This window comes from Strongylocentrotus purpuratus, unplaced genomic scaffold (genome assembly GCF_000002235.5).
Source record: "Strongylocentrotus purpuratus isolate Spur 01 unplaced genomic scaffold, Spur_5.0 spur5_scaffold_17, whole genome shotgun sequence".
Lineage (NCBI taxonomy): Eukaryota > Metazoa > Echinodermata > Echinoidea > Camarodonta > Strongylocentrotidae > Strongylocentrotus > Strongylocentrotus purpuratus.
Genome location: NW_022145602.1, coordinates 4,151,941 through 4,224,029, shown reverse-complemented (window position 1 = coordinate 4,224,029; position 72,089 = coordinate 4,151,941). Strand labels below are relative to the sequence as shown.

At 35.7% G+C, this 72,089-nt stretch overlaps 2 protein-coding genes across 3 annotated transcripts; one reads left to right on the top strand and one right to left on the bottom strand.

Annotated features, from left to right (window-relative positions):
* The first annotated feature begins 4,079 nt into the window (after positions 1-4,079).
* LOC576546 (late histone H2B.L4-like) lies at positions 4,080-7,938 on the top strand. Its single transcript, XM_776845.4, has 4 exons — positions 4,080-4,248; positions 4,890-5,052; positions 5,946-6,083; positions 6,914-7,938. Exons 2-4 carry the CDS (start codon positions 4,909-4,911, stop codon positions 7,010-7,012), a joined length of 381 nt encoding a protein of 126 aa, XP_781938.1. The 5' UTR covers positions 4,080-4,248; positions 4,890-4,908; the 3' UTR covers positions 7,013-7,938.
* A 10,560-nt stretch (positions 7,939-18,498) lies between these two features.
* LOC100890592 (twist-related protein 1) lies at positions 18,499-70,460 on the bottom strand. Of its 2 annotated transcripts, none has more exons than XM_003724910.3 (7): positions 69,926-70,448; positions 56,822-56,899; positions 33,888-33,923; positions 24,661-24,701; positions 23,728-23,791; positions 20,760-20,864; positions 18,499-18,699 (listed from the first exon to the last, which is right to left on the bottom strand). In XM_003724910.3, exons 1-7 carry the CDS (start codon positions 70,190-70,192, stop codon positions 18,613-18,615), a joined length of 678 nt encoding a protein of 225 aa, XP_003724958.1. In that variant the 5' UTR covers positions 70,193-70,448; the 3' UTR covers positions 18,499-18,612. The 2 variants fall into 2 exon arrangements, with proteins under 2 accessions (XP_003724958.1, XP_011668207.1); XM_011669905.2 differs by lacking the exon at positions 20,760-20,864 and adding an exon at positions 22,184-22,246 and having other exon boundaries at positions 18,645-18,699; positions 69,926-70,460.
* Positions 70,461-72,089: the final 1,629 nt, after the last annotated feature.

The following is a 72,089-nucleotide window of genomic DNA, read 5'->3' as shown; positions in this document are numbered from 1 at the left end:
CCCCTTACGTGTTAAGATCATCAAATTTCCCATAGAGGGAGACTCGCACCACGAGGAGTATATTAGTCGTGATCCGAGTCCCCTTCTACGAGAAATTTGATGATCATAACACGTAAAGGGGACTTGCACCACGAGGAATATATAGACAGTTTTATAGTGTTTTGAGTCATTTTATTTGATTATATTGAAGTTACCTAGAGATGTTTAAAGAATATTCGATGTTATAGTTTATCAATAAATCAAAAGAATCTGACTAAAAAAACACTATAAAACTGTCTATATATTCCTCGTGGTGTAAGTCCCCCTTACGTGTTAACATCATCAAATTTCCCATAGAAGGGGACTTACACCACGACTAATATACTCCTCGTGGTGCGAGTCCCCCCTCCGAAATTAATACGATACGGCAATTAACCCGTTGATATTATCTACCCCTCATTTCCCTCCTCTTCAAGACCACACTGCCACTTTCAGACAGTTACCTAGAGATGTTAAATTAATATTCGCTATTATACTTTATCACTAAAATCAAAAGAATCTGACTAAACAACACTATAAAACTGTCTATATATTCCTCGTGGTGTAAGTCCCCCTTACGTGTTAAAATCATCAAATTTCCCATAGAAGGGGACTTACACCACGACTAATATACTCCTCGTGGTGCGAGTCCCCTTCTACGAGAAATTTGATGATCATAACACGTAAAGGGGACTTGCACCACGAGGAATATATAGACAGTTTTATAGTGTTTTGAGTCATTTTATTTGATTATATTGAAGTTACCTAGAGATGTTTAAAGAATATTCGATGTTATAGTTTATCAATAAATCAAAAGAATCTGACTAAAAAAACACTATAAAACTGTCTATATATTCCTCGTGGTGTAAGTCCCCTTTACGTGTTAACATCATCAAATTTCCCATAGAAGGGGACTTACACCACGACTAATATACTCCTCGTGGTGCGAGTCCCCCCTCCGAAATTAATACGATACGGCAATTAACCCGTTGATATTATCTACCCCTCATTTCCCTCCTCTTCAAGACCACACTGCCACTTTCAGACAGTTACCTAGAGATGTTAAATTAATATTCGCTATTATACTTTATCACTAAAATCAAAAGAATCTGACTAAACAACACTATAAAACTGTCTATATATTCCTCGTGGTGTAAGTCCCCTTTACGTGTTAAAATCATCAAATTTCCCATAGAAGGGGACTTACACCACGACTAATATACTCCTCGTGGTGCGAGTCCCCTTCTACGAGAAATTCGATGATCTTAACACGTAAGGGGGACTTACACCACGAGGAATATATAGACAGTTTTATAGTGTTTTGAGTCATTTTATTTGATTATATTGAAGTTACCTAGAGATGTTAAAAGAATATTCGCTGTTATAGTTTATCAATAAATCAAAAGAATCTGACTAAAAAAATACTATGAAACTGTCTATATATTCCTCGTGGTGTAAGTCCCCCTTACGTGTTTAACATCATCAAATTTCCCATAGGAGGGGACTTACACCACGAGGAATATATAGACAGTTTGATAGTGTTTTGAGTCATATTATTTATCATATTGAATGATAGAAAAGAGACTAAGAATACAGAATATTATGTCGTTTGAAATAGTGTCCTAGCCAGTATTTTTTGCATCAATACAAATTTGTGTGGTGGAAGGAAATCCCCCGTGTAGGAATGTTCTGTGTGAAGCTTCGCATCGTGGACAATAGATTTCTTTGACAACCTCCCAACCGTGAATCCTTTAGAAAGATTGCTGGAAAATAAGGTACGTCTCAAGTTTGTCCCCAGTGACTCGGATGACGATATAGCCGACACAACTTTATTTACTAAACAAAATTTATCGCATAGTGATTATTAATGCTTTAAATTCTTACCTGTTTCTTACTTTGCGAAAGCTGATCTTGGGAGGTGAGAAACGGTGTCTTCAAAGAAAAAAAGTAAAGTGAAAAAAAAAGTGCGCTAGGTTCGGGGGGGGGGGGGGGGGGGGAGGGAGCGGCGATATAATTATGACCTCTACCATACTCTTCTAGCATCCTTCACGCACAAAATGTTTTTTATTTTTTATTACGATGACGATGCTGATGCTGCTGCTGGAGATGATAATGCTGCTGATGATGATAATGATGGTGGGATGGTGCATGATGATGATGATGATGATGATGATGATGATGATAATGATGGTGCATTATGGTGATGATGATGATGATGATGTTGATGTAGATGGTGAGGATGATGATGATGATGATGATGATGATGAACATCAGTGATGATGTTGACATGATGATGACGACGTAGCCTATAGAAATATATGGGTCTCCATCCATTGGTGAAAAATGAATAAAGACAAAGCGATATATTATAGGGAAAGGGAAGGAGAGCAGGGAAAAGGACGAGAAAAGGAGACATAGGGACCAACCTCGCCCCCCCCCCCCCCCCAAAAAAAAAAAAAATCATTCAGTGCCCTCTCAAAGCTACTCATATACTACAATGTACTACCTTTGTACTGCCAAAGATTTTCTTGTTTTGAAGATTTTCTGTGTTTTTTAGTATATAAATATCATTGTTGAACATTATATTTGTACTATTCAACTGTATTTCTTCCTTGCCTCAGAAGGAGCCGTTAAAGAAAATCAAACCATTGTCATTATCATTGTCAAAAATCATTGTTAAAGCATTTGAATAATCAGAATGCAGGTTGCACACATAGGTTGTTGCTATATCTCTGTGACCAGGCGCGTACGCAGGGGAAGGGGGGGGGGTTGAGGAGTTGGGGTTGTGTGTGTTTTGGAGAAACCCCCCTCAAATTTATTTATTAAAAAAAAATATATACAAATATGTGTGCTAAAGGGTAACTTTACCCCCACCCCCCCCCCCAAAAAAAAAATGAACGAAATAACGGTGGACCAAATTTTTGGGACAAAACAATAAATGAGCTCTTATCCCCCCCCCCCCCCTCCCCGCTTATTCATCTACTGACTGAGTCGTTGCGAAATTTTTCATCAAATCCTGGACCAAAAAAAAAAAAAAAAAAAAAAATGCTCTTACCCCCCCCCCCCCCCCGGCTTATTCAGCGGCTGGCTGAGTCGTTGCGAAATTTTCGGCGCTATTTTCAAATATCACTCCTACAGCAATAACCCCCCCCCCCCCCCTCGAAAAAAAATCCTGCGTACGCCCCTGTATGTGACAAGACACTTTATCCTTAAGTCACACCGCCAAACCGACCAAATTTTTTCCATAAGAGACAATCACTCCTACAGCAATAAAAGTGTTTCTAGCCTTTGTTTCTTCTTTTCAAAGAATACTTCCACCTGTGTATCATGGAATGCACGGCTTGTGCATAAATGAATAATGATTATCTTTTACATGAGCATGTCGTCTTCGTGTAATCCACAGTTTAGTCTGCAATGACCTTTATCTGCTCATGCTCAGACTGCAACGTTGAACTGGCTTATTAGCCCCGGACACACTTTATACTTTCGCCCGCTTCCGTCACACCGCCAAACCGATATAATCTTTGCCAACTTAAATCTATCTTTCGGTCTGTTGTCAGTATGTTGCCTGTCCCATCAGTGTGACTGGAGCTTTGGCAAAGTCATTACTTTCTATTGTTAGTGGAAACATCCACGGAATTTCTGAAAATGAACGGATCTATTGAAAAGACGGAATGTCAAAATGCAGCTAGAATTGGAACAATGCGATTTGCACGAAATTCTTTTCTATTCTATACTGCTTGGATTTAAACATTTTTTGACGGAGGGTGATATGCTTGACTTAAAAATGAAGGGACTAGAATCCTAAAGAAAAGGAATTGAAACTAAATGTTAAATGAAAATTTATACTAATGTAAGGGTGAACAATTATTTTGTTTTGAACTTAGATTGAAGAAATACTCAAATCTCAAGTGTTTTATTTTTATCAAATGGGGAGAAAACGTTATTGAATGATGAGGAAGAAATAGAATCTAAATAAAATTAGGCTCTCCCTTTTTTCCTGAATGAACTGGTCCTAATTTGCATGTTCTAGAAAAATGATGTGAATGCAATTTGAGTCTGAACATTCAGCGTTCCAGCATTTCTCCGTCGAAGGCTATTATAGGCACCCACGTTCTTCTTAACCAAGGTTTAAGCGTTGTCAATATACAGTTTTGAGAAGTGTATCGTATAGCCAATACCAACAATCAAGTTTTAGGACTCGTACTTTTTCGACTTTACAATTACAAGGTAAGCAAATACGATAAGTTATGTTAGATATTTTGTTGTTAAGAAGGGAAGGAAATCCTTTAATGTGTGATTGAATTCTGTCAATGGTTCATAAAGTGTGATTCAGAAATTAGATAATTTGAAATATTGGACAAAAAGTTTAAAAGTACGAATTTAGTTTTGTTAATGTAATTAATCGCTGTTAGGTTAGAAACAATTTCATTGGTGATACTTCAAGAAAACAAGAGCCGCAGTTCTACGTGAAGCATTTTAACAAGAGAAGCCTGTTATTAAAATAACAATGCTATTGAAACTTGAAAATGTCAAAGTTGGAAAAAATAATGAACTTGGAAAGTATTATACAGGCGTAACTTTGCTTTAACAGATTTGAAAAATCTCGTTATATTTATCTCTTCAACATTAAGATAAAACAAAATGAAGAAAGGAATCATCAGAATACTCGATAAATGTATTTATATTTTCTTTTACCATTCGTTTACCATTTGTTAATCATTCCTTTACCATTTGTTAATCATTCCTTTACCATTCATTTACCATGCCTTTACCATGCTTTTAACATGATTCGACCATAGGTCGTACCATTCGTTTACCATTCGTTTGCCATTCTTTTACCATTCGTTTACCATTCTCTTGATTTACAGAGCCGATATCAAAACCACAATGCCTCCCAAAGGTGCTGCTGCGAAAGGCGAGAAGAAGGCGGTCAAGTCCAAATCAATGGCAGTCGGTCGTACTGGGGATAAGAAGAGAAGACGAAGGCGTCTAGAATCCTACAACATCTACATCTATAAAGTCCTCAAACAAGTAAATTCTGCTTCGTTTTCGTTTTTAAAACTTTCCAAAAAAATACAAGCTTTATTTGGCTCTCATTCATTTTCATGCATTTTTATCGTTTTCAATTTCAATCGTCTCTAATTTCATTTTCGTTTTCTTTCATTTTATTTTCAAGAGTGGATACAAGATTGAATTGTTGAGATAAGAGTATTTTGATTTAAACGGCGCCCAAAAGAATCTCATTCAAGAATGTATTCTCTCTGGCTGTGTATTAAACCTAAGGCACAGTATCCGACCAGACTATATGCGATCCGACTCTTGAAGACTTTGCAACACCAGTCGGTATGGCCATTCACAAAACCTGAACAATCGAGATTTTGAATGCTTTGAAAATAACATTTGCGTTCTGACTATTGGGATACAATTATACATAACAGGTGAATGAAGTCATTCGTATCAATCGAGGTGCTTCACAACCACCTGTGAATTAATACACTTGGTTTGCTTGCTCTGCCTCTCTGCACGGTTACTCCCTTGCCACACCTGCATTTTTGGACAAAACAATAGGCTCAAACTGATGAAAGGTATTGCTTTGTGCAAAACAAATGCCTTTGCAAAATGACGCAATATCGGTCTCTATTAGCTCAATGATGACCCTTTTAAAAATGGTTTGATCTTGAACTGGAAACGGCTAAACAATCTTGAAGCCTTTGGTATATTCATCGCATGATATATAGCCTAATCTAGCACATGAAAGTCTTTTGTGTGGCATATAAATAGTAAATATATACATCGCTCATGCATCTGCTGAAACCGGCGAGTCTGGCAACGCCATAATAAAGATTAACATTTTGTTAAAAAACGAAAAGGGCCTATTGAAGTAAAATTAATTCCTTTGCTCATCCGCCTTTTGTTTTATCTAGGTTCATCCAGACACGGGAATATCAAGCAAGGCGATGTCTATCATGAATAGCTTTGTCAATGATATATTTGAACGGATCGCATCAGAGGCGTCAAGATTGGCACAGTACAACAAGAAGAGCACTATAAGTAGCCGAGAGGTATGTTATTCTTTGAAGTTGTTATTTTATGGGCGGGTCAAAGGTCATTTTGTTGTTTCATACACCTTACAAGAACTAGTGTCGTGGACTAGTGGATACGTCACCGGACTGCGATTCGCATGGTTTGCGGTTCGAGTCCCGCTGTAGCACTAATCTAAATAAGCCACTCTCCACCCAGGTTTAGGAACCAGGTAGCTGTCTAGGAAATTATTACTTGAATACTTCATACAATCTTCGGGTATACCACAACTGACGATATCACTAACGTATAATTATGACAATATACCTTGGACTTTATTCATTTACTGAAACTAAATGAGACAAGTCCGTTATATGTTGTCACTACGTTTTTACAGAAATTAACGATTTTATGATCATATCGAACACATATATAATGGCAAGATTTTTGTTTTAATCCAGACATGCAATCAATCATAGCGCGAACGCCAAGACTTTCGAGAAATCAACACAAGTTCAATTTCAATAACATGTATACAGAAATATTCGGATTACGTTATACGTTACTGTCGTTTTCGCATATTTCAATAGGCGGTCGAAAATGCTACCAAAATTTGCCGTGGTTGAAATATGTTTTATTGTTGCAAATCTTTTGGATCGTGTTTTAAATGGTTCATCATTATACTCCAACAGAATGAAGCGTTATTTTTTCCTGCAGTCAATCGAAAATCATTTCGAATCAAGAACTAACAATAGTTCCGTATTTGAAGACTATTACAAATCTGAACAACTTTTCGATATTCTGAGCTTGAGGCTGTGGTATAAGCATGTAAATTATAATAAATTCCATTTTTTTTTTCTTTCTCCCCCAGGTTCAGACCGCAGTCCGTCTTCTCCTGCCCGGTGAGCTGGCTAAACACGCCGTGTCGGAGGGCACAAAGGCCGTTACCAAATACACCACTTCGCGGTAGAGACGCGGTCATTTTGAACATTCGCGGTAAACACCGCAGCCTGAAACGCGGTTAACTGGTTGAAGGCGTTTTGAAAGTACCGCATTATTATCCGGGCTGCTAATATTACGGTTGCTGTTCATCATATGTGCGTTCGACGATCGGTTTTTGACAAATTTGATGTGACAAGTCAAGAAACAGAACTACATGATCTAGCAGTTTAAAATGACTCCACATGGTGCTATGTCAGGAGCATGACCGTCAAGCGTTTGTAAACATCTTTTGAATGGTTCGATGTGCGATTCATTTGTATAACTCGTTAAATGATTCGTAATTACCACCAAGAAGTAAATTAACCCAATTCCTTTAAGATTTATCTTGGTTTTAAGACTGTAATTTATAAAAGAAACGGAATTGAACCAATAACATGCCATACTTTGTGCTTTTTTTAATGAGACTCAAGTTTGCTTGAAATTAGAAACCCTTAATTCATTGGACATACAAGTGCAGATATAGTGAACAGTGAAAAAGTAAGAAAGTAATCGCGGAATAGGGTATGTTTTCGAGAAAACTGCTTCTATTTATTCATATGCCAAAACTGTATCGCTATTCGATCATCTACAGGGACTTTTAGATTTGCACGACGAGAACGTGGACTGCGACGTGTGACATCCTTTTAAAGCAATGTGACGTCCTTTTAAGGCTCTGACAGTGCCTTAAAAGGGTGTCACACGAGCAGTCCACGTTCTCGTCGTGCAAATCTAAAAGTCCCTAATATCCAGATGAAAAGAGCCAAGGTATTTTTTGGAAGTTGATACTATTTGTGATGAGCATGCAGATGCCCGTCCGATATAAGCAGTTCTGAATGAATAATAACTTCTCTTCATTAAGCGTACAAGTAGACTTTTTAATGTATTTTCAACTCATGATTTATGTACAAGCCTCATGTAATCTAAAATACCCATTCGCCCACATTTGAAGTATAACACGTTTAGTCGTGGTTTATCTTCTTAATAGGACATGTTCGTAATGTAACAAAATGTATACATAAGTCCCTCGATACGAATTATTTCATTCACCCGATACGAATTATTTGTATTTTAATAGTCATAATACAAGTTGCATACATTACGTGTTGCTAGGTAGGACAAGCCATAATGTTTGTCCTACCTAGCAACAACAAATTTATGAAATTCGTATTCTGACTGTCGAGATACATTTATTCGTAACGGTGAATGAAAGAATTCGTATTCATAAAGGCAAATGCATACATTTGGTTATTCTACGAAAATGGTCTATTCAAAATTAGTTTCAATATATCCACTGCTCATATAAAGGAGAAACTAGCCACAAAGTGTATGTGTGATGTGGGGGGGGGGGGGGGGGGGGGGGGGTCATGTGTTTCATTTTCTTGCTCTGACCATTGCATATATTGTAAATTCTTTTTTAGGGACAATATTGTAAACATCCGTAAAATTAAAAAGAAAACAAGAGAAAGGAAGGTCACTACATTGTAGCTTTACTGGGCATGAGGCTCAGGAAAGAGTTTTGATAGATATTTTAAAGTTAATAGTTTACAGAATGTTTTATAAAGTAAATATGATATTGCCGTTCATGTATGTATGTGACGTGAAGAGGAACTAACCCAGTTTTTTGTGTATAAATTTGATTATTTGTGTACTTTATCGTCATGTTTGTGTGTATTTTTGATTTGATTTTCATGTTTGATAAATAAATGCGTTGAAACATAACCGTTTGATCTTTTCATCTCCTTTTTCTCTCCCTTTTCTCTATATTTCAATGTATCCATACCAAAAGTAACAAACGTTAGGGTGCTTCAGTAAGATGTGTGCGATTTGATATCATAAGTCTTTTATCCATTGACATGACTTCAAAGTGTTCATTCAGCGGCCTTAAATACAGGGGTGGTGGGGACATGTGCCCTCCCCTAATCGGAGGATGGTCAAAACAAAACAAAACAACAAAGAGCGAAGAGCCCTCCCCTCCCCCACTCAGTGTTATTTAGGGTACGCATAATTATGCGTGTTCCCAGCACCCCCCCCCCTTCAGCGTAAGTCAGGTGTGTAAAGTCAATACGGGTTGACCTTTTTCTTTTGTTATACGAGCCTTTTCAGCACCCCCCCCCCCCCCGTGCGTACCTCCGATCCCGGATTAGGGGGGGGGGCGGGGGCGGGGAACAGAGGAAAAGGACAAGAAAAGAAGTTGCCTAGACCACCTCCCGAACCTTCTTCGTAATCAGTAGCGTTGTAAATCTGCATTTCATTTTCCAGATAAGATCAAACCCCCCCCCCCCCCCGCCAAAAAAAATCACCCAATTTGCCCTTTGTGGAATTATACTACGTCACTGTTTTGAATACACTATTGTTCGTGAAGTTTGAATTAAATTTCTTACCTCTTTCGTGAAATGATTGTGACAATTATCATTTATTCTTGATTGATAAAGTTACTGATCAATCTAAAGAGTCAAAGAGATCGATACTAGTTTCTGATAAATTGTGAATTCTTTTTTGTTATAGGAACACATCATATTGTCACAATCATTTCATTAAAAGAGGTAAGGAAAGATTATTCCCACTTTAAAGGCAACAGTGTGAAAACACCGCGCGTTCACACGTTCTCAGATTAAAGGGGAAGTCCACCCTGAAATTAAGTTAGTTTTAATAGGAGTAGAAAAATGAGAGAAACAAGTCAGTGAAAGTTTGAGCTCTATGACGTATCATGCGAGCTCAACTTCCATTTGCTCAGTACTAAAAAAATCTAAAATTTCATTTTCCCTCAAGAAAAATTTCAACCATACATGCACCCTAAATATAATAATTGCAAATATGTTTCTATACTCCCCCTGCAAGGAACAAATATATATTCCGTCATCAATAACGAAGAAAACATGATTTTATGGAATATTATGCACAAAGCAAATGAAGGAGAGCTCGTATAATAAGTTTTGTGAATAAATTTGTATTTGATTGATCACAACTTCAATAATTCATAACTTTCTTATTTTCATTCAGAATTTGCTCAAACTTTCACTCACCTGATTTTCTTATTATTCTGCCTCTATCGAAACAAACTTATTTTGGGGGTGGACTTTCCCTTAAGTTACACGAATAAACTTTTTGGATTGGATTTTCAGATTCCGAGAGGTATCTGAAACACATCTTTTGTAAATTTGTTGTAACATTCTTCTGTTTGTAATTAATGTAATCTTCGTATAATAATGTTCTCTCCCCTCTCTCTCTCTCTCTCTCTCTCTCTCTCTCTCTCTCTCTCTCTTGTATTTTCTGCTCGTGCGCTTTGTTTCTAATAAAAAAGCGCTATATAAATGTAATATTATTTATATCATTATTATTATTCTGTCCAGGATAGGTAGTTATACCCGGCAATGTGACTACGAAAGAAATAATGACAATGTGAACACATTTTCAGGATTCATGGCAAACTTTATTACTCTCTTTGAAGGGAAATATATCGACGTCACACAAGAGAAAAAAAATCCCAAGAAAGAAGATTTGTAGAACAGCATAAAACTGGTTAGCAGTACAATTTATCTTTCTACAAATCATAGTTATTCACACTTACTGCAGTAGTCTCAAATATCCTAGTTTGTAAGAATAAATATATCATGAGTAAACCCCAACATCAATGTACCATTTATTTTACTTTTCCCAAGATTCGATGTCCTTCCATAACCATGGACACATCTTAAATATAATTACGTCAAGAGGAAGATTATGTCTGATCAATTTGGATCCGAACGGATTGAAGCGCGTATACATTCTGTGTTTTTGACGGATAACAGTTGAAGACGAATATTGGTGCTTTATATGAAAGAACAGATAAATGAATGAATGAATGGAAAATGCATGAATAACTGTGAGAACGAACGAATGAAAGGACAAATGAACGAACGTTTGAATTGATATTGAAATAAAAACATATTAAAGTTACCAATTCCTTCCACACGTTGCATCGACGAAACAAATTTACTGAGTGAACATAGGAGAAAGAAAAAACACATTGAAGTTCCGAGTATTCCTTTCACATATGTACCAAAAGAACCTTAAATTAACATACAGTGAACATTGAATTTTCCTAATTCTTTCACATAGTGTATGTTCTATACGAACTGATTGAATACATTTAGTTAATAAACATCACGAAATACATTAGTATATACATTAGGATAATACTTATAAAAAACAACATTCAATCTTAACTTCTACTACTCAATCACTTCTGGCTTTGTCATATTATATTTTTGATTAACACTCACACAATCAAATAGTTTAAATCTATGAAGCACTTCAAAAACAAAACAGAAATTTAAAAAAGAAAGTTAAATTTGAAAGCACCGCACACACACAACTAGGATGAACAGTTACCAAACGTGCCTAATAAACGAGATAAGGTACTTTGCGACTGAAAATATCCGTGCAGTGTGCATCGCACATGTATAGTGACTTGATATTCATTCATGCCGAGGTATAGAAGATATGGGCTTTTTGAGGGAGAAGTGTTATTCAAGACGTAAAAACTTTATTCACATAATCAGCGCAATCGTGATGTAGATTCAACATTTTAACATGATAAATGTCATCCATCAAAATGCTGTATCCTTACTTAATAGCTTTTTCATTCAATATTCCTCAAGCTTGAAATGAGTTTGGACACCAAGCATGTTCCTTATTGTATTTCATTTGGATGGCATTTTACCGTCAGAACTCGACACAAATCTTGAAAAGTATTTTCATCTCTGGAAACAAACGCTACATGTATTTCAATAGATTTCATAATTTCTGTCGTGCTAGCAAAAAAAAATACCACAGAGATGTTTGGCAAATGTTTTAACTACTCTAAAATCTTTCTGAGCTTCTTTGTAAATCTTCATTTTAAATGTCAAAATGGAAAGACAGATACAAAAAAAAGATGTACAAATTATTCAACAGAGTTTTGCTTGAAAGTGTTTGATTCCAACATTATTCAGAGGTTACCTGCATGCATACCCTAGTATTAACAAAGCCGTCGGGACCTAATTTGAATAATTATACAAACCACTTTGTACCTTTTTTGCTCATTAAAAATCGTTTTTATCGGGGTCAGAGAAAAATATACCTCAAACGCGTCACTGAGATGATTTTATAAATTAAAAAAAATAACTAAACCGCTAACGTTTTGTTTAAAAAAACTTTGCATATCCAAAACTATGTTTGATTTTAAACAGTCTCGAATGCGCAAAGCTGCACTTACACCACAAAAGAGTTAGCTCAAAAAGGAGGCAGAAACCACTGAAAAATGTTGGAATAAGTGCAGAAAAGAATTCTGCAAATTTCAGTCATGATCTACATGCATTCTCTCATGAATAGAAGCTCGTTGTTAGTATGATCGGGACGAAACCATCTCGTAATATATATATTTAGACAATTTCCACCTATTTGCTTCGGTCTACAATAATTAAACTCAAGATACTATATCTTCTTTGAGAAACCCAACGCCACCAAAATCTACAGGTCTACATTTAGCATAATTATGCCACCAACAGTCAAAGTTGTCTTCCAGATATATATCCAAAGTAACGAAAGTGAAATGCCATTAAAATGGAATACAATTGTAAACGCATAATTGTGTCATTGTGTGCTTTGAGTCCGAGTCTAGTGGCAAAGTGGCATATGTGTTAAAGAATACACGGGTCCATGCCCTTCTGGATCTGTTTCCTTACCAATAAGGAGGACAATTTTCAGGAAAGGTCACAGACTTAACGTTAATGTCTTTTGAGGTGCCCCTTTGCTATTGCCCAGCACCCCCTCCCTAGCCCAGATGAAACAAATGAGAACCTAAACAAATCATTCGAATAAAAATCATATTTGGTACTAAGGAAACGATGACTCTATTATTGATGAGCATAGTTTTGTTATGAGTCAAGACAATGTAATGGGAAATCCCAAAGAGTGGTGAAAAAGGTGGGTGTGAAGGGGAGCAGTCATTTCTACTGTGATGAATATGAAGAGCATATTAAAGACTTCCCGCATATAATCAAATGGTATAATCTCTCTGCTAATTGGCAAGATATTAAACACTGTCTGTTTGGAGCCAGGAGGGCGTTAGCTCTGTGTGAAGTGATAGGAGTTAGCGCCCTTATGTCTCCAAACTGATTTCCCTTTCGAGACCTGTCGCTGCTGTATCCAAGCTGTTATGGAGAGATAGAGCCTGGCCAACACAGCAGCGACTCAATTTTTAATCCGTCCTAGGTAAGAATTTACCGAATCAGTCAATAGCTGGACTCTGTTTCATTTCCCAAGATGCCTGTTATAAGCAGCACTGAGGATAATCCATATGCTCCATATTCATCCACCCGTTAGAATGGGTATCTATGCTATATTATTTGATGCCATACTACCAGACTTTGTATTGATATCCTTTCTTTTGAGGAAAAGGAATTGCTAATGATGGGTATTTAATCCTATTCATGAAAAGCCTGAAAGTCAATCTCGTTTTGGGGGATTATTTCATTCACCAAGTGAGGGTGTGTATGTGGTTTTTCGTTTCGCAAAGATAACACATTCATTCAAACATGATAAATAAATTATAGAACATTCAATACGAGATACATGCAAATAAGTTGAAAACAGTCAAATCTGATCTAGAAAAATTGCCTCGCTAACATCCATATCATGCTTCCAACTAAGTATTTACAATGGTGAACACGGAAAGAAAACAAGAACTTAAACCTTACTCTATGCATCAAAACACAGAAGGTGATTATATACAAATAGGCTGAATAAATACCATATTATATTACTGTTACAAAGAGAAAAAGTACAGCAACAACTACAAAAACATATGACGTATTTAAATGTAAGGCCTTTGAAAGGGCGACCCCTACCAAAGTTTAATTGAAAATCATTAGTATTGCAGTTGAGACTTTAAAAAAAGAATATTGCATGAAGATCTAGATCACTGAAACATTAAGGAAAGTATATAAATAAATATTGAATAAGTAAAGTTATATTGCGAATAATAGCTCACACAGGAGGGGAGTGGTGTTAATGGAGAAGAATTTGAACTGATGATTGGATGAATTTTCCGATTAGGACAGTAAAATCAAATAAAAATGATTTGACAGAAGACTTAAAACTCACACGGTATGGAAATACAGAAAGAAGACCTCACTGACGATAAAAGGTAGGATGATTTCTAGTGTCGCATTTTACAAATGATGATGCGATATTGTTGGATAAAATGGTACATGTATAGTTGACTGAACTGCTGACCAATATTCACGTTCTACACGCTCACACAGATGGCATATAATATACATTCGTGATACTCACCAGTTGTTTGGTTTGTTTCATAATTTGCCACTGTATAACACCCGATTATTCCCAAACACAACAAAGCTCTTCTATCGAAGTAAACTGTTCTATAACACCTCAAAAAATACCTCAATATTACAGTTCTTGTTTATTTATTTCTGTTTTACAAGGTATAACGTGTTTTTCCCAAGAATGTTTACTTGGAATATGGTTATACTGGATCTACTAGTTCACTGCCAAAGGCAGCATGAACAAAACAAGATTCAGTTCTCTCTTTGGTGAATAGTTTAAAAAAAAATCTTTCTAGGAAAATACCCAAACACAGGTTTTTTCACAGATCTGTGAAGCCTTTTGAAGAAGAGACTCTTCAAAGTTTGAGTGTTTTCAGAAGAACCTGAGAACTCTCTCTTTGGCAAATTTTGGATGCAAGCAAATAAAGTTTGCAATTACTAAATCTTTCACTCAAAAAAACAAAACCAAGAATCCCTCTATCAAATCAAAAGCTCAATGAATTTCAATGTTTAAAAAATTGATAATGTGATGCAAATGATGGGAAAATTTTAAGAGACGATCTGCACAAGTGTTACAGGGGAGAGATTAAAATCATGCTGAAGTTTAAATAACGGTGAGATTGCAACTAGCCGATGAAACATAGTTATTTTCCTTTTTTGAATGACGTAAATTATCTATTTCCTTCGAAATTACATAAAAATAGGAATAAAATACAATACTACTTTCAATGTAACTAATCAAACTTGAAAATAAATGCACCCCAAATATTTTTTCTTCCACTTATAGTGTGAAAAAGGACAAAATATATGTATGCATAAAATTCACAAGAATTTTTGAAGATATAATCCCCATACTCCTTTCGGGATCGTTGATTCGTTTCCAATAATTCAGAATACAAAGGGTACGTTTCCTTTTACATTTTTTGCCTGAAAAAGGAATATCACTTAAAGACAGAGGTTCAAATGAGCTTATTATCAGCTTGCACAAACCATGCCAGTGAGTAGTCACACTTCCCCATGTCTCTAAGGCTCCTCTGCACCGACCTAGGTCACTGTCTGAACTCCTACATGGTTAGGTAACACACATAAGACACTGCACTAAGTTATTGAAATGTGTGTGTTTCTTGAAAGTCTTTGTGATCATATCATACCATCTTCAAAAACTCTTGTCAATTCAAATGCATCTTCATGAATAATAACGGCCATGTCTCCTGAAGCAAAAAAAAAAAAAGTTGCGTCCTCTGAGAAGAAGACTATTAGTACAAAGATAATCAATGATGTTCGTTTCCAAACACTGATCTCAACATTGAAGATTAATTTCAAAACACACATGCTACACACGGCTTTTTCGTCGCACGTGCCTAATAAATACGAACAAAGAATCACTCACAATATTATATATTTTTTCTATATATATCAACTCATTGCAAATGGGCATTGCCCAAAAAATTGTCCTTTAACGTAATTAGAGTATAACATGCCAATAGAAAATGTTAAAATGTTTAAAATTTAAAGTTAAAATACAGATGTTTTTAAGCGATTATTTAGTGAAAAGTTTTGAGATAAGAAGGAACAAAGTATAAATCACTGATTCACTGCAACTGTGATATACAAATTAAAATAGATGTTCTTGCATATTATTCATATTCTGGATTATAACAACTATCATGTACATACTATGTACACTTTATTAACAATTTATGAATAAGAGCTAATTAGTACTAATGAGGTTTAATACGATATACTCTTCACAGAGAATCTTTTTGTTTGTTCAACTGTATTCATGAAAAGAATTCTCTTGTTAAATGATCTATATTAATTATTTATACTATCACTAATGAAGCTAAATATATAAAGAATCTAATGTTATCACACAGACAAGGAAACTTACTTCCAAACATTAAATATTCCTAAAACCTTCAAATCTAGCCCAAACTGAGCTGCTAGGCAGTTAAACCATAGTATAGTCTGTTGAGAGCCAGAAGAGTGTTAACTCTGTGTTAAGGAGAAGGTCGAGTTCTGGGAGCAGAAAAAATAACAATTTGAGAGATTTGTTATTCTTTTTAAAAGTTTTGAAGAGTGTCATAGAAAAAGTGTTCCCTAAAAAGAATGGCTCTTCAAATACGCTTATATTCAAGATATGTCAAGTAACAGCTAATGGATGTGGACAGCACTATCATGCCACATGTTTGTGTAGTCCCATAAGGATATTGATGTGTTCAATGGACGTGGCTTTTAGCAAGACTGGACCAATTTATTATCATTTTGATGATTCTGAAACCTCAGATTATGCACCAATTCTAAGCTAATACATTTTCAACCTTTTCAAATCCCTTCAACTCATTTTCTTTTATAAAGCAATCGCATGACCAGAACTCAACTTTATCTTTATGATATACGAATCAATGCCCTTCTGGCACCAAACAGACGGTATGTGACTACATAGCATGTATACTTTACATTGCGTTGCAAACCTGTGACATATAAAATACGTGTGCATACCCTAAATAGTAAATACCCAACTAATGTTCCCTGGGAGCAAGAAGGGCGTTAATTTCTATGCAATGGCATAGGATTTAATAATGACCTACTGGCTCTCAAATGACAATATATAGCAAATAAGGAGAAATATCATGTGGTCATGTCTTTAAGAGTTAGTAACACTTCATTCCAATATGATTATATGCATCTCAATTGAATAAGAGGTTTCATATTAAAAGAAGTGTCATTTTAGAGATTTTGCTCCATTTTAGGATTTAAAAAAAAGAGTAAAGATGAAAGAAAGAGAAAGACAACAATATTATTATTATTAAATTTAGAAGTTGATTATTTGTCTTATGTTAGTATCATGAAAACAAGCATGGCTTGGAGATATTGGTTTCATCAATCGATACGAAAATAGATGAGAAAGTACGCTGCCTGAGTACAAATCCTGAATTTCAATATTTGTACATGATCATCACTTTTTTGGCAACATCGTATTAATATTTAGTACTATTATTAAACAAGAAGTATTTACATGTATTTATAAACCCAGTAGAGAATATCTGATAGCAAAAGAACGTCTTTTCTGTGAACTCTCCCTCTCTCTCTTTCTCTTTTTCTGTGAAACAAGTATTATGACATTTAAAGCCCCACTGCACTTCGTATAGCTACTTGTGCCCTCTATATAGAAAACAATGCCTAGGCGGTGCCCGTTGGTCCCCCAATGATCCTCTTTTTCTTATGTTAATTGAGAGCTGATTTGATGAGATAACCACCTGTCAGTGACCACGCTGGGAGGTCTAATCCCTCCTGGCCAAACCAGTGCAGTGGGGCTTTAATACAGTATGGTGACAACTGAGAACCAATGCCTGTAAAACATTTTCATATTCAATGAATTAATGTGAATAATTCAAACAGACAAACTTCATATCTAAAGAAGATAGAGTGTTCTGTTTTACAGCACAATCCAGGCAACCTTTCACTATTTTACTTTAAAAGACTTAGCTCATAAATTGCCTGTTCAGAGCCAGTAGGGCCTTAACTTGTATACAAAGATTTAATGTCTTTCTAATTAAGAACAGATGTCTTTTATTGAAAAATCATGAAGTTTTGCCTGGGTGATATTGAAGATAAAACACCATAAGATGACACTTTCTTTTGCTGTAAATGTTTTTACATCAATTCATCGTGTGTGGGCCGGCTTGACATACTTTGATCTACATATATCACCATAACATATCACCTGTTGATGGCCGTAACAGCAATAACTCTGTTTAAAATACATTGTATTAGAGTTAACGCCCTTCTGATTTTCTTCTGGCTCCAAACGGACAAAATGTACATTAATGCAACACTTTCAATGAATGCTAGATTGCTTGAAACACAACCCTGTCACCAAAAATATGCTCAAATAAAACTACACAATACATTGTTGTCAGGCCTCGGGGGCTCTCTGAATTTGCCACACTCGACCCAGGTGAGGTCAATGGGTACCTGGTAGGATTATTCCTTGAAATGCACTGTGCGCCGATATCGGTAGCCTGAGCTAAAGCTAGGGTAGTAATTTCCAAAGCTCTTTGGAAGCGCATAGAGACGTTATATCATGTGATTTGCGCTATACAAAAACAGAATATTATTAATATTATTATTATCTATGCAAGTAAAAAATCACCGATGTTGCCCTTGTCTTTGTCATTGTGCTTGCCCTTGTGCTTGACCTTGAGCTTGTCCTTGTGATTGAGTTGCTATCAGATATTCTCTGTTCTGCCAATAGAGGGGGCTATGTAACCATGGCCTAACTGCCTAGCTTGGCCAATGCTTTTAGTAATGCTCGATTCTCATCCTTCACTTGGTCTAGCTCATCCTCTGCAGCTTCCAAATCCTAGGGAGGGATTAAAAAGAAAGTTGAGAAAATGTCAAAGAAGTGATCATCACTTCAAGGCCAAGTTTCATAAAACTTGTTATCAATACGAAGTTGCAATAACTGTTATGATTGCAACTTGATTGATTGATTGATTGATTTTTATTTGCCAAGCTTCCAACATACAATATACAAGAATAACAGATCAAAATTAAGTCAGCTTAAGTCAGCTTGAACAGGATAACCTATATTTTTTCCATTAAAATCATTAAAATCATGATAATTATGTAATGAATAAATACAAAGAAAATACATCGGAAGGACTCCTAAGAAAGCAAATATAATTATAAGGGACCCTGTACAAGTAATAAGCTACTGAGATGTTGCATTTGTTTGGCTGAGAGCAAATTTGTTTTAGAAATGTGACGCTTTGTTATTGATAACAATTTTTTTAACAGGGCCTTGGTCAGGGTCAACAAGGTATTGATAAATTATTTTGGTTATTTGACCCTCCGGCCTCTAACAGATGATGATACACATGATATTCCTAATTTGACAAGAAGTCATTTTTTGACCAAAAAAATAATTGAATTTCTTCCAAAGTTTGGAGAAAAATCTGGTTTGAATATAGAGCAGAGTGTTTTGGGCTGTTTTATGGCAATAACACTTACTTCAATCATTTTGTAGCAAATTTTCAAAGTGAATTAAGAACAATGGAACTCAAATCAATCATATATTGAAATGATAGCAGCTTAAGAAATTCCTTACTAGGGAAAACAAATAATATGCCTTTTATTCCGATGTAAAAGTATTTCTCTGATGAAGAGTCATGATTTTAAATTGAATTCAGAATCAATCAGAAACCTATTTTCAGGATGTAATACAAATTTAATATAATAAAAATGACAAAATCCTATCAATCAGACGTATCCATTTATTCCTATAATATGACATTTAACAGACAGGAAATGAAATATCTAAGATGTGTAGTATTGCTGCATCTTTATAGATATCAATGAATATATAGTTTTACAAGCACAGGATAAAACAGTTTCATGAAGATACAACTGCATTTCAAGAATATGAAATTCACTTTTCGTTTTGTAAATATATGATCTTTATCACTTAGGATAGATATAAAGCATGCTAGAATACATAGTCATTATAAAAAATATAGAAATAATGGATATATCATGTATGCATATATCATGTATGCATGCACATTCAACAAAAATATGGATATATATATATATATATATATATATATATATATATATATATATATATATATATATATATACCACATGGCCTGTTAACAACTGCACACCAATACCAGTACATATACAGGCTTGTATCATGCAGTCCATCAATTATTTACTAAGAATAAATACTTAATTCTTGCACTGGGAGAAAATTGAATTTTTCAAAGAGTATATTTGTGATCTAAAATATCACAGCAATGCATACAGTATAGTTTGGCCATATCTTTCGAGCACTATGATAGAAATCATGTTCCAAATTCGGTATCTACAATGATAATCCAGTTCACAAATCTATTCAAATGCTACAAGTTACTCTACTTCACTGGTATAAGCATGAAGTTTTTGCACATTGCCTGACATTGCAGCAACTATGACTACAAACCGCCATTTATATGATTACCAAAGTGATATGCATGTAGCATACATGCCAACATTTGAAAATCAGAAATCTGTACAAATTATGCTATTTAAAAAAAAAAGAGGAACAATCCTAACTCTCCTATTCAATACTACAGACAAATTTGTACAGGAAGAGGAACACCTGCATTAAAATGATAATTATCTTCTCCCAAAAAGAGGAATGTTCCTCTTTAATCTGAACAGTTGGCATGTATGATGTAGGCAGAGCCAATATTCAAAAACCTTTACTGTGCATAGCTGTCAATGTTTTGATAGAAGCTCTTCATTTGAATACAATTTTGAACTGGTATATCATTGATTTACAAGAAGGATTTGCATTGCAACCAGCACTTTATTGGACAAATTCCTCAAACATATCATTTGAGGAAGTTCAGAAGAAAAGATTATCAAGTGTTTTACTTGGGTGAGAATCCTGACTTCTTGCTCCAGAATGGTAACCCTTTCCTGCGACTGGTCGAGCTTCCGTTGTAACCTTTTGTTCGATCGTTTCTCTCGGTTTAACATCTGATGTGCGGGAATGGCGTCATCATGACGGCGAAGGGTTCAAAGGTCGGGAGATGGACGAAGGGGTCACCGAGTCACAAAACATGCAGGAAATAGTACGGGGATGCCATGCATGGAGGGAAACAAAATTGGAATGGAAAATGGAATTATCAATGAGTGAAAATAAATGCAATTAAGTATGTTAATGTATACACAACACTATAGTCTGGTTTCAGAGTTAAATGATCGTTTACCGCACTTGAATTGAGAAGGACGAAAGTGTATCCTGACCGAAATTGAAGTTCTTATTTTCATCAGGTTATCTCAAGCTGCTTAACAAACCCTATAGGCTGTAACTTGGTAAACTTACCTTTTGTGTATACCAGCAGAGCAAATAAGCCAATTCAAAGTTAGGAATTAAGTTTTGGGACACAAAGGTTGATTCAATTTTTTTAAAATTATGTGTTTATCAAGAAATCAAAACATAACATATACAAACTTTCGAAGGAAATAAGGCTGATTCACAATTGACTTTCGCTTTGCAATATTCTTTGGTATCTTTTTCAGAATAGATATATTCTCTCTTATAAGGTGGAAATTTACATATCAAGTACACATTTGATCTATATGTGTTAATTTGAAAAGGAGAAGATATCTATTTCACATTCGGGTGTGCCAAATCTATCCAAAATGACAATTAACTGTTAAGTTGTTTATGCTACTAACTGAACTCACAGCAACAATCAATTCCCTGACAATTTTAAAACAAAATTTGCAAAGAGATTTGATTTCAAAATTATCACATCAAAACATACAAATCAGCAATCTCGCCACTGCACTGCCAAACCTTATGGAAAGTCTTTTTTAATGAAGGGTATGGAGCAGTAACATCAAACATCTAGTTTTATTATATGGGTGACTTTGGTAAATGGAGTTACGCCTTCCTTTTTAAAAATACTAACAATCGCATATTTTCTTTCAATGGTTACAGCTCAAATAAATCATGTAGCACTTGTGAGGTGTTTATAACATGTATTTTATTGTTGTTTATCATTCTTTCTTTTTTTGAGGATGAGCATTTCTAATATTCTTAACAGTTTTTCACTTTTCAAATATACTTGTTTCCTTTTTTTTTTAAACTTGCAAATGTGTGCTATAATATTCGCATGCTGTTATTTTGATATTGGAATTCAGATCAATTAAAAACAATTAGAACTGATGTATTCACAACAAAGACATAAATATGAAAGTCCATTAAAATGCTCAATGTAATCAGATTCTTTTGTTAGTTGTTCACAGGCTCACAGCAAAAACTGAGAAATATGTTGTCTCATAGATACCAAAAATGGAAATAAGATATGAAGAGAATGTAGAGTCCTTTATGTCCGTCTACCGCGAGGGCGCTATATAAGATAACATAAAATAATAATGACTACACTAATATACCAACAGTTAACAAATAAATTACTCATACCCTTACCAAGTTTTGCAATTTTTGAGGTATCTGAAATATTGACTTGTCCCAATTTATTCAATTCAATTTAGTTCAATAATGATTTATTATGCAATTTCATATTACATGCATCGTAATTGTCATTTTACATGAAAAGCAGCAGAAGCTAGATTGTTCATGTTTACATGATAAAGTGATTTAAGTTTCTTGAGCATGTGACATCTTAAAGATTACATCTAAAAGTAAACAACAAAGGCCCTAATTCAACCATTCCACCTTTCATTCTTGAGTTACGAGAAGCATCAAATTCACAAGAGGTATTAATAATCTAGTTGTTCAACTGTAGGTAGCAACATAAAAATACATGTAATTGGAACATAAAAGTAATTCAATAAACTTGGAAGTAGAAAGCTTTAATCAAAACAATAAATAATAAAAAATTACATTCACTTAAAAGGGAAGAGAGACAAGGATAAATCAAAATTTTAAAAGAAATAACAGTCATTCAGGATAAAGGCATATAATGAGACATATTACAGATTCACGTATACAACATCAACCATAATAGACAGGGCTAGAAGATACCTGGGTATCGTTTCATGAAACGTCCATATGGACAAGTTCACCGACATCCCATTGAAGCGCATGTTAAACTTAATACATGCGTTTCAAAGGGATGTCGGTGAACTTGTACTTATGACGGTTTTGTGAAGGGCCCTGGACTGAGATAAATGCATGCACACGGATCAAAGAAAAGTATATAATAAAAACACCATTTTTTGTTCATTTTGAACTAAAAAGCTTTAGAAAATTAATCATTTCTATGGTTTCTCAGAAAGAAGGACCAGCCATTCAATTTAAATTGTTAGATTTTTATATTGTTGGGGTCCATTATGACCTAGTAGTAGTAGTATAAAGAAAAGAAATGAACAACATATTTATGTTGTTTATTTTCATAAATGATTGTTATTTGATCTCCCTTGTCAATTCAAATCACTGACTAAAATCGCTGAACAATTTGATCAGGATGGTTTGGATAAATACAAAAGAGTTTTCTGGATATAGAAAGGAAGTATTTTTTCCTCTGATTAAAAGGAGAAGTCCACTTTAATATCAAGTTGGTTTTAATAGAAGCAAAAAAATAAGAGCATCAGGTCAGTGAAAGTTTGAGCAGAATCCAATTAAAAATAAAAAAATTATGAATTTTTGAATTTGTCATCAGGAAAAGAGAAATTAGCAACACTGTGACGTATTTTTATTTTGCTAGCTCACCTCCCATTTGCCCTGGTCTAAAAAATTTCACTGACATATTCCTCTCATTTTTCTGCTTCTATTAAAACCAATTTAATATCAGGGTGGACTTCCCCTTGCAAAGTAGTTTTCATCAAGGAATCCTAACAATGATGAGAAATTTCCTAAAGTCCTACTCACTCTTTGAACTTCTTCTGCTGATCGCTCATCTTCTTCACCGTCATCAGCTTCTATCCTCTCTGTTCTACAAATTTAAAGAAAGAAAAAAACTTGAGGGTTGCCTTTTAAATTCTAAAGGATCTCACCACCCCAATGACAAAAAGCCCATAGTACAGAGACCCTGAAAATAGATATTCCAATTCACACATACATAGCACTGTATCAATAAAGATTAATACACCTTCCCCAAAGGTAAAATAATAATTTAATTTGAATGTAGGAAAAGCATTAGAGCCCTAGGTCATGTTATACTGAAAATGACAAATGTGTAATACATGTAATAAAGGTCATTCTTTCATTTAGCGGTATAGCGCCCTCTGTTGGTAAAAGGATAAATCCTATGCCTGGTGCATGCATACAACATTTTCTTTTCATGGAATTAATGGCCTTCGAAACTTTGTGAAAGAAATTGTATTGATATACTGGTTGTGGTAATGTACTTTTTTTATTTAAAAAAAAATCAATATATTGTTACACAAGGGAATTACTTGTAAATGGACTATCAAATCATACATTTACCTTCTAACTTTGTAATAAAAAAAATATATCATTTGACCAGTAAATTTCTAGTTCAAATTCTGTCTTAGCAAAATGTAGTGGCAGAAAAAGACAGGTCCGGAATGCAAGAGGCGAATTAGTTAGTGATATTGGTTAATTAATTTTTTTTTGGACATATCTGAATAAAATTTAGTAAAAATGAAGCATTGTTGAGATTGTATATGGCTTAACCAGCTCCACATCCTAACAATGCGTTTTTACCTCTGTGAGAGGAAATATTGATTTCCAACATTTATGCATTTTTCATTCCAGACGTGTCTTTTGGTGCCACTAAAATTTGGCTATGCTATACTAATTACAAGTTAGAAATACTGAATATTAAAGAGAAAGACTTACCTCCTATCGCTTGATTCAACAGCATCTACACTGCTTCCATTCTGTAAAAATAAGATAGAGAAATTGAGATATTCCGGTAAAATGCTGTTTTTGATCCAGTCATCAATCATGACAATGTGTGTTGATTGATAAACACATTAAAATAATTAATAAAGAATGTTAAAGTTAGTATTATCATTGTGACATGGTAGTGAGAGTAATTACATGTTTTACCAATAATTTTTTAATAAGAATGTCAGAAAACACATCACCAACAGCTCTAAGAAAACTAAAAAGTTGGTATTGGTAAAAAAAGGGAGAAAAAAAAATTCAATGAAGAATTGTTATCCTTGTAGTCTGATCATGTATAAGAATATTACATGCTACTTGTTGAAAAAATGTGATTGTCTACAATCCATTTTCAAACTCACTCCAATGTTGAAACAGGAAACATAAACATTGGGCATCATAAAGTTACAATATCATTTTTATAATCCTAAATGATCTTTGGCTTAAAAGTGATTTGATAAATCATACTACACTTAAATAAAGTAAAGAAATTCTAGATATGATAAGCATCTGTATTTCCTATTATCAACATCTTGTATCAATTGAGAATTTTCCACAAAGAACACTAGGATTTATAAACAATTTCCTTAGAAAGCATTCATAAAGTTCAACATTTTTCAAGAAACATTTAGACATTGAAACATTCTGATTGCGAAGTTCATCTGATAAACTTGCAAAAAGGAACCAACTCTTTCAAAACATTCTCCTTATCAAATTGGATCTTAATTCAGGCACAAAAATACTATTGTCAACATTTCTATTCCTTCCTGACATTGTGTTGTTGATAATGGTTGCTGAATGCATGAATTCAGCAACCAAGTGCATTGGAACCCACCCGCATTGAAATCTAGGGTACAGTATATTAACACAGGGTACAAAATATCATAGCGTTTGTTAGGAGAAGGCAACATAAACAAGGAAAGCCATAAATGTCACAAAAAACTTTATTTTTTTGAGAGAAATAATTTCAATGACACCTGTTCAAAAGCAAAGAGGGAAAGAAAGGTGGTGTAATGTTATGATTGCAGGGCCCTCAGGGAGAACAGTATTAATACTGATGAGGCTACCCTGGGTAAAGAAGACATATTATTATTACCATATATGAAAATATGAAGAGATTTCAAACATCACCTTAGCCTATAATTTTAGGACTCAGAATATTACATGGCAATGAAAACAAGCAAGTAAAAATTCCTAACCATTAAAAAAAAAAAAAAATCAAACAAAGTTTGGTAGTGAATGATTCTCCATAATTAACATTTTTAAAGAGAACTATGTTCCTGAAACAAACAAAAAATTGAAAACGCATATTATTTTTTTTTAAAGGCTGTCTGTACTAGTTTGGCTAGGAAGGATTAGACCACCAAGGGTGGTCATTGACAGGTGGCTATCTCATCAACTCAGGTCTCAATTAACATAAGAAAAAGAGGATCATGGGGGACCAGTGGTCACCAATTAGGCATTGTTTTCTGTATAGAGGGAGCAAGTAAGCAAACAAGAATTCTTTTTCATCCTACATAAGTGAGTTTTGTAAAAATGCAATTGTGGAATAACATCTTTTAGAGGACAATTTTTTCTTCAAATAGACATTTCAAAGTTCAAAATACAGATTCTTGTCAAAATATGGAATGAAAACAAACATGTACACATTCCTTCCTACCGCCTTCATACTAACCCTAGTCAAAATAACATTCTAAAAGTAGTTGGAAAACATTGAAAAAGCTGCACGACAGCAATTTCGTTTTTTTTCCTGATTATTTTCAACCCTGTACATATTTTCATCTACCATTTGTTCCATGTTAGCCTAAAAATATGTTTTTTGTCGATTTTCCTTTTCTAGGAAACACCGTAAAAACATTGACAAAATATAGCCCAAAGACATATTTTTCATACATGACAAAAGACCAGGGAGGAGCTAGTGAATACCATCACAGTGCATACCATTACAATCACATGTCTGACAGTCATGTATTTACATGTGAATATGTCTGCCGCTCTGAACAAACACAGACATATTTTCCTCGTTTCTGAGTAAACATTCTATTCTAGTTCAAGTGTGCATGTACAGGTTATATCTCAATATGACTTACTCCATACACAGAGGTTAGAAACACATACAGTTAATAACTGAAATATTTGTACCCCTTGTAATTTGATGTTTTTGTTTTGTAACTCAAGAATGAACGGTGGACTGGTTGAAGTAGGATCTTTGTTGGATACTTTTAGACATATGCTTTACGATGTTACATTCTCAAGAAACATTAATTTGGATGATTAAATTTTTCACATACTCAAAGAATCATAAACCATGGTAAGGGTATAAATAATTTAGTTAGGTAAAGACCAGTTTTGGAAACGCCCCCCTCTCAAAAAATGAAATGGAAGCTCTTATTACCAATCATGTGAAAGAATATGTTTTGACTAATACATGATGATAACAATTTTGCCGGGGAAACCCCCTACTAATTGATATATTTGGTAAATTAGTTTATCTATTGGGACCAAAAAGATAATATGCATGTGTCGCGCATGTGTGCGTAGTCCTCTTTCTGTGTACAGTGCTTGTAATTTTACGAAGACTGGGCCAAATTTCTTATCATTTTGATGATTCCAGAAGCTTGTAGTACACACCAATACTTATATGCTAGATGATCAACCTTTTCTGAATGATTCCACAACGTTTCTTTCACAATGCAATCGCATGACCAGAACTGGTCTTTATCTTTAATTGTGTATGTTTTGATTAAAAACATATGTTTTGTTCAGATAGTGACATCACACTCTAAGATGAATTGATCTAATTAATCACAATGCTGGACAAAACAGAAAAAGGGGTGTGTCAAAAGGGCTGAACTTGACATAATGGAAAATGATGAAAATACAGAAAACTGAGAGGGATTTCAATTATTTTCCAAAACATTGATTTCATATTCACAACTTGTTGCTTCTGTTGCTATAATACAGAAATCAACAATGCCTTTCTATGAACATTACTTGCCAAGGTCATATCGGCTTGTTTACATTATGGCAGCAAAGCCATGAATGCACAAGTTATTTTGGAACACTGAGAGGGATTTTCATTATTTTTTGAAAACATTGATTTAACTTGTTGTTTCTGTAACTATACTACCAGATATCAACAATGCCTTTCTATAAACATTACTTGCCAAGGTCATATTGGTTTGTTTACATTATGGCAGCAAAGCCAATGAATGCATGAGTTATTTTAGGAACGACTGAATGACTTGGTGCTTGACATGATAGCATTGGAAAATGATGAAAATACAGAAAACTGAGAGGGATTTTAAATTTTCCAAAAAAACATTGATTTCATATTCATAACTTGTTGTTTCTGTAACTATACTACCAAATATTAACAATGACTTTCTATGAACATTACTTGCCAAGGTCATATTGGTTTGTTTACATTATGGCAGCAAAGCCAAAGAATGCATGAGTTATTTTAGGAACGACTGAGTGACTGATATGATAGTATTGTGGTTTTTGAGGTATTTGAGAATGGTATGAGGATCTATCACTTCCTCATTGTGACCTCACAATGTCATAAATCACCTGATATTAGACAACTACATTGATGAATTAAAGGTATAATTTAGATACAATATCCTCAAGTTCAAGTTCAAGTTCAAGTTTTATTTCCACATGTGGTTCATAAAAAACAATAAGTATACATACATGTTCAGACGTATAAAAAATACACAATTAACAAACAATAATATTAAGAGAAACAAATAGCGAACAAAATCTAATAACAACTAAATACATGTAGATATAAAAAACATGTGGGGGGACCAACAAAGGCCAGGGGCTTGTCGAGGCTAATCCCCTAATCCTAACTTGTGAGAAAGTATAATTGAATTGATTAAAGGTTAACCTCCAACTTTTGTTCACTTTGTTGAAAAGAATTTGTAGCTAATTTGAATTCAATACAGCTTAGAGAAAACTAAGTTAGTCCTTCATATTGCTGTCAAAAAACAGAGTGTAAACTTGCAATAGGCCTATGTCAAATGAATATTGCCATTTATTTCCATAACTCACTCAATGAGAGGGAGAAGGACAATGACTTATACATTTTTCCATTTCATTTCATTTATTTATTTCCACATCAAGATAAAACCAATATCATACAATATACAAAATACAAACATATATAGTGAGATATCTAAAGTGGGAGGTTCATGAAAAACACACGAATGGCTTGTTTAAAATGATCCTCACAACATTTTTACAAAATAACAATAACTTTGGTACATAATTTACATAAAGGCATGAAGTGAAAAAGAAATTGCTTATATAATCGGTGTCACCTACGTCAATGAATTTTTACACAGTTAAATGCCCTTCTGATGCTAGGCAGACACATTAGGCCTAAATTACATGTTTGGCCCTGCAACCTTCCTCCACATTGCAAACACATTGACGGTCTGTGGGTTTTGTGGTATTGATATGGGTGTAACATGACACAGTACTGTGTCATCAAAAGATCAACTATAATGAAATAATAGGTCATAGTATGAAAATATTTGATTTAAAGGGATCCGGTAACTTCGTCTCAGATTCTGAAACAAAATTCTGGATTTAGCTCATGATGCAATGATAATTAAAAACCTTTAGGTCAGTCAGGAAACCCAGGACTTTTACAAGCCGATCGCCTGTCTGATTATCAAGATATTTATGATTGGAATTACAAATTTTGAAAACCGTTCGCCTGACGGTTTTCATAACACTACAGTCTATTGGAGAAAATGAGTATGGTAAAACCGGTCACTCAAAGATTTTTACTTTTTTGAGGCACTTCTTGATCATTTTGAAGCGCAATTTTTTTAGGGCTTCAATATTACACCATATCACAGACACTGATAACACGTAGGGCCGTGTATCTCAGATTTAACATTGTTAAACGATCCCTTTAAAGAGAAGGTTGAGTTCTGATAGAGGTGACAAATATGCCTTCTTCTTCTTCTTCTTCTTCTTCTTCTTCTTCTTCTTCTTCTTCTTCTTCTTCTTCTTCTTCTTCTTCTTCTTCTTCTTCTTCTTCTTCTTCTTCTTCTTCTTCTTCTTCTTCTTCTTCTTCTTCTTCTTCTTCTTCTTCTTCTTCTTCTTCTTCTTCTTCTTCTTCTTCTTCTTCTTCTTCTTCTTCTTCTTCTTCTTCTTCTTCTTCTTCTTCTTCTCTTCTTCTTCTTCTTCTTCTTCTTCTTCTTCTTCTTCTTCTTCTTCTTCTTCTTCTTCTTCTTCTTCTTCTTCTTCTTCTTCTTCTTCTTCTTCTTCTTCTTCTTCTTCTTCTTCTTCTTCTTCTTCTTCTTCTTCTTCTTCTTCTTCTTCTTCTTCTTCTTCTTCTTCTTCTTCTTCTCCCTCTCCCTCCTCCCTCCTCCCTCCTCCCTCCTCCCTCCTCCCTCCTCCTCCTCCTCCTCCTCCTCCTCCCTCCCCCTCCTCCTCCTCCTCCTCCTCCTCCTCCTCCTCCCCTCCTCCTCTTTTCCTTGTAATCTTCAAAGGGCTATGCATTCTATCCTAAAGATCTGAATGTAGATTATTAGTGTATCTTTAAAGTCAGCTGAAAGCTCCAGTCACCTTAAATGAACTCCTTTTCTTCCTCTTTTTTCTATGAATACCAAGAAGACCCGCACTGCTAAAATTAGAATGTGGGGTCATATGGAAATAGACATGAATTTCAAATTTACAGACCTCAGTTTCCTCGAAAACAGAGAAACACTTAGGGCGATTTTGTTTTGTTTTCCTTGTCCCTGGCAAATGTTGCATCATGGTTGTTTTTTTGAGGAAACTGACGTTTGCAATTTTGCCTAGCAATATCCCTAAGGATGAAAACAATCACAAATACCTCATCATTGTGACTGTGCATGACTTTTGAACTTAATGTTATTGACCTGAAAACTTGAAGAAAACATAACAAAACAGAAAACAGCTTTTAAGTGATATTTTGTAGAACACAATGGTGCTTTTTTTAAACTAAGTGTTGAATATTACCCAAGCTTAAGGTATGCAAGCCATTGCCATCCCTTAATTTGAACACAATGATCTGTCTTATTACGATAAACAATGTTGCTATATCCATGACATGTGAAATCCTACACTGTGTTTCTTAAATCATTATAAGGCATTTTACAGAGTATGGATAGCAAATCATCATCATAATATGCTCTTCTTACATAACATGTACAATTACGGTAACAAAATTGGAACCCCTACCACGTTTTGTAAGTTTTCAAGTATGTTAAAATTTGATTTGTCCCAATTAAAGGTAAAGACCAGTTATGGTCATGCGATTGCATTGTGAAAGAAACGTTGTGGAATCGATCAGAAAAGGTTGATCATCTAGCATCTAGCATCTGCAAGGTTCTGGAATCATCAAAATGATAAGAAATTTGGCCCATTCTTCGTAAAGTTACAAGCACTATACACAGAAAGATGTATATGGGATTACCCTATATCTCTCACAGACCATGAGAGAAACAAATTTACCAAATATATCAATTAGCAGGGGGTTTCCCGGCAAATTTTTTATCATCATGTATTAGTCAAAGCATATTCTTTCACATGATTGGTAATGAGAGCTTCCATTTCATTTTTTGAAATTGGGGCGTTTCCAATACTGGTCTTTACCTTTAATTCTAGCAGTCCACCTTTCATGGTTGAGTTACTAAAAACAAAAATTTACTTCTGAACTGTAGACAGCAAAACGTAATCAGGTGAGGCAAGTGGAATCAGGAAATTGTCAACTTTGGTGTGGAGGTGGCCTGATTTCTCTTTCCGTCTGTCCTCAGACTGGTCAGTTATTTACTAATGACCAACTAGGTGGACTTAGGCAAGGACATGCGTGTGTGCCAGTGTTTTTTAATTATCCTGGTGTCATAAATGTCTGTGATGTTCAAGTGTTGTTATGAACAAGCTTCTCTCGTAGGTGAGAGATTTAGGAAAACATTGGAAACTAAATATAACCATTTCTAATATTATGGTGCGCCCCACAAATATTCAGTAATTTCAAACCAGCCATTGAAAAACCAGATAGTGCCTTATATTTTTTATTCCAGCCAATGCCAATATTGGCTTTTTGTTGGCTTCTTTGTGTTGGTTATAATACGCACAACCAGCCGGCCCATGTATTGTTATTATTAATTAATTAATTAATTAACGGTCACTGTATTTTTTTAAAAAAGTTTAGCTGAATTGGTATGATCATATTCAATCTAAATTCACACATGTTGGGGTCTAAAACTACCTTCATAGCAATTTTAGGTTCTAAAAGGGCACTAGAAGTGTTATAAATAAGAATAACCATACACTTTGAAGGCATTTGCGGTCTGAAACAAGAACTCAACAATCACTTTAAAAAAAAAAATACATCAAATGGGAAATTCTCCTGTTTACATATCGTGGCAGGAGATAAAGTAGACTTACCAACTTTCAATTATCAGAAACATATTCGAGCAAAATTAACAATATTCTCTGTTTGGAGCCAGAAGGGCATTGGCTTATATACTTCAACACAGACTTAATGCACTTCTGGCTCTGAACAGAGAATATTGTTAATTTTGCTTGAATAACTTTCTGATAATTGAAAGTTGGTAAGTCTACTTTATCTCCTGTCACAATATGTAGATGATGTAGTGTGTATTTTTGTTATGCTTTCAGAAAAAGACATTAATCAAGGCACACAACATAACTTTTAAGGCAAAAATGTGGATCCCCCCCCCCTCCCGTTCAAAATGGATTGACTGGCAATGTGTTCTATACTTCACAAGGAAACTTCTTGAAAATGTCATGGTGGTCTCGTTTTTCTCTTCAATTTTCTCTTAGAAATAACATTTAGGCAGTGTACATTATACTCATACAATAATTAACAAAACAGACTGGGATTGAACTAACTTGAAAAAGGATACCCCATAAATACAAGAATATGTGTTGATATAATGATTATAAAAAATAATGTTACTTGTTAGAAAAATCTAGTGACATATTTGTAAGTAGTAAAATCATAAATGTTTTTTTTAAATGAAAACGGTTCATGAACAACCAAACTATAAATAGTATTAGTAGACTACCTGAATTAATACATGTCTTTTTACTGTTTTCTATAAGTGATCACACTCATGTATTATATACACAGGATTAGGTTGTACACATGATTACCAGGTGTGAAACAATTTGGGGGGAAAAACTTATATAAGATTTAAAATGTTTTTAACCATGACAAGAAATATTAGTGAATCAAAGAAACTATAACCACACATTTTATGTTATCTACGATAACTAGATTATACAGTGACGTGATGTCAGGAATTTTTGGAAAATAGATATCAAGGTTACACTGTTTACAATACATGTTGTAATGTAGGTGGGTGAAAAGAAAAGAAATATTACTGAAGTCATTAAATGTAGAGAAGAACTTATTTACATAATGGTAATTTCTATCACAGCAATCTGTAATTTATTTATCACACTTCAAACCTAGAACAAGTGAGAGAACATGGACTGGGGCAGATTTTGTGATTGTGAAGGTTTCTTATATAAAGAAAGAAATAGAGAGAATTTATAACCTCACTGTCAATTATTTAAGGGATGTATGGACTAAAATGTTTTGTGTTAAAAAAGGTCTTTCTAGATAAGTCCATCTAATGGCTGTACATCTGTAAATGTCCTTCTCCTAGGCACACAGCTTTTCATCATTTACCTGAGATTATGTTTCCTTTTAACTCAAATTTATAGTAGCACTTTACAACCCTTCCCAAAAAAAGTACCATGGTAACCATGGTTAAGTACCATGGTAACTATGGTTCTTTGTCCAAATTACCATCCATCATTCGAACCATGGTGACCATGGAATCAAAGAATGAAATTACTGTTGTTTGATACCAAATGTCATTGTTTGATTCCATGGTTACCATGGTTCGAATGGTGGATGATAATTTGGTCACGGAACCATGGTTACCATGGTACTTTTTTTTTACAAGGGAATACAATAACTACATTTCTGTAGCGCTCTTATACAAATATTTGCCAGCGCTTTTTAAATCACTTCAAAAAATACAAAATAAGTAGGAATAATATGGTAGTCAATGTTTGATTAGCTACATTAGTGCACCATAATTAAGTTGATATTACAAGATGGATAATAGTACACCTGTACATGGTTAAACATATACCTCATCAGAAGACGATCCGCCTCCAGAATCATTGCTCTATATTTACAAAGTTACAAAAGTAAAATTAAATAAATATAATTGTTTTTAAGGAGTTCAATGCAAGCATTATCATTAAAACATATTCATATAATTATTTGAAAAAGCAACTTAAACAATATATGCAGTAACCTAGGGTCTTGTATTTTATATATAGTGCTGATATGCCTGTCACACTTAACACTCGAGGTGCTCCTCTATTTCGATTATGAGTTTGACTGAAAAGTTTCAATTGCATTTCAAATGAGTTTAAAGGGAAAACCTGTATATATGGAAAGTAAAAACACAAATAATTTGTAGATTGAATTACAATATTAAGTACATATTCGCAAAAAATACCATAACACTCTATGGCGGTGAGACACAGAGATATAGCCATTACAATGAAGTGATGAAGAAAGGGGATGAGAGAAGAAAGAAAATAAAGAAAAATGAAAATGAAAAGCAATATATTTATTGGAATTTAAGAAATTTATTTTACAAAACACAATTATGAATCACAAATAAATTGAAAGATTGATAAATTGATCAAAGTTAATCAAACTCCCTTACACATTTTCTTCCAACCCTGTCCTCTGACATCTTCCCATTTCTCTAATTATCTCCATCTTTTTTCCTTTAAATTTGGTATATCTCACTCCATCTTTCTGCCCTCATTCTTCATTCCCCCCCCCCCCTCTCTCTCTCTCTCTCTCTCTCTCTCTCTCTCTCTCTCTCTCTCTCTTTCTCACACACACCTTTCTCTACACCCTCCCTCCCATCACTCCTGTAAGTCATTTATAGGTCTTCATCATTCTACATGGCACAGTCCTGTCTTCTGGTACTTACAGATTGACACTCACTCCGGTATCCATTCATCAAAATAATCTCTCTCTCTATATCTCTCTCTTTTAGACTCTCCCATCTCTTGTATCCCTCTCTCAGCTCATCTTCTTTGTCTCTCGCTCCATCACACATTCTCTCTCTCTCTCTTGTATCTGTCCCTCTCTCTCTCTCTGCTCACTTTCTGTCTCTCAGTCTCTACCTGTGTCTCTCACTACATCTCTCTGACTCTCTCTCTCTCTCTCTCTAGCCTTACTCTGTCTCTCATACCCCTCCCTTACTGACTCTCCTATCTCTTGTATCTGTCCCCCTCTCTCTCTCTGCTCACTTTCTGTCTCTCAGTCTCTACCCCTGTGTCTCTCACTACATCTCTCTGACTCTCTCTCTCTCTCTCTCTCTCTACCCTCCCCCTGTTTCTCTCTCTCTCTCTCTCTCTCTCTACCCTCCCCCTGTTTCTCTCTCTCTCTCTCTCTCTCTCTCTCTCTCTCTCTCTCCTAGATCCCTCTCTTACTGACTCTCCCCATTTCTTGTATCCCAGCTCATTCCATGCTCCACCTCGCTCTCTCTCTCTCTCTCTCTCTCTCTCTCTCCCCTCCCTTACTCCTCTCCTTCTCTTGTATCTGTCCCTCTCTCAGCTCACTTTCTCTCTCTCTAGGTCCCTACCCCTCTGTCTCTCGCTTCATCTCTCTCTCTCTCTCTCTCTCTCTCTTTCTCCCTTGTGCACTCTCATTTGCACACATGTGTATGTTCTCCATGCAGATCTTAGTCTTACCACTCTCCTCTCAAATTGTACTCATCACATCCCTCCCTACATCCCTCCTTTCTGTTCTCTCTTTATCTCTCTTTCCGTCAAGCCCTTTAATAATCAATCTCTTATCCTCCAAACCTATACCACATCTGTCCCTGTGCTATAACATCTCTCTCTCTCTCTAACATATCTCCCCCCCCTCTCTCTCTCTCTCCCCCCCCCCCTTCCTCTACCCTCACATCTCCTCCCATCCTCCCTCCCACCTCCCTCTGTCACTCTCTCTTCACGCCTCTCCCCTCCGCCGCTGAACGAGGTGCCCGGCAAACCCGGGGTAAACGACATATGACGCACACCACCCTAATATGGTCTTCAATAGGGCTGGCCTGACATGCTAGCTATGTCATAGTGCATTCTAGCTAGTGCATTCCCTCCAATACTACTACTATTGTGTGCAAAGGATTAACACAATCTCCCTCGCATTTGTCATCAACATTTTCAACTTTTCACCATCAAATTTGTTTCGACCGGAGCTCGCGTTACAAGAAACACAACCTGGGCGTATTGGAAAACAAACCCTGGAATATAATTTGCTTGCCTTTCCCATCCCACTATGCTATTAATAACAGGCGGTGTAAAGCAAAACAATAATATACTCCTCCTTTAATCTACGCCAGCTGTTTTTGCTTTCTTCCTGCTACTACTACTACTAGCTACAGGACTGTAACTTTCTACCTAAGGCAGGAATATGCTTGGAAAAAGTTTGATTTAAGTGTTACATGAATAATAAAAATGATAACAATAAGTCTGAATCTATGATATTTTAAAGTTACTTTTTGTTCAATTTTGCATCCAGAACTTGGTAAATGCACACGGGTACATATTGCAACCATTTCGACATAAATAAACATGAATGAAGTATGGGTACAATCTACAAAATACTATTCACATTAAATCAGAAAAATCATTTTTGTTGTTGTTGGAACAAAAGGGAAATTTGTCAGGCATTACATCACAGTGACATCATCGAGAGCCCATACCTATAGTGATTGCAACATTTAAAAATTCATAATTTTCTTTTAAAAATTTGTCAGACTTAATTCAAACTTTCAACAGTCTCCTTCTCTGATTTTCTGCTTTCCTCTTGAGTAATAATAATAATAATTATAATAATAATGGTGGCTCCTTTAATATATAGCGCACATGTCCGTCACATTGTGACACTCCTGGCGCTACCCCAACATTAATTTGTAATCAAGGTTCGATTTCCCTTTAAGTGCATATGATATATTGGAATCAGGCCTCTACATCTATTACAATCTTCAGATCATTGAATATTGTATGAAGTAATTTAATGACCAATTCTTGTAAAGTCAAAAGTTCAGGATTTTTTGTTAAAATATTAAAAATCCCACTTCCACATGCCCAAAATGTAATCGTCTCTCGCTTCGAGTTCTAATATAAAGTATAATTGAGACAGCTTATCGTTGTCAAAGCAGTTCAATTTGTTTTGGTGACATAAGTACATCAGCTGTTCAGTTCATGACCTTGGTTTATGATGACCTTATGAATATAGACTGTATCATCAGAACATAAACACAGGGGAAATGTATAAGTTTCTTCCTTCCCAGTATGGAAATATAATGTAATTGAAACCATCTACATGGCACAGTAAAACATTTTATTGGCCTATAAAAAGGTTTTCGAGGAAATCACTTCTGAAATAGAGTAGAGTATATTTCCACAGGCAGTAATATTCTAGGAGACCTTTAGTCAAACATGTTAACTACGGCTTTACAGTTACTGGAAGGCATCAAAGCGGCCTATGATCTTAAAATAAGCTGTTTATACTGTACATATCTGTACGTGTCATTGCTTATGTACACAAATAGTTTAAAGCTTTAACATTTAAAGTTAAATGTTGTTTCAATTTGTTTAAGTTCCTGAAACCAAAATGTAGGCCCAAAACTTTCTTAGAATCCATTCTCTATTTTTTTCTACTCTCCTCTACCTGCAATTTCCCCTACAAGTCAATTACAACAAATCCTGTACATGTTCTGTCAAAATGATTGCAATTTTTAAACGTATATCATAAAAAAGACTGTAAAGACAAACAAGATCTTAATTTAACAGTATGATGCAAGGGCACGTGAAGTGGGATAAGTGTAAGCAAGCCCTTGGATTTTCCCAAACTTTTACGACAAAATTCAATGTGAAAACTAAAGGAAATTATTGTTCATGCTACCGAGATGAAATCATCAGTTCTCATCTTGTGAGAGATGAAGGAGCATCGGTATGATGGGGGTTAATTTGTTAATTTGTCTTCATCATCCTCCCAACCCTCCGTCCTGTGATAAATAGGAGTGCTCTGTGACCTTTCAATGCGACACCAGTATGCTCCGGCTTGAGTACATGGTGTCTCAGAAAAAGCAACAACAGCACATGAAAATTGGTGAGTACAAATGCACAGAAGCAAAAATGAAAATTGATTCAGCTCTGGACAGCTAAGAAAGAGCTCCAGAGAATTTTGGGAGGGCTTTGACCTGGAAACACGACAAAACAATGAATCTCCTCTTAGAAAACCTCACTTTTAACTACTTTTTAAAGATGCTGGTGGGCATAAAACTTTTATACACTGCATTACACTTACATGACCAAACAGCTATCATGAAAAGGCTGCATACATGATGTGAATAGTATCATCAGTCTATTCACCTGCCAGTTTAAATAAAACTGTTAAAGGGAACAAGATTAGAAGCTCTGAAGTATGAAATGTACCAATTTCTGTTACAAGTGGTAAGCTCAAAAGAAAAAAATGAATCAATAATACAGACAAAAAGTAGTAATAAGTGATGACAGCTTATTTTCATATTTTTAATAAAATCACATTAAATGTTAAATATCCGCAAAAGTTTGGCAGAATTGTAGGCCTATATCACTGGAGTCATATTAATATGTATAGCATACTGATACGTATGTGAATCAGACAACATTGGATAGGATACTACATGTAGCTTACCTATTTTTTTGTGACACTGTGTAGTAGGTCTAATAGATAGAAGATGTAGAGGTCAAATAATCAGCTGGTTAGCACATGACATCACATAGACTTAACATCATGTCAACTAGCGGACATGAACGGGATAATGGGGGCAAGTCAACCCCCCCCCCCCTCCCCCATACATCCTTCACCAGGAAAAGAATGACACTCTATTTTTACACAGGCCTATACTTCAGGACTTATTTCAAAGACAATAACGATTTATTTAATACTGGAAAAAACAGAAACATGGAGCATATACTTTAAATACCAGTAGTTTTCTACTAAGCCCCAACAGAAACAGGGAAACTGACATATTACTAATATTAAAGATACTAATTCCAAACATGACAATTTATGATGAAGGGGAAATGAGACCCAGGGCCCATTTATCAACCCAGTTATAGCATGCAACTAGGCGATGATAAGATAGCAGAGCTATATAGCCTTCAATTTAGGTTGTGACCCCCAAACGTAACACAGGCTAGTACAAATGAAATCAATGCTGAATTATTGGGTTGCCGTAAGCTGAGATTTGTTGCCCCTTCTGAAGGGCAAGGTCTGGATACGCCACTGATCATATCCTGTTTAGACTAGAAACTACATACGGTTAGCTCAGTAGGCCTATGGCTACTTGGCTCATTACATATAGGGTACAATTTGAGGACTCTTCCCAACTAGGTATATTTTGATGATGAGCATGATGATGAGCATGATGATGAGCATGATGATGATGGTGATGATGATGATGGTGATGATGGTGGTGATGATGATGATGATGATGATGATGGTGATGGTTATGGTGGTGATGGTAATGATGATGATGATGATGGTGGTGATGATGATGATGATGGTGGTGATGATGATGATGATGATAATGTTGTTGACGATGATAATGAAAATGATGATGATGGTGATGGTGTTGATGATGATGGTGATGATGATGATGGTGGTGATGATGATGATGGTGATGATGGTGGTGATGATGGTGATGATGGTGGTGATGATGATGATGATGGTGGTGATGGTGATGGTTATGGTGGTGATGGTGATGGTTATGGTGGTGATGATGATGATGGTGATGATGGTGGTGATGATGATGATGATGGTGGTGATGATGATGGGGATGATGGTGGTGATGATGATGGTGATGATGGTGGTGATGATGATGATGATGGTGGTGATGGTGATGGTTATGGTGGTGATGATAATGATGATGGTGATGATGGTGGTGATGGTGATTATGGTGATGATGATGATGATGATGGTGAAGATGGTGATGATGATGATGATAATGAAGATGATGATGATAATGAAAATATTGATGGTGATAATGATGATCATGATTAATGAGGATGATGTATAGAGGTCAATCAGCTAGAGAGCACATGATGTCATAATCGTCAGTTTCACATCACATCAAGACTGCACGCTTGGATCTTACCAAGAATATTTGAAAGTCTACTTAAATATCATATCTAACATGTTGAGAACTAAACATTAGCAGGTGAATAGGAACAATTATAATAATAGTATAAATAAAAACAAACATTGGAAGAGTTTGAAACAACATATCATAAAGTTACAAGAAAAATATGTTAATATGAGAATCTCCCTCCATCATCTAATAATCTTAACTTTATAAAGATGTGCAACTTTCTTGATCTGTATGTTTGATTTTCTCAAAATTTCAATTTTTTTTTTGGCTCTTTTTTTTTAGTTTCCCTTTAAATTAAGCATGCCTTGCAGGAGGAGGTTTTAGGAGGTGAAAGAAGGGCACACTGTTAAGACATCAGGGTGTTCGTATAAATTCATCTGTGTAAATCTCAAGCACCAAAGGGTGTTAGAAATGGCAGCTGCAATATCGACCAGTCCCGGAATAATTCCACCAAGGGGGAATTTCTTTTTATAAGGAAATTGCGGAAGGATGTCGGGCGAGTTTCCAGAAAGGCTGCCAAATATAAACAGATCAGTTTGTTTGGGTTTCAAACAGCGAAGACGTTTGCAAGGAAAGGTGAAAGATCCATATGGAAATCTGATGCCTCAAGATATTTGTTAAAAGTACTGTAAGCACATTATTCATGACATATCACTCTGAAACCCATACAGCTGTTTGCACAATTATGAGGAACATGAAATAAAAACTGGTTATTTCTTCACAACCAGCAGCAAATAGACCCGATTGTGAAGAAAGAACTCATTTTCAAGTTACATTACCAATCAGATGAACATCCTGGGTAACATGATCCTTAAAAAACGAGCAACGTGATTGAAAACTTGTCTCCTGAATATTAATTTTTTATCTAGGATTGTAAGCTTCTGGCACCTTAGCAGTTATGAGTTTTTGTATACCTCCTCTTACAAATCATGCATAGTGCATCAATGTATGCTGGGGAGTGTTAATTGTCTGCACACCAGATATTTGGTAATTGACAATGATTTTCTTTTGAACTCCTCTAATCCTTATCTTAATATTATTCTGTATAATTCTAAAGAGAAAGTATATATGCCAAAAATCTCAATAGAACTTGAGCAAAAATAATGTCCATTTCACAAGAAAGGACGGGCATGTCATTTGGACATTGCAAAAACAGAGGTTCCCATGTCTATGCTCTTGTCCTTCTTACAAGCAGTTTAGGATTTAAATGAACAAAAAAAAACTTTGATACTTGTGAATAGAATTACTAAAATTAGACTTCTTTCAAATTAATTCTTCATTCACAAACTGTAGAAAATTATCTGATTGTGAAGAAAAAACAATTTCAAAGTTACACCACCCATTATTTATACCATGCTCTTTGACACTCCCTTTAAGCTTACGGTACTTTATCTGTTGGGTAGTACTGATCTCTGTTTAGAAACTGATATACAGATGTTTGTATTCTAATTGATCGGACAGGGCTTTATCTCTACGCCTACTTAGAATCCATATGCCTAGATTGACCATCATATCAAACAGAGCTTATTGGAGATAGCTAGGGCCCATCCAATCCCAAGTACAAATGAGGATAAAGATGCAATGGCATTTGTGTTTGTGTAAACATACAGGGCGTGAGCATTGAAGAACAGAGAATTTCAACTTGAAAATGGTTCCAGCTTTTAACTTGTGAATAAGTGATGATGAATGCACATGGGCTGAAAAAATTACCTTAGGGAAAAATTCTAGATGCGTTTTTATTATCTTTGTTGAAATTTCCTTTAATTATGAAGATAATGACTAAGAATCGCTGTGTTGGCTGCAATAGGTACATGTGTATATCTAGTGAACTCAAACAAGATTCTCTTCTAAAAGCATCTATGGGCATAACCATGTAACATCAGTGCAAAATGTAGAAAGCTGAACTAATACAAGTATTACATTTCCAACATGTCCACATCTACCTCAGACTCACAGATACTGCTTCCCAGCTAATGATGTTACGGTTTAATTTTTGTGGTAGCAACAGTGTGTCAAGTTTGATATATAAATGTTAAAGCTCATATTGATCTCAATCACAGATTTGGTAAACAAATGGTTTGGTTAAGTCTAATACATTTACCTTATCAAAAAGTTCTTGCTACAGGCATCCATTCTGCAATTAAAGATGATACTGTTCAAACATTTGTTTTTCATTCCTTGGTTCATTAAGTTTGCAATCCCTAACGAACACTGTTTTCAATAATACTGTATTTTATCTATTACAGGGGTTGGGGCAGGAGGTAATTGAATCCCCCCTAAGAAAGGTAAAAAACAACAATATAAATAAAGTGAACGATTCAATTAAGGATTTGTCTACAAATACAATCTGGCAAATGCTTGCCAAAAGTTCTTTTTACAACTCAAAAGCATGGGTAACGGCACATTTGTTTGGACTAACCCCTCCCCCCCCCCCCCAGCCACAGAATACTTTCAGTTAAGGGCATAATGTTATCACACATGCTCAGATGGGAACAGGATCTCCACGATGCAGACTAATACCTGACAAACATAGCCTCATGATGGATGTAAGGTGGCATGCCTCATTAGTCCCACCTGCCCCCATAGATGTATAGTGTTTTCATCACACCAATTCCAATGGGTGGGACTGTAGAACCATTTTCGCACCAAGGTTTTCATGACACCAACCTGGATACAGGGAGGATCCAAGGGGCATGTGGGTGCACGCCCCCCTCCCCTTTTTCTTTCCGACCCCAAAAATGGAAAAAAGCTAAGAAATATTTACATAAATGTTCAGCTAACGCAAATTGCCTCATAATGTACCAAAGAGCACCCTAAGGTTAGAACTTAAGGACCCCACGCCATAAAGGCTTCGCAATTTTGTACATTTGAGCCGAACCCCCTTTTGTAAAATTTTGGATCCGCCCCTGCGATAGGAGGGAGTGTATTTTAGGCTAGTGTTTTTATGACACTAATCCCAGCTAATGGGACTGTATTATACCACTTTCACACTAAGCTTTTCATGAAACCAACCAAATGGCAGGGGTACATTAAGTATTTTCACACTAGTTGGTTTAATGTCCTGTAAAGTTCATTGAGAAAGTGTGGGATGAAGTCAATGGACAATGTATTCTTAGATGTTGGTGCTAAAAATTAGACTAGAAAATCCATAATTCATGTCACAATCAGAATACTTAGTATTAATAATAAGCCTACAATATCGTTCAGTTTCTTAAGGTATAAGTTGAACAACACATGACCTAGACAAAAGCTCAAAAATATTTGCCTAAAAAATTTCAAAAGATGGTACACCCAAAAAACTTCCAAAACTGAATGAAATATGTTCAATTATTTTATCCAGATTATGTGCTTATTGATTTTTGTAATGCAGTAAATAATAATAAATAATGATTAGATAAATTTACATAGCGCAGCTTTTACATAGATACTCTACTGCTGTGTGTCAATAACAAAACTCCTAACAAAGCTCCATTACAGACACACCCACAAATTAAAAAAATATTAAAAAAAACTATGCAAAAGCCTGAAAATAAGTGCATCTTCAAAAGCAAAACAAAATCCTTTTTTGATTGTGTGAAGAAATTTTTTTTTAACCATAAACTCACTGCAGTTACCAAAATGAAAAGAGAAGATTAACATAATCTGCTGTCTCTAGAAGATATGAAAGCACTCAAATGCACAAAACAAACACATCTGTGCAATGACCTATTTTGCATGAATATTGTACAATTACAAACAAAAATATTGATTAAAACAGGATGGCTCAACAAGTTACACATGTATGATGTATTTAAAAAAAAAATAGAACCAAGAAAAAAAAGTGCTATTTCAGATTAAAAACTCCTCAACAACTTGTGTATGGGTCTCTGCACAACAATTGCACTTTTCACGATCATATGCATGATAAAGAAGAAATGGAGAAACTTGTACATTATCAAGAGGAGAGAAATTTGCTTTCAATTCTTAATTAAATATTCATGATTTTTTCTTGATTCATTTTTTTAAAAACAAAAACAAAATATTGACTAGAGTATTCTATAATGTATTAGTAGCTCATTCATAAACACTCTTATATGAACCACATAAGACCTTAGTGACCAAACAGCATGTCGAGAGATCGCATTTATTTGTAGTTTACATCACACAATTCTGTTTATACAATACTATTTCTTTTCTGTAACATCTGTCTTACTCACTTTTTAGTAGGCAGCATTTTCACAAATGACACTATAAACTGACACAGCGAGAGAAATATTGAAAGAGCGAGATAAATATTGAAATAAACAAGACCATAGATCAGTTGTAACCATCTTCGGCCAAATGTCAGAGGTCAGATTGGATGGCAAACACTAAATTTGTTTCTTGATATTGCCTGGATGTCTTGCTTGATAATGCAATAAAGATGATGGATTTGTCATAAATCTATCTATAACTGGACATTTCAATTTTGCTGTCTGCCATATGTCGTTTGCCGATCAACTGCAATATGCGCACATAACTGTGCAGGTGCAAATATATATCAACTTTTGTCTGCAGCAAATACATATCGGAACTATAAAGCTTTTAGCCTTCCTACAACTTCAGAATAGTTGTTTTCTAGTCTGTATTGAATAACAGAGACAAATGAAAATTAAAAAAACATCAAATATTTCAATATATATGAATGTTATATAGCTAAAAATAATAGGCAAGGAAAATTAAATCTACAGATAATTTTCTCTTATATCCTTTTTACTTGTACATATAGTGTCAAGACATGTGACCTGTGACAAACTAAATAAGTTATACCCTCTGAGAAGGACCCTAGTCACCCCCCCCCCCTTACACCAGGACCCCCGTCCCCCCCCCCCCCCAAAAAAAAAAGTTGTTTATATACGTCATATGAACATCAGTTGAAGTGTATCCCCCACTTTTGTAAGTGCATGAAGCCTCATATCTTGTTACATCCACTCCATTCAAGACCTACAAGTTTAAACTCAACTCAGTACCTTTCTATCAGCACCTATTACATACACATTTAGATGTTAATTGCCTGGGAGAAGGTTGTCACATAGCTATTAGTGATAATGAAGTCTACAGCTCATCTCATGGAGACGCCAAACAGATGATGCTTACATGCATTATTTCCTCGTATATTCAACCATGAACATTATGTACATGGATCTTCCTTTAACTAACTTTAACTACTCTTTGGAATGGTGGGAATGGCACATTTTTGGGCGTTTCTTCCAACCAACCAACTTAAATAGGAACAACTATGATAACCCAATACAATTTGGTTCATGTTTATTTGGGGTAATATCTTCTCATAAAAGTGTTGAAGTTGGTTTTACACAATGAGCCTTAAATGAGACTCAGACATGTTGTATCAAAATGTTTATTTTGTACTATACCTATATCTTTCTATTGAAAAATTGAACTAAACAGTACATGTCTAGAAACAGAGAGATAACAGATCCTGAGATCAGGTAAAGTCTTAGCACCTGTTAGAATTATACAAGGAATAATATCATAGACAATTTGTTTGTAACATTGTGTTTGAAGAATAACTGGAATATGAAAAAAGAAATAAAGGTTGTCTTCCAATAGTCGAACTAAAACTGGGACAACATCTGTACAACTGTTTCATCATAGCCTTTAATATCAATAGAAGGTACAAATATGTAATTGTCAAAACACTGGTGTATTCTTCAGACCTGTGGCGACACAGTGTCTCAATTATCTTTTATTGTCTCTCAGGACATGATTTAACCAGCCTTGTCCAGTGATGATGAATCATTATGTCACTCTACCCATGGTCAATAAATCCAATTGTGCAAATTATTTCAAAGCAAGTTATCTCCTTCTCTTCTGACTTCATAAAAGCATTGTAAGTTCGTAACCATCCACTGTAAATATACACAAATCTTGAGTCATTTTGTTTTCTAAATAATTATGCTAATTCAATTAATGATACACATATTAGCTAGCATTTAGCTTCAGTAGCCATTGCTGGTGCACAGCACATTTCAAGGCAAAAAATCTTGATTCAAGAGAGCATTGTCCCTTAAAGGACATGCTTTTAAATGAGAGATTTGAACCCTCGACCTTTGATCGAGTGATTAACCCACTATACCACATTGCCAGGGTAACATATTGAATGTGCCTTACAAAGGATAGTAATAAGAAATTAAGAATGTAACTTGAATAACTATAAACATTTAACATTAAATGTATCTATAACTAAGTTGGAAATACAGTATCAATTTAATTATTCACTCCCTGGACTGGTTGAATTGGGGCTTTTGTTGATTACTTTTAGATGTGAACTTTAATATGTCCCGTTCTCAGGAAACATAGATCAGGACACATACTTGAAACTTACAAAACTTGGTAAGGGTATATGAATAATTTAGCTGTAAACGGTACATCTGACAAAGTTTTGACGTTGCCACAAGCATGCAACCTTCATTTCCCCCACAAGATATGGAGGATGCACATCTCAATACCTGTACATTAAAAGTTACACATAGGCTTTGCTTTCAGGAAACAGTCATGCAGGTATATCACCTCCCTTCAAACTTTTGAACCATGTATCCCCAGCTACGATCCGATTCCTTGGGTATCGCATTACAACATGGCCAGACGTAAGATTGAAATGCTAGGAGATGAGCTCATCAACCAAGCGCCGGATAAACTTCCATTCAAAGGTTACAAAGCCAGTTTGGAGCCAGAAGGGCGCTAACTCACACACTTTAATACAGAGTTATATAAGGCCCTTCTGGCTGTGAAGAGGTTGCATGATTGTTCTACATATGTTGAGTTACAGAGAGCACCCCAGGCACAGTACAACATACCTTGGTCTCTTCAATGCTACTTCAGCATGGGTTTCAATTGCTTTTCATAGGCTAGGCTTATTCTAATCATCATCGTCCAGACCTTGCAATTCTATGGCATCTGTTCTGTTTTCTTTCTTTCTTTGAAATTGTGTTGTATTTTGAGTGTTTCCCAAGAGCAATCTTGCGATTACGAATTTACAAATCATATGTTTAAAGCCAGAAGATCTATACATTAACAGAGAGCTAACACCGTTTTGGCTCTGAACAAATAAAATGATTACACTGTACCTTGTTTCCTTTTTTTAGATCATGGTCAAGAATGTATCGGGAAGGGGAGACTGTCCCCACCCCCCCCCCCTTAGCCCTCCTTCACATATGCGAGTGGCCTTGGTTTACATTGCTGTGTCAAAATGGTTTCAATTGGTCTATGTAGGTTGTACTTCTTAAGCCTTCTTTTCATGAAACTGCCTCAAGAAAATCCACACTACAGCATACTAAAATTACATGGTGGAGTGGGAGATTCCGTCAAATGATTCCCATATAAATATACAATGGCATATGACTTTTACCCATGTATTTCATCTGAAATTTAGGAATCTCTTGAAAAGGAGCATAGAAATATGTTAGATAGCTCTATCAGAAAGGCAGAACCATTATTCTATGTACCTGTAATATTAATATATTGTCTATTTTTGTTTTTCAATAAGTCATATGCCATCATACCTGTATGTCGTACAGGACAAATTGCATAGAATCGACTGTCTCTACCTTAAATGACAGACATAAATGAGTGCACATACATATATAGGAGCCTAAATTGTTTGCTGCTATCCTTTTTTTTCCTTCTCATCCTTCTCATCTTCATTTGCCATACATGTACACTCATTCACATGTAGAATGTGCTTTCTTTTGCTGCAGTGTTTTTTGAGGTGGCTTCTACCACATCACATGTGGACAAGGCCCTACTGTGCCACAGGATTTGGTTTGTTTTTAAACAGGATTAAATCATTAATCTGCTTACATTTCAATCGCTTGCACACCTGAAGGCATGTCTAATATCAAGCAGTGTTATATGTATGGTGCAAGTTCCCATGGAACATATTCCAGTGACGTATGAATAAAGAATGAACAATAAGTTATGTTCTTGTTGGCACAGAAGTTGATACTGGTACACATTTTCCAAAATGTTGTGCATGAGCATTATACACACCAACAGGATGTTTTGTTGGTTGTTTGTTGTTTGTCTGTTATTTGCTTGCTTGCTTAATGGCACATATCCCAGTTTTAGGAGCAAAGTGGAATGCAAAAAAAGAAGAAAATTTGAGTTGAACCCCCTATCCTATTTTAAACAAATCCTGGATACTAAATGAGGAAAAGAATCAATAATACTGGATATTCACAACTCAGCAGCATTGCCCCTGTTCCTCCACCCCCTCCTTCTTACTCATGCATGTGCCCTCTGTGCCGTCTGTGCCCCTGCCCCTACACTCTTTCTATCTTTCTATAACTTTGCACATGAGGATTAAAATCAATTGCCTTACACGTGCACAACACTACTAGACGCCTTTAACATGATTGGGTAACATAAGAAGTGGCATTAATTTTGTTCATAGGTTAACCCTCTTGGGGCCCTTGTACCCTTACCCTCTAATTCTAATCCCTTTGCCCCCTCCCCTCCTTATACCCTATCTAAAACTATGTGCATAAGGATCATGTGTGTACAACAGTAGCACTGTACCTTTAACATGATCAAGGGAACATGATAGGTGGCATTTGATCATGTGTTAAACCCCACAGAGCCCCCTGTCTGTTATGGTATTCTAATGATCCAACATACACAGTAACCAAGCTAGCCATCGTTCAGCTGGTATAAAAACTTAAATGAACTTCAGGATATAGACTATGCACAGTTCAGTAATGCAGTACAGTACACATAGTGACATACAAAGAAGGTTGAGTTATGGTAAAGGTGAGATATAATTTGTGAGCTTTCTTACTTGTTTCACTTTTAGAAGACTATATCATAGAGGAAGAGTTCCCCCCCCCCCCCTCAAAAAAAAGAGAAAAGATTGCTCTCCACTGTTCAGCTGGTACATTCACTTATGTGTGAGCTTCAGGATAGAGACTTTGTGCAGTTTAGTGATGCAACTTAAAGACTATAGAGGATGAAGACCACATGGTACACTGTATGCTTGATAACAATAACTGTAAGATAACTGTAATATATGTTACATGTATATACAACTTCAGGACACTTTTAGGACTATAATGAAATGTATATTCAAAGGTTATGGATTCATAACACCAATAGCTTTAAAATGTATTGCTAAAACAAATACCTTTGTCACAAAATACCTTTGTCACAAGACGGTCTGCTGTTTATTAATCAGAAACTATCATTTAGCCATAGCAATAGACAGAATTTAGAAAGGTTCAAAGCTAGAATATTAAATGTAAATAATATTATGTGGAGATATTTTATAACAATAACTAGAGGATCAAGAGGGAACTTTTGGGATCCCCTGGTAGAAGAGATCTCCTTCCAAGTTGTTTCCTCACTGCTCACCTATGGGATGGCTGAACAGGAAATCATCAGTACGGTAAATCAGACAGCAAAGATTTATGAAGGACCTATTTTTACCCCCCCCCCCCTCCCCACTCCGGGAATGGGGGAATGCATTCATGTTCCTAAAATCTCTGGTAAAGGGGTACTTTCACGCAACAAAGTCCTGCTTGTAATACTCACAAAGATTGGCCCGTGTTGACTTTACACACCAGACTTTGGGGGGTGCTTTCAATGGGAGGGAACATGCACACGCGTACCTACATAACACTGAGGGGGGGGGGGGCAGAATTGTACCCTGGGTCCTTATTTGTTGACCTACTCCCTCTCCCCTACTTGACCTCAAAAGTTGCCCAGACTTATTTCCTCCGATGAGTTCACATCTTCATAAGCAAGCACATGGTTTGCTTTACTGAGGATAAGTCCCCAAGGATCATCCCACATGTGTTTGATTGTGCAACACTTATGTGGCAATGATTGTACTGCAGTCCATTCTAAAAGCTAATCAAATTCCTATCTTAAATGCTGGATATGACATCATACAGGTACATGTATCCCCCAAACATAACCCTAAACATGAACAAAAAAATATCCCTAAGCATAACTCAAAACATATCGCCCAAAATAACGCCAAATGTAACCTAAAACCGAAATGCATCCAGTCCTTAGGTAGTTTTTCAAAAAGTATTGGCACAAAAAGACATGTCCGAAAGCAAAGTGCATAATACTTAGAAAAGTTTTTTTCATAATTAAAAGTTCCTTTTTTTTAAACATTAAGCCTCATCAAGATAGTATAATGCATTTACCAGCTCCATATCTGAACAATGTGGTTCAAATGTTGATTTTCAACAATTATGCAGTTTGCATATATTCTAGACGCATGTGTTCACGCCAAAACATTTTGCCAAGCGACCTTACTTATCTTTGATGAATTATAATCCAGAAGTGAAGGCACAAATGTTGCTAAAGTAAATATTGGATCTCTCTGTGTTTAGCCTATGATAGTATTTACCTTCCACCATCAAGTGACTTATTATGTGTCATAACAAAAGATACACTGACCTAGATTAAGGTTCCCCAGTAAGGTCGGCTGACACAGCCCCACCTATAGGCTTTCATGCTGGGCATCACTGACCGATACCCCAAGGACACGAGCTGCAGTGGGCAGTTGAGATAACTTCAGGAATGACAATCTAGATGTTGTTGATTTTCTCCTACCCACAGAGTTTTGTTTATTGAATTGTAAGATAATTTCAACTTAAGCCGCTGCTGCTGCTGCAAAAGCAGTTCAAGCAACTGTCATGTTTGACCCAGGCCTGAATATTCCATTGCCGATATCCACAGTAGAGGCTCGTATTATATTTTTTCTATCTGCGGATATATATTCCCGTAACCCACATACCATTTCTATCTCTCATTTAGAGAAATATACGAACTAGGAAAATGTTGAAATATATAGGGACTGTCACACACATAAGGCTTACAGGAGGGAAAACAAATCCCCCCCCCCCTCTCTTAAGCAACTCTACTACATACCATAGATCCATTTTTATGAGATTAGACCAATCAAATTGTCTGCCAGGCCTCGATCCAATCATCTCGCTATTTTCCAGCTTTCAGGAGACAGGGATAATACCACCTCTCTCCATGGAATGCATCATTCTACGAATACACGCTCATCAGTCAGTAGGGATGGAGGAATGTGTAATGTACAGCCATTCTGACCATCCTGATTAAAGGGAAAACTCAGGGGCTGTGGGCCATTGATCCATTCATGGATTTGGGAAGGGGGAAATACATCATTAAGAAGATTGCTCGCCTAATTACACAGTTATGGGTTACTATAGGGGTGTAAGGGGAAGGGGAGGGGGAGGGGCTAGAGACCACCCCCAGGATCAACAACTTTGATGTCCCTGACTTTTCTGAACATAATTGAAACGCATATTGGTGATGTCTCAGCCCATCAGAAATTAAGAAAATCTATTATATAATGATTAGCCAAAATTTACAGTAAATGAGCCCCATTACTTTAAAGATTGGTATCCAACAAGCTTCATCACTTACTTTTGAAAGAAATCAGTCCAAAATGAGATGGTTAAAAATATAGGTGATATCAAAGTTAAAGGTACTATGTCCCTTTTGCAGCCAACCTCAAATGCTGTAGAACTTTGCAGGAATTATGAATATGTCATGTATGTCCTATCTGTGAAATTTAAACGTTAGCAGTGCCCTCATATTCAAATTATGCAAGGAAACCCGTTTACTTGCTAGACTTCACTGTCAGACACTATTGAGTGACTGACTGGCTTTTTTTCTTCTCTGGTAATAACATACATGAAAAGAGTTGTAAAGGGTACATGAGCATTTGTCTATATCAATAACCCAGTTCTTGTGATGGCCAAGATTAAACTGATTGAATCTTTGCGCAGCATCAAACGTATGACCATTCGGTACATTTGTCTGAAAATCAAGACTATTACTTTTGGGCTCTATAGCCCTAAAGTCGATTTGACAACTAATAGTCGTTATTTTCCCACTTGAAGACATTTTCAAGCCCCACCTTTTTTAGGGAAGTTCTAAATTAGTATTATCTTTCAAATGCAGTTGGAATTTATTTTTTTCATTTTTTTTTTGGCCTGCAAATGGGACATAGTACCTTTAATTAGATGCAGGTTTTCATCAAGCTATCCTGCATTACATTATGTGAATGAATATCCATGTCAATTTTTTGCAACAATGTCATTCGGGGTCGACAGGGTGACTCAATCATAACAGACAGGGCAAGGATAATTGGCTGCTACAATGTTTTCAAGTTGTCCATTCATGTTATTACGCCATAAATGAACAAGCAAAGACTCTCGTTAAATATAATATTAATTTCAGAAAAGCACGACTTCAGGCAATGTATTATACTTGAGCATATTAATATCCTCATCGCGATAAAACGAAGCATGGGCACAAACTTTGAGGCACTTTGTTCTTTTTTCTCAAATTAACTTTAACCTTTCATGAATGCTCTTTTCTGTAGTTTCATAGTAACATACACTTAGATAGAATCTTTAAAAGAAAATACATTTTTCTGAGGACAAAAATCATGAACAGGGAAAATAAGTACGCTTCCTGTTCACAAAACTTTCATTTGTTTTAAATACCTGTATACATTGTGATGATTAAAAAATGTCTCACCTCTGCAAAAATATTTATAATATCATTAAATTATAGAAAATGAATATAAACATGATTTCAATTTTGAGCAAGAGTGTAGTATTTGATTCCCTACCCTACCCCTGCAACCCCCTTAAAAAAATGGCAAAACATCTAGTCTCCAAATACAATGACCTCTTGCACTGGAATGTTAAAGATTCCACCAGAATCATTCTCACTTCATCAAACTTCCCAGGCAATGAATACAAGAATGTGTCATCTTTTCCTTGACTACATCTCAGCTCTGAATTCTTATGGCCTATTTAGACCGGAGGAAATTTATACAAAACTTGAAACGTCACTTTAAATATAGAATCATCGTACAGTGAATAGGGCTTACACTCTGGATAACAACAGTATATAACATGACAGCTGACCAATCATTAGTGCGCACTCACAATAAGCCCAATGCATTTACACACTTTCAGTTAACATGCTGTTCAGACAAGAACAGGCCCCCATTTCACAAAAGTTGTTATCAGTGACAAATGAAATTTTTTTGTTATAAGCTAGTGAAATTTTTGCTTCTGATTGGTTGTCAACAGATTTTTGTCATTTTTCTTTTGAAAAAGGCTTTGTGAAACGGGTCCCAGGTCCCTGATTCTTAATTCAAAGCTTTTTATCTTTCATAACAATGCTCAGACAAACAGTTCATTTTGCTATACAACATATGTACAATGTTTTCTATTGTTTAGACTAGTTTTTCATGTTATCTAAACGTGGGGGGGGGGGGGGGGGGGGGGGAGGAGGATTATCAATCTTTGTTTTCTTCTCAAAACAATACCCTAATATATGTGTCACGATCCAACATTTCATAATACAATGTTTAGAATAGAAAATAGTACTTATAATAGATTTTTTTATAAAGCCGTACATCAATTTTTGGGGGCTGTGTAAATGGGGTTTATTCATTCACACAGCAGGAGCACATGCCCCGATGGCCTTGTGTCATTGGTATCCAAGGGTTATCAGTCAGGAACATAGCATTTATCAACATGATATGTTTGCAGAAAGAAGACGCTACTGACATCACAATTTAAAGGCCATTCCTTCATCCATGAAATATAAATATTGTTCCAAGGACTGTGCACTGACCCTCACCATTGTAAAACAAAACTAGAGCTATTAGTATTGAACATTATAAGTTTTGAATGATTTTACATAATAATTGAACTTATGAAACATATATTGTTTTGAATTTGGTTAGAATTTATAGAGCTCTCTACTTCAAAAGAATAAATTGAAATATTTCATCATCAAAGTCTGTTTTGCAGAAAAAATATAGGCTCACTCGCGTTTCTCTAACAAAAATCCCTCTCCCTCTCTTTCTCAATTTCTTTTCTTTTCTCCCATCTTTCTCTCCTTTTCCCCATCTTTATATCTTTCTCAAGTTCATCTCTTTTGTCCTTGTTTCCAGACCAATCCTACGGTCCCACTCTATTCCACTTTGTCTTTAAACAAAACACAAGTTTACTCTTGTACAACAACTTATAGCCAAATTCTGAAAAGGCCTTCATTTATAAAGATCCAAAACAAAATCATCAAAGGATTCGGCAGGCACAAACTTTTCTATCCATTCCTTGAATCTTTATGCCACAACCTCTAAAATATCGTAGGAGGAAGTTATAATCTACCAGTTTAGGGTGCTCTTTTATCATCGTTCCCTGCCGTTTTGACACGACTTCCCAAATTAGCACGCCCCCCGAAGCCAATCTAATTTAGTTCAGGCATTTAACTGTCAACTATTTGAACTTTGCAGCAATCGTATCTAGTCTGTCAGCTCATAACCCCTTCTGTAGAGACAGATGTACGATGACAATGAAAACATAGGAGTCCGTTCATGTCGATACGATGTGCTAAGCTTAACCCCGGTACTTATTTTGGTTTTAAGACCAACTGATGTAAAGGTACATCTACAAGATTGTATTACTTGTAATTACAGATTCTATTAATCCTTTTACAGAAAATTAGGTTCCTTTCAGAATGAGAAGTAAAAAACTCTTTGTCAACTTTTCAGAGCTGAGATCTGCTTCTATGTAACTCTTAAGATTGAAGTATGTTAATAGTTCCCTTACTTACGGGGACATATCAGCTGATATCTAGTGAAGAATACATTTGATCTTGCAAACATCCTTCCATATGACATCATACTACCTATACCATTTATCAATCTGTCAATTCCACAAAATATCAACCTTCTTTCAAAATTGTTAAGCGTATCATATCCAAAGTTTCAAGACTGGTGAATGTCTACTTTAAAATTGTTAGTAATCTATCGTTCATAGAATGTGACACCATCTTTTCTAAAAGCATTTGTACACATACAGTGAACTAAATTATTGATAGGCCTTGTTAATGTGATGTTTTTTTGTGTTTTTCATAACCCAAGAATGAAAGTTGGACTGATTGAATCATGGCCTTTGTGGAATACTTTAAAATGTAAGCTTTCATATGTCACATTCTCAAGAAACATAAATTGGGACAAATACATTTTTCAAAGCTTAATAACTTACGAAACTTGGTAAGAGTATGAATAATTTATTGGTTAACTGTTAATCTACTTCTGAGCACTTGTCCACTCAAACTGGAGATGGATTAAATGGGTTTAGAATGAAAGACTAAAGAGGGCCAGAAGCAAAGTATCCCTGGAATCTCTGAGTGTCATTTTACAATCCGATAGACTCATCTTCCTATAGCACTCAAAGCTCCTATACTGTGTTTCTGTACTGTGTTTCTATACCGAGTATCATTTTACAATCCGACTCAATGCTTCTATACTGTACGCATGGATGAATTCTTCAATACATTGCTCAACTCAAGATCTCATATTGTATTCTCTTTGTATCATTGCACTGTATTCGCCATACAAAAATTGTTGATATCCGACAAAAAAAGTGCTACTGCTAAAATCAGCAGTATTTTACTACCCGGTAATCAAAATGCAGTAACACAAAAAGATGTTTTTAAGAAGCAAGATTTCTCATAAAATTAATACGATTATTTTTTTCATATCATAATCAATCTTAAAATTTAAAATCTTGTGTAGAATATTGATCATATAAAACCTCTTGAACCCTGAAAACTCTTAAAGTAATATGTGGAAAAATGTTCAGATATGATAGTTATTGCTTTGTTAAATTACAAGTCTCCAGGGCACGATTAAATCCACACAGTCAGACTTGCAAGACTATACTTCAAGGCACTGTCACGCCGATTAGCGCAAGACTTGTTAAATCTTTATCCCAAATCTTCAGAGTGATTTAGGAGAGAAGGGATTTATGGCTCTGCCACGCACTTCTGCTATCTGCTTTGGATGTTAAAGTACTGCATGGAATCTGTGATTCTTCTTATGTGTATTCCTGCTTGTACCTTCCTACACCTCTTAAACTGCTTTCCTGTATTTCTAGAATCCTGTACTATTGTAATGGCTTATCTCTCCATCTACCTCTATCTATCTCTTTCTTTCTGTGCTACTACTGCAAATTGGGACAATTTAAGAACACATGCCTCTCCCTTCACCAACACAGGTGCGAGCACTATATAACTCTCCCTCTCTCCTATTTCTTTTTCTTTCTCTCTTTCTCTCTCTCTTTCTTCTTCTCTCCTTAAGTTTGTGCACAAAAACCCATTGATGCCCATTATTGAGCAGACCATCATGCAGTCAATGCCTCCCTCCCCCTTTCTCTCTCTCCCTCTCTCTCTCTCTCTCTCTCTCTCTCTCTCTCTCTCTCATTATCTCCTCTATCTCTCTCTCTCTCTTTCTCTCTCTCTATCTCATCTCTTTCTCTATCTCTCTCTCCCTCTCTCTCTCTCTATCTCTGTTATTAACCCTCTCTTTCTTTCATTCTTTTTCATTTAAAAAACTACTCCAAATTCAGATCTGTAAAGTGTACAGCAAATGAAAATTTAAGGAAGTGCCCTTCTATATAGGAAAAAAAAATATGAATTAGACAGCCCATGATGAAATTGTGTAATATTTTGCCAGTCGACTGAAGGTTCACAAAACTGATGGTGTGCAAGCCTGGAGACCTGTGATACCAACAGTTTTGATCTTGAGGACAATTAATCATAATGTTCATGAGACCCACATTCTTGATCTGGTGGATGTTGGCTTACAGAGCTGTGCAAAACAGGACTTTAGAAACCAAAGCTAAACATCAGGAATGTATATTCTGTAAATAACATATATAGGTTGATTTGAACTGAATTAATCATTTTTTCTTCAATGAAAGCAGCCTAAACACTCATAAAAGATTATAATGGCTTACCCCGTGATCGTTTCCGTTATGACTAGCACCGTTTCCATTTGCTTCTTGTTTTTCTCCTTCATCTCCTCCTTCTTCATCCTGTAAAACAAAATAAGAAAAAGAGAGGATTTGCATTAATATTGACATGGTATAAATAAGGATACCATTTCAATTATGAGATTTTATTGAATGTATTCACAGCAATGATAGCAGATTATGAAGCATTAATATTCTTGATATAACATGAAAAATACAATTTTGCTCAAAAATGCAAAAGGAGAGCACTGAAATATCAAACTATGTACATAACAGCTCTCAAGAGCCCCCCTCCCTAAAAATATATCTCTTTACTCAACCCCCCCCCCCATTTTCTCTTCTCCTCTCCCTATTTTTCTCTCTGTTTGCCCACCTCCCCCTCTCTCTCTGTCTCTCTATCTCTACATCCATTCCTCTCTTTCTCTCTCTCCCTATCTTTCTTTTCCCCAGCTTTATATTTTATCACTTTCAAATACCTAAAGCCTCTACATAATTTGCTAGAGATTGAGCCCCACATCATGAGGAAGACCAAAGCTCCCAAAACACTTCAATTGTAAAGCAGTAAACAATTTGTGTACAGCGCTTGTTTTCACGATTTCCTCCCACATTCCTCACCCATTGGGAGTTCATGACCCAATTTACACATAATCAATGAATGGCGTAGCCACTAGACTTGTTGATGAATAGGGGGGGGGGGAGGGTTGACACTCACAATCACAGAGTCACATATAGTTGGGGTAGGGTAAAAGCCTTGATGGTAGTGACCCCTAAGTTCTGCGGTTCACGTCTTGACACCTAAAGGCTTGTTCAGATATATGTGACGATGCGAAAACGTTGCGAAAACGCTGCGGTTTTTTATGATGGCGTAAAGTGTAATATGCTCCACATTTCTGAATCGTACGCAGATTTCAGTGGATATGCTGAAGTCCTATGTAGAGCACAATTGCCTTTTAAAAAAAAGATATGGCAGCTTTTTGTGACGGTCTACTGTGCCATATCTAAACAAGTTTATCTTAGTTTGGTGAATGACTACATTTTTTAACAGATGAACAGAGGGAGGGAGAAGGGCATGTCCCCATTTTGCCCCTGGCTACACCTCAGTCGATGAGTACTCACACCATTGAGGTCATAGACCTCTGAATATTATCACGCAATTTCAGAGAATTTATGGTTTAGAAAATGAGCCTCCGCTGGTATCCCTCTTGCTGAGTCCCTGGCTAGACTGGTCTCATTATGCTGAAATCCACTAAAATGCCCCCCTGGTTTGGATTTCAATCATTATTCAAGTAAGGGTGCGAAATACAGGCTAATCTTAACCAGATGGTTAGGGACTGAGGCAAGCAAATTTCACATACATGTATCCTTGTATTTTACAACATTTGTAATTAAATACATGCAAAATGCATGGGTTGAGGGGGCACCTTAATGCATGTTTAAGAAAAACATATTTTATCATTATTTAAAAATAATTTCTTGTACCCGATATGCAATGTTATAATTTGCATGTTTCTGGCAATTGGACTTGTATATATCTTGACTCGCTAACATTGCCTCAGATTCTGAAACAAAAATTCTGAATTTAGCTCATGCTGCAATCATAATTACAAACCTTTACATGTAGGTCAGTCAGGAATCCCATGACTTTTACAAGCCGATCGCCTGTCTGATTATCAAGATATTTACGATTGGAAATTGAAATTTCATTTTTTTTTTTTTTCCTAACGGTTTTTAGTATATAGGGCAAAGGTTTCTACTTTCTTGTGGCACTTCTTGATCATTTTGAAGCGCAATTTTTTTTTAGGGCTTCAATATTACACTATCACAGACACTGATAACACGTAGGGCCGCCATCTCAGATTTAACATTGTTAAACGATGCCTTTAAGTTGATATCTTGTAAGTCTGTGCGATCATGTCCCTGCAAAAGCATAAGCCCATTGCAGCTGTAGGAGAGACTACCGACTTGCCAGAGGGGACACTCCCAGCAGGACAACCAGGACCTACACCAGCAGGAGATCATCAAGAACTGACCCAGAATCTTAACTGGATCAGACCGGAAAAGATACAATACCCCTAATGTAATTGGGATGAATATTAACCACAATTACTGTTTACATTCAAGATGTTATATTCTTGTATTAAACTTATTATGATGCATGATGATGCAAAGTGATCCAAATCACATTTCATCAGGAAAAACTATACCCCCCTCTCCCCCCCCCAAAAAAAAAACAAAAAAAACAAGCAAAAGCAAAATGATAAACAAAACCCAAATCAATGAAGAATATTGTAGAAATGTATGTCATCATGTTTGGAGCATTTTCAACACAACATAGAAGATAAATAAAGAGAGAAAGGGTACATCTCCTATGTACATGTAACAATTCAATTTGGAGCTCTACCTTTTAGGCAAATTTCAATTACTTCAATTATTATACACATATATTTGCTAGTAGAACTTTTAAAACATTTCCACTTGATTGACTTTGTAGCCCTATAGAGACAGTATGATTTACAATTCTTTCAAATTAATGGTGAATTCTGGTGGACTACTGTAGTGGATGTGAATGTAGGATATCCTACTTCAAACTGATTTACCATAGCAAATAAACCTGTCACTTCCTTAAAGGGATCCGGTAACTCTGTCTTAGATTCTGAAACAAAATTCTGGATTTAGCTCATGATACAATGATAATTATAAACCTTTAGGTCAGTCAGGAACCCCATGACTTTTAGAAGCCGATCGCCTGCCTGATTATCAAGATATTTATGATTGGAATTACAAATTTTGAAAACCGTTTGCCTGACGGTTTTCATAACACTACAGTCTATTGGGGAAAACGAGTATGGTAAAACCGGTCACTCAAAGATTTTTACTTTTTTGAGGCACTTCTTGATCATTTTGAAGCGCAATTTTTTTGGGGCTTCAATATTACACCATATCACAGACATTGATAACATGTAGGGCCGTGTATCTCAGATTTAACATTGTTATACGATCCCTTTAATAGTGCAATAATTATATCAAACTCTTTTTAAAGTCCCTGTCACAAACTGTTTTAGACCTTTCCACAGGCACATTGCTTAGCACTCCTTTTTGTTACTATGAGCCAATTACAACTCCAGGCCTACAAATACATAGCTCTATATCCTTCCTATTAGCTTTTGGACTTTGATCAAACATATTATGTGCACAAATTCAGTGGTAGGATACTCTAAAGATGTTGTACATGTTTATTTCTCCCCTATTTACCTGGTAAAGTAAACAACATCAAAATAAATGCACAACTACACAAGCTATAAACTTCAATGATCTGCTGTATGATCTGTTAGTTTAAATGGAAATAGAAATTGATAAATGGAGCCAATAAAGGGAACAGGTCACTTTACAATTTCAATGTCATTCTTTGAATGATTACATATACAAATAAGATGATTCGCACAATGTACACAGCTAACACTGATAGTGTATGACCTTCGATCCAGAATGCTCAGAAGCTCAAATATTATTTACATAGAATCTATAGGAGAGATGGCAGAAAACAGAGATATGTGGAATAATGTTGCAATCGTCCTCTGAACTGGGGGAAATTACCTTGATATTTTAGGATAAAGTTCACAAAGATATCATAACTAATTACATAGTTAACTGTCCCTGAGCACAAAATGAATGGCTAGTGGCTCGCTTAGGACAGCAATTATACACCAGCAATTTAGGAGTGAATTACTTTGAAACCTTGTTACAATTATGGACCATTTTACAATTATTGACATTTCCTTAAGCAGACAGTGTACATGAATAATAGAGGATTGTTTGTATTCTCAGGTAGTTTATACTACAATTTGTCATTTGATTTTTAAAGCAATTTGTAATGGCACAATGTAATGCGTATGATATTGAGAAATTGTTGTAAACATCCCCAATTCAGCCTTTTGCTACAAAGTATTGTCAAATAAAACCATTATTGAATTGAATTGAATTGAATTGAAATGAACAATGAACATTGCTACTTTATGACCTTTGATCAAGAGTGCTCAAATGTTCTGCAAACGAATTGTGTATATTGTTCAAAATTTATGATACTTATCCTACAAATTACCAAACCACAATTGAAGTGCACACTTACTGTACACTTATGACCGAGCACTTTATGAATGAATTCTCAAAATTGAAAAATTGTAAATAACGGTCATCTGTCGACCATCCACCCAGTTGAGTCAGTACCTAAATAAAGTTGACCCCCAAAGAAAACAATGGATTGAAAAGCATTTTTAACTTTGGCCGTTGTTGTTACGATTTCCAACTACAATGACAGTGTAGCAGCGTGTCTCATTGACAATGACATGCGAGTCACACTTTTCAAGGGCAGAGCGTGGGTAGTTTTAACCGTCCGGTATGTCATTGGTAAAAAAGAGTCAACAATGTGTTTTGATTTGAACGATGACTGTCTGTGAATGGTTTGACAGTTTGATCACGCACAATCACTATATGCCTACATTGTAGATACAGACATCATGTGTCACTATGTGGAAACTGTGCATCGCAAATAATCATTGCTTTAATCAAATACTCTGAAGAGCCTGAAATATTGTCAGGGGTTTGTCTAAATTAGCAACAATTAATGTATGCAATTCCATGAGCACAATCAAAATCACTGACTTTGTACTATTTATGTTATGGGTGTTTCTTTTACAGACCCTTAATTGATGGTACAGTGCTCAATCCAAGTTAGCAAGAATCATATTTATACATTCAGCATTAAAGAAGGAAAAAATTAATTTTGTTGGTAACTTTTGAATTGAAGAGCCTGCCACCAATGATACTGTCACATATATCCCAGGGAATCGTGCTCAAGGCGCACCTAAGAAGTACTTATCTGGCTTTAGCCTACATAGCTGCCGTAATGTACTGTAACTGTAAGCAGTCAAGGAATTATTTTCTACCAGGTACCCATTTGCTATACACCTGGGTGAAGAGTGGCAAATGTACATTAATGCCTTGCAGCAGGACTTGAACTGTGTACAATGTGATCCACAGTTTGATGACATCTCAACATTGTATATAAGGCCTTTGACGCCTTTGACATGGCACATGGCATCCATATTTATGCACAATGCTTTTAATGGATGATATAGGCCTATTACCCTTCTTCATCTTCTTCTTCTGGTAATCTTTAAAAGGCTATGTAGCCTATCAGGAAGAACTACCGGTAAAGATTACAGGCAGTGTGAGGAAGAAAAATGTATTTTCCTGGAGGGATAGGCATTAGATGCCTCAGGAGTAGTCCCTGGAAGTTCTCTGGACTGTCAGCGTGCACTACATGAAAACCTTAAAACCAAAGTTCATTGTTCTTCTCCATGTAAATCTGATAACAAAACAGGTTCATTAATTAGGGACAGGGTTTTTATCACTCATTATCCACTTGAATTACAAAGATAGTTGATACGAAGTGCATTCAACAGAATGAACCGAAACCTGATCTTGTATTCATGAGCCTTAACCTTACTATACTTTAACCCACTGCTTACTGGAACCGGGTGGATCCTGTATTAAGCCTATGGAAATGAGATAATTCAGCAGTCAACAGGTTATTGACTCGATCTTACTCAGAGGTGTAAAGCTTACAATCACACATGAGTTTTTATGGATAATAAAATCCTGAAACTGCATGTACATGTAGCTGGATACAGTTGACTTATTTTGTTGACAAAAGGACCGTTCATTAACTTGAGACGTCCATTACTTTATCAGTAACGGTCATAAAAGTTAGACATTTTGACAACCAAGAGATACAGGTGTAGCTAACTAGCTATATACCTGCCAGTACTAATACATGTACATGCAAGTCATTGACATTCAGGGCTTTTAGAATGTTAGAATTATGACCATAGTGACCATCAATTATACATGTATGCTAATACTTCAATGCCAACACCCGATCCTGAGTCCTCCACTGGACCAGGCTTGTGTAGTGACTCAAGAAGAACAAGATGCTAATACTTCATAAAGGTTTCTAAAGGCAACTTGAAATTACTCATGGCCTTGAACAAAACCAACAAAATGCAAAGCTCATTTAAAATCTTTTATTGCTCAGTTATTGAATGAAAATATAAACTACCTCAACTTGTATATCTAATGTTTTGAACACAGAACAGCTTGACACTTTCCTTAACATTTTCAACTGGTTAGTGAATTGTGAATTCACATTGATTACCGGTATAGATAAAATCAAAATGGAAACAAAATTGACGAAGCACTATTGAAAACTTGATTTCTTCTTAAAATATTATTTGTGAAACATATATTAGGTGGTAGTGTAGTATAAGGGTTAAGAAAAGTTCTGTAAGAGATTTGGCTAAAGTTTGATTCTTGTGTGTACAACCATGGACAACCGACTCAACAAAAGAGCGATACTTAAATGGCTTCAACTTATCTACTTCATCTATTGCAACAATAAAAGTAGCAAACCTACCCAAGAAACTGCTTTTATGTTAAGTGTTTTGATTTAGAACCTTTCAATTCAGCCCTACGTGAGCAGCAACACAAGGGGATATATCCAATAGATTTCCCAACTGACTGACTTTTATATGGTTACTTTTAAAGGGGGATCTACATGGAGAATTGTAAATGATATGTCTCAATAACATAGTGTGAAGAGTTATGTGGATATATGGGTACATATCTTGTTCTGGTTGCCTTCGGTGAAGTCAATTTGTTTACTGACTGGTATAAGAATTTAACATCTTTTCTGACATTTTCCTAAATGGCTGATCATGTATCAATTAAATGATGCGACTGTTTAGGTCAGCAATCTATAACAGCCAAACTACAAATCAATTCTTGAGGAAAAAAATTGTGTTAACCTATAACAAATAAGAAAGGTCTTGGCTTCACATAAACCTAGATGCATCAATTACTGAAATCTAATTTTCTTAATATTTATTATGCCACAGCCAAATATTTGTTTCAACAAGCAAACTAATTTCCATGATATAAATCTCTGAAACAATTAATTAATTCTAAAATTATCTATGACCTTTATCATTATGTGTGTAATACATTTTTCATTTTAAACATTGTATTTCCACTTGGTTCCACCTTTAATATGAACCCACCTCATTAAAAACTGGTGCAATTTTGACAAACCTTCAAAGAGATTTTTACAATTTGAGCCACAATAGGACATGGCCTTAGATAGTGCTTCTAACAGATTTGAGCATTATCCCCTCTCTCTCTCTCTCTCTCTCTCTCTCTCTCTCTTTAAATCACAGGGAAAATAAAACATGTACAGTTGTAATTCATCTAACTGTATCTAACTGTGGGGAAAATACACAAAGGTTGAATAATTGCCTTGATTCTTAGTTACAGAGTATGTCAGAAAAACAGATACCATTTTCTACAAATTATAACAATGATTTCAAGGGAATACTCATTTCCTCTATACTCTACTATGTAATGTCACCATACAAAGACAGCAGAATCAATGTCCAGCATTTCAAAAGTATTGTGTTGTGACACTTAAAACGCTGAATTTAACACTACATAGGTTGCGTCTTGCATGTTAAAAGCGATTTACATACATGTAGACCATATATTTTTAGGAAAAAGATTGTTACTCCTGCATTTATTTAAATGTTGATTGCAAACTTTACCTTTTAAAGTGGCATACTCTTTACAAGGGGACTGTCAATTACCGGTACATGATTTGACATAATATTTGTTACTGGCAGCTGCTGATTGTATTATTCTAAATAACCCACTGCCATTTACAAACAATGCATGAATGCTCTTGGAATAGAAAATTAGGAAAAGACTTCTTTCTCTTTTGTAATTTTTCTTTTAATTCTGATCATACACTCACTACTACCACTTTAATATTTGCAATATTTGACTCCCAGGTACCTTGTAAACACACAAGATTTAGTGGCTGTGATATGCTGCTATAAATCTCTGAGAAAATGACAAATGTCCTGCAGTGCTACCAAACTGAAGTGGTATTTTGCATCCGTACATTATTATACACATTCCCTCACTATATTTGGAAAATTGTAAGTTGGGTCTCTTCTCTATCCTTCTCTTGCTCTCTCCACTTTCTACCAATTTCCACCCCTCCCCCTCCAACTCCCCATCTTCTAAATGACTCTATCTTGGTATCTTTAAAAAAATCCTCCTTTCCTTCTTTTTCTATCTTTATTATACTTTCATCCCTTTCTCTCACTTTCTCTATCTCTTGTACACTATCTTTTCCTTCAATTTGCCTGTTTTTTTTTTAAGGGATATCCCTCCCCATCTCTCTCTGTCTCTCTCTCTATCTCTCTTTCTCCCTCCCCCCCCCCCTCTCTCTCTCTTCTTTTTTGTTCTATTACCAAACCATGAATAAAATATACATGGCCCTCTTCTTTATTCCATTACATTATGTAAGTTCTGTTCAAAAGTGCCATGCATCCTTCATGATAGGGCTTACATGTGTATGTGTAGGTCTGTTTTCACAAAATTAGAATTTTACACATCAATTGATGTACATTCAATCTATATGTCAATCTGTATGTCCATCAAATGTGCTTGAAGATACACAATGGGATGTTTGTATGAAACAAAAACAATGCCTCGATTCTAACATTTATCAGTGAACGCAGGTGGGCCTACGTTACATACCTGAACTTGAACACAAAGCACACTGCCTGGCTAGACAAGCATATAACTTCATAAGAAAATATGTCAAAATTGATATAATGACGTTATACTGAATGAAAATGTATTGTTACTGCACTGCTACATGTATACGCTTCAATAACTTTTAGATTTATTGAAACCATGGACGTGTTTGGAGCGCTGGAGCAAAATGTTTCTAATTATAGCAATGACAATAACTCACTTCTACCTAGGACATGCAACGGTAAAGGTTTTATAATGGATGGGGCATAGATGTGTTTATCCTCCTTGACAACAGTTTATGCAACAAAGCATTTTCTTTTTGGAAAATCAATATCCAGTTGATGTTCCTTATCATCTTCACCAAAACTGAATCAAACATACGGGACTACACTTTGGAAAGATAGGGACTACGTTTGAAAATCCTTTATTTCATGTTTAATCAAATTAATGTCGTGACTTCAGTCACTTCATGATAGATCAAAGATCTACATAAGGAGCCCTTGCTTCAGATTATTCATCCAGTGAACAACTAAACTTGATAAAGGCTCAATACATTTTATCAAATGACTTATATGTTACAAAATATTTCTTTTTTCTTTTGTTGCTACCTACAGACAACAACTTAACTATTTATACTCCTTGTAAATCTCATGTTTTTTGTGTGTTTTTTTTACTAAAGAATGAAAGGTGGACTAGTTGAATGAGGGCGAGAGGGCCTTTGTCAAATACTTTTAGATATAAGCTTTAATATACCTGTATATGTCACATTCTTAAGAAACATCAATTGGGACAATTCAGTTTTTCATACACTTAGCCTGCTTACAAAATTAAAAAACTTGGTAAGGGTATGAATAATTTAGTTGTTAACTGTATGCTGTATTTCATAATTGTCAGGTGGCAACTTCAGTGAAAATGTCTGACAAATTATTTCCCTAAATATGTCATTATCCACTTAATGAAAGCACCCTTTGCGGTTTATGACTCTAATTATTATTTCCTTGTTGTCTTCTCCAACATTCAATAGCAGGTATGTCCACGGTAAGTTTGCGGAGAGGTCTCAGTGGGTGATTCCATACCAAAAACACAGTCACACATGACTCACTTACTCGTAATAAACAGCATGTTGAGCATGAAAATGAAACCAGCTTGATTTCTTTGAAATGATGGAGTAAAATATGTGCTTGCAATATCTAATGTGCTTTGTAATTTCTATAATATGTGCTTTGCAATTTTCTAAGTCCAACTATATTCATTTGCTTTCAATTTGCTTACCCTGCCCACTCAGTATCTTGTACTCCTATACTCATAAATTTGTAAGAAATAAGGAAAATTACTTTGTTTTCTCTCTTTCATCCCACTCCCCTCTCTCTCTCTCTCTCTCTCTCTCTCTCTCACCCCTCCCTCCTTCCCTCCCTCTCTCTTTCTCTCTCTCTCTCTCTCTCTCTCTCGCGCGCTCTCTCTCTCTCTCTCTCGCTCTCTCTCTCTCTCTCTCTCTCTCTCTCTCTCTCTCTCTCCCTTCCTCCTTCCAGCACCACCCCTTCCACCTCTCTCCACTATAACCACAAGAATTTCACATTTTAGTTTATGCAACATTAAATTTTGTCAGATATTTAAATGTCCCCATGCATTGTGATTTACCTTGATTATAACCCTAAACAAATCGTCTCAATTGTCATTACTTGCAACAGTAATCAGTTCCTGTCTGGTGCTGGTCTTAGTCCACAATGGGTGAGGACTTTTCACAAAATTCTCATTCACAACACAAGTCACAAATGAGTTATTAAATACAAAACATTTTGACCATGTTTTTATTCCCTAATCACTTATAGAGTCCTTCTTAAAACCCTTATCCTTTAGATTCATTGTGTTAGGCTTTCAATAACTCTAATCTATTCTTAGTTCAGCCTTGTGATTTTGCAAATCTCTAAATCCTTAGAATAGGTCCCCTTAATAGCCAATATAATCGTATAAAATGATTTAAAATAGGCTTTTAGGGCTAATTCCCATAATACCCCAAATATTCCAGGATATCACACAAATTGGTAGTCATTGTGCAATGTAACTATTGCACTAATTAAGGATGCTTTTCAATCATAGAAACATATGTCGAAGGTTGTCTCTCTCAATGTGATTTAATTCAAAATTCGTTATTAAATTGATTATTTTGAACAGTTTGAAATGATCTATACAATCTGAAAGACATACTTGCCTTTTCATAATAATCCTTCATCACTAGGCACTAGCATTACTCATCATTTCCCTATATATTCTTGTAAATTAAATGCATAATCCGAATTTAAGTATAACCTTCCCTTCATTTTCCCTAACATACTGATTGTTAAAGATAAAGACCAGTTCTAATCATGCGATTACATTGTGAAAAAAACGTTGTGGAATCGCTCAGAAAAGGTTGATCATCTAGAATATACATGTAAGTATTGGCCAGTGTGTACTGCAAGGTTCTGGAATCATCAAAATGATAAGAAATTTGGCCCAGTTTTGGTAAAGTTACAAGCCCTGTACACAGAAAGACGTATATGGGAATACGCGACACGTGCGCGTCACTGCGCGATATTACCTTTCTTTACCTTTAAGAGTTCCATTCTCTCCACGTGATATTAGAAATATCTCAATATCTATTTAATAAGTTTTAGGAGGTTGATGTCCTGAGTTACCTAATAATCTTCTAAATTGGAGATTTTGTATTAAACCATCACAGTCGGTTGCTGATTCGTTGAAAAGTTATTCATGCATTATAACCCCCTTTAAATTCTCTTTTCACCCATGGCTATCCCAAAATCCCTCCGTCTTCTGTCTCTTCCCTGATTATTTTATCAACTTCTTAGTGACTACTTAAGAAGATGACTCATCTTTCTCTAAAGTAAAGACAAGTTTTGTTCAATTTCCTCCCAGCATAACTAATTTGTCATCTTTCATCATTTTAACAAGTTACCTCCATCTCATTTTGTGATCTTCAAATTCACCTCCTGCTTCTTGACTTCTTAAAACAGATAGGAAAAAAAATGCTGATTTTGTTTTGTTCTACTTTTCTCTAGTTCAGCATACATCAGTTCAACTTTCTTTTAATTCTTAAATAACTTTTCTGCTTCTTGATTACTTTTTTTTTTAATAAGAGGGGAAACAAGATGAATGATCACCCCAAACCTTCGCTTCCTTCCCCAAGCTAAGCTTTCTGACACAGTGCAAATAAATGTCACCTTGACCCGTTAAATACCAGTCTAAAGGAAACATCAGCCCCTGTAGAAGCACAGTTTATCCATCTGACGCTCAGGGGATGGCTAAAGAATACAGCAATGAAATGTCATCTACTTCAGATCACGTTCTCTGAGCGTTCTCCGAGCGTACCCCAATCGGGGTCAAGATAGCAAAGACGTTTTTTTAGCTATGTGTGTACACATCTTGAGCGCATGCATCAGGCCACGGAGGTGACAGGACGGCCAAGTAAACCAAGGGTATCAAGAATTATTCTTGCTCATGAATTATTTCAATGATGCATGGCTATTAGCATCATCCATTGTGATCTTGTTATCAAATGTTATATTTGAATTAAAAGGTGGATTCAATGGACAGGGGGGGGGGGTGAAGTGACAAGTGAAAACAACTTAGAGCAACTTTATATCATTAACAATTAGCAATAGTTCATAACAACTCATATCCCCCCCCCCCCTCCTTGAAATATTGTCATTTGATTTCAGGAATGGGTGTACATGTATGGACAACATCTCATATTTCTACACAGGAAATATTTATTTATAAGTTCTCAGCAACATGAATTTATAAAAATGCCAACATCTTCACACATACATACCCTTACGTCAAAGTCATGAACAACCTTTGGTACATGTATATGTAGTCTTCTAATATTATCAAGTAAGTCACATGAACCACAAACTTTAGAGTCCCAGTACCTTTTTCTTTTCTTGTTGCTAAGATTGCTATTTCAATGAATGTTCTTGCAGGTCTTGTATTTCTCCAAAAGATTCCCATCCCTATTTTATGCCCCATCATGTTCATGTTAGGCCCCAGACACTATATAGGCCTAGTATTCCATATGTGGCTGTAATCATAAAATATACTGCACCATTTTCAAGAGAAGAGAAAACAATTAGGATTGATATGATTCTATGATCAAATTTGAAGGAGGTTAAATCCCTGCACCTGTCCTTCTAACCTCTCTCTAAAAGAATCAGTCTTTGGGAACAAAACTGATCATTAACCACTCAAACGTTTTCCATAAATAGGATTGCAATATTACAGGACTTTGTTTTCAACCATTCCAGACTTTCAAGTGTCGATGATGTAAAAGATCGGATGGATGCATCAATACCTTATGAGAGATTCTTAGTCTCGTTTCACTTCAATCAGACCTTTCTTAATTGCTTCACACAATACTTCAGCGTAGTGTATACTTACATCTAAAACCACGATACCCGTTCCTCTACGTTTTTCTCTCTTCTTGCCGAACCTTCCTCCCTTTCCACCCTTCGCTCCTCCTCCTCCTGCTCCTCCTGCTTTCTTTTCTCTCTTCTTTCTCTCCGGCCTTCCTCCGCTCGCTCCTCCAGCAGCCCCCTCCTCGCCTCCTTCACCCGACCCCGATGCAGCGGCGCGTTCCCTTCTCCTTGCCGCTATTCGACTAGCGGCATTCGGCTCCATATCATCTGCCTCGCCGTTGTTTGCCATGGTTTTAATCCCTCAAAACAAAATACTGTGCTATTCCAAAAAGTTCCAAAGGGACGAAATCAGGTCGAGCAGACGAAGAAATTCGGGAAATTCCGCTGCCTTTTCCCCCGAAATCCGTTTATTCCTACTTCAGGCCTTTTACGGCCAAATTCCTAACTGGGCGATCCCGTGCGTACAACTTTCCGCACTCGCTGCTCGAATAACTCCACTACCAAGCGAGCGGGGCCACGAAACGGGATCTTTTGCAGACGACAGATTCTATGTTCAACGGAGCCGTCCAAAGTCCGCCGCGCTTTCAGAGAGCGCTTTTCTATGCAAAAGTCTATCCGTTGTGTACCCAGTTCGCATTCACAAAAGAAGACATTAAAAAGACGTGAATACTCTTTTACGGATTCTCTTTTCTTCCTTCTTTCTTCATGGAGACTAGAAAAAAAGCCTCTATTCACAGCTTGCTACAAAAACACCCCATTATTGAGGTATTCGTTAACCCCAAAACAACCAAGCCTCATGAATATAACCCAGGCTTATAAAACCAGGGGCTTTATACTAAACGTAAACATTAACACAGCAGGATTAACCTTCCGAAAGCAAACTTTGCCAAGTACACCCAAGTAACTGTCCTTCAGCTATTGTTCGCCGAAAATAAACTAAAGAAAATGCTATGTGATCGTGCAGCCTACTTTACATGACGGTTGTATTTTGAAAGTTTTTCACTTGTTTTCAGAACTTCGTTAGTGGTGGTAAAACGTGTCGGTTGTAGTGGTGGCGCCATTTTAGAATTTGCCGGATTCACAATAGAATGTTTCTCCGTTGAGAATGAGTTGAACTTCGAAGACAAAGGGTAAACAGTAAACTAATCTTTTTTTTTTTATATAATCCGAGCGAAGATAAATATTGACACCAGTATAGTTTTTGTCAGTGGATGTTAACTTTCAGAAGGTTTCATTGATGGTTGTAACAGTAACCTATTCCAATCTGGAGGCGGTGCCATTACTAAAATCACTAAATGAATAATCATCAATCATGGTTCCTCATTTTACCACCGAGCATTTACTGCTAGCACAAATATTATCTAGTTACTTTTCTATCTATAGTGTTATCTGATTTAATATTAGACATAGAAGATTCGATCCTTACTAGTACTTGCACAAACTGATTCATCATCATCCTCTTACCCAAACTCTTATAAATATAAAGTCATGTTTTTCGGATTTGTAAAAGTTAGATTATCGACAAAAATGTTATAAGCTTCCACTTTTGAGAGGCTAATCCTTTAAAATCCCAATGATAATTATGTGGGAGAGAGAAATGAGAGAGAGAGAGAGAGAGAGAGAGAGAAGGAAAGACAGATTGCAATCATTATCAAAATCGCTCCGTACAGTCATGGTTTTTCATTAAAAATAGGATAAGAATACCACCGAGTATGCACTGCGAGCACAAAGTCAGTTATGAATAAAAGTGGACTCAATTTGTAACTCTATCTATAGGGTTATCTGTTATAATGTTAGACGTGGTCATCCCATTTGCTTGACTCGGTCACTTCTCAAACTCCTATGAAGGTGTGTGTGTTTTCGGATTAAAAAGACAAAGCTTATCAACAAATTTGCTCTAAGATAGAGCTGTTTAGAGGTTCCTTGTGCTAATTACAATGTTCATAAACATTCTCACACTTTCATGATACCGATCTGAATCCGAGTGATTCCTCTTGTGTTGAATTATGCAATGTTTATTTTAATCTCTATGCTTTTTAGCACCTACTATAAATCTTCTCAATGCACTGGAAGTTGTTAAATACAACATTGGCGTCATAATTGCATTCTCTGTACGTCTTTCATTGGTATACATTGATAATATCTAAAATGGCTGTGCAAGAAATCAATGTGATTTATAGAGAAAA

Bases quoted from the DNA above. Each gene is read 5' to 3' on its own strand.
- LOC576546 (XM_776845.4), top strand. From the start codon at position 4,909: ATGCCTCCCAAAGGTGCTGCTGCGAAAGGCGAGAAGAAGGCGGTCAAG. The intron at 5,053-5,945 runs GTAAATTCTGCT...TGTTTTATCTAG, and splicing joins TCTATAAAGTCCTCAAACAA to GTTCATCCAGACACGGGAAT. The intron at 6,084-6,913 runs GTATGTTATTCT...TTTCTCCCCCAG, and splicing joins GCACTATAAGTAGCCGAGAG to GTTCAGACCGCAGTCCGTCT.
- LOC100890592 (XM_003724910.3), bottom strand. From the start codon at position 70,192: ATGGCAAACAACGGCGAGGCAGATGATATGGAGCCGAATGCCGCTAGT. The intron at 56,900-69,925 runs GTAAGTATACAC...TTTGTTTTACAG, and splicing joins CGGGTATCGTGGTTTTAGAT to GATGAAGAAGGAGGAGATGA. The intron at 18,700-20,759 runs GTAAAACACTTG...ATCCCTCCCTAG, and splicing joins AAGTCAGGATTCTCACCCAA to GATTTGGAAGCTGCAGAGGA.